The sequence below is a fragment of the Zingiber officinale genome, chromosome 1A, assembly GCF_018446385.1.
Source record: "Zingiber officinale cultivar Zhangliang chromosome 1A, Zo_v1.1, whole genome shotgun sequence".
NCBI lineage: Eukaryota > Viridiplantae > Streptophyta > Magnoliopsida > Zingiberales > Zingiberaceae > Zingiber > Zingiber officinale.
In genome coordinates this window covers 59,011,209-59,083,297 of record NC_055987.1, presented here as the reverse complement: position 1 = coordinate 59,083,297, position 72,089 = coordinate 59,011,209, and the positions used below count along the sequence as shown (strand labels likewise).

Here is a 72,089-nt window from a genome sequence, read left to right as displayed (position 1 = left end):
CAAGGGTCTCCATTACTAGTTTATAAGTGATGCAACAAGCTTGCGTGTTGACTCTGAGTGCCTCCCTCCACAACGGATGGGTTTGTTGCGGATCACTAGATCAAACTTCCTTTATGGATTGTTATAAAAAATTATTTAGGAGTGTGTGATCTTCTCCAACTGAAGGGGCACAATCCTATTTAATGGACTAAGTATCAAGTAATGATATACACTTAGACACATTCAATAGTATCCTCCCCAACGGATTCACTACTATTGTTTTGTGTGACCAAAGTAAAATCAACTATTAATTTTATTTGTCATAAAGTTAGGATGACAAGATAATAAAATTAATGGGTAAGACCCTCCTCTTACAAATGCTGAATTCACGGTGTTTTGAGGTGTTGGTAAATTTAAATAGTATTATTTGAGGAATTAATATTATTCTAAATTTAGAAACCTGACCAAAGTTTATTTTTTGATTCTTAGGATGTCTTTTAACCCATTGACCATTATACTGAAAGAGAACAGACTTACTGGTCCCAACTATATAGATTGGAAAAGAAACCTGGATATTGTCTTAACTGCTAAAAGCTATAAGTTTGTACTGTCAGAGGTATGCCCAGATACACCTAATAGTGATTCTACCCCAGAGGAGATTGAGTATCATAAGAAATGGGTAAAAGCAGATGAGATGGCACGGTGTTACATTTTGGTTTCAATGTTAAATGTATTGCAACATCAGCATCAAGATTTACCAACTGCTTATGATATAATGAACAATCTCAAAGAACTCTTTGGGCACCAGAGTCGGATTGCTAGGCAAGAGACAATGAGAAAGTTAATGACAGCCACCATGTCAGAGGGGACACCCGTAAGGGATCATATCCTCAGAATGATGGCTTATCTGAACGAAATACAAGTCCTTGGAGGTGATATCGATGGGGAAACCCAGGTCGATATAATTCTCCAAATGCTACTCAGAAGTTTTGAGCAATTCTGCCTGAACTATAACATGAATAAAAGGGAGTATACGTTGGTGGAACTTCTGACAGAACTACAGGCAGCAGAGGGAATATTTCGTCATAGTTCTCAGATTCATTATGCTGAAAATAGTTCTACTTCTAAGTCGAAAGGCAAGAAGAAGAAGAAAATAGGTCTTTTCAGCAAAGAAGGTGAATAAACCTCAGGGTACAGGACAGAAAGCTGGAATGAAGAAGTCGAAGGGTAAGTGCTTCGTCTGCAAGCAGTCAGGACATTGGAAGGCGGACTGTCCTCATAGGAATCAGAACAATAAAGGTATATCTCATACTCTAGTAGTTGAACCATGTTTAGTGGTGTTATCTACCAACACTTGGTGTGTAGATACAGGAGCCACTGATCATGTCTGCAACTCTTTGCAGGGGTTCCAGGAAACCTGACGACTATTTGAAGGAGAGATAACTGTTTACATGGGCAATGCTACTAAGGTGGCGGCTGTTGCAGTAGGAGACGTCTACTTATCTTTTGATAGGAATAGAAGTTTGGTTTTAAGAAATTGTCTTTATGTACCTAGTTTTAGAAAGAATTTAATTTCAATTTCTAAACTGTATTTGGATGGATATTCTGTTTCTTTTAGTAACAATGTGGTTATAAAGAGAAATAAGGTTATTATCTGTTCTGGTGCATTGATTGGCAATTTATATACTCTAAATCCAATTTCTCCCACAATGCAAAATATGAAAATTAATAACACATCTTCTAACTTTAATAAGAGAAAAGAACCTTCGGAAATGAACCAAACATATCTTTGGCATCTAAGGCTTGGTCATATTAACTTAAGTAGGATTCAAAGGCTTATAGCCGATGGACTCTTGGGTTCATTAGAGTTGGAAAACTTTCCAACCTGTGAATCTTGCTTGGAAGGTAAAATGACCAAGAGACCTTTTAAGGCCAAGGGGTATAGAGCCAAAGATGTGTTAGAACTAGTTTATTCTGATTTGTGTGATCCTATGTCTATCCAGGCAAGAGGTGGTTATGAATATTTCGTCTCCTTTATAGAGGATTATTCAAGATACGGATACATTTACTTGATGCGCCACAAGTATGAATGCTTTGATAAATTCAAAGAATATAGGGATGATGTGGAGAAACGTCTTGGTAAAAGTATCAAGACACTACGGTCTGACCGTGGTGGCGAATACCTCTTTGGAGAGTTTAGGAATTACTTATTAGAAGTCGAGATTTAATCCTAATTGTCTACACCTGTTACACTCCAACAGAATGGTGTGGCAGAACAAAGGAATAGGACTCTTATGGAAATAGTTAGATCTATGATAAGTTATTCAGAATTACCAAATTCATTTTGGGGATATGCTTTAGAAACAATAGTGTACATTCTAAATATGGTACCTTCTAAAACAGTTCTTTCTACTCCCATGGAATTATGGAATGGGTGTAAGCCTAGTCTGAATCATATCCAGATATGGGGTAGTCCAACACATGCGCTGAAGGGAGATATTGACAAGTTGTAATCACGTACAGAAGTTTGTCTGTTTGTGGGATATCCTAAGGGAACGAAAAGTGGTTTATTTTATAATCCTAAAAATCAGAAAATCATTGTTAGCACTAATGCTCGATTTTTAGAAGATGATTATGTAATGAACTATAAGCCCATGAGTAAAATTGTTCTAGAAGAAATAAGAGAGGACACGTCTACTTTAGTACCAACAGTACAAGATGAAGTACCACAAGAGACTGCAACACGTGTCACGCATGATACACAACCAGAGGCAGTGCCTCGTCGTAGTGGGAGGGTTGTAAGACAACCTGAAAGATTCATGTTTTTGGGAGAGGCTTCGGACTTGATCCCAGGTAAACATGAATATGATCCCTGGACATATGATGAAGCACTCCAAGATAAAGATGTGGTATCTTGGCAAAAGACAATGAATTCTGAAATAGAGTCTATGTATTCTAATATGGTCTGGGAGCTTGTAGAACTATCAGATGGTGTAAAAGCCGTTGGATGCAAGTGGATCTACAAAAGGAAAAGAGGGACAGACGGGAAGGTAGAAACCTTCAAAGCAAGGCTTGTTGCGAAAGGGTATACTCAGAAAGAGGGAATCGATTATGAGGAGACTTTTTCACCGATAGTTATGCTTAAGTCTGTAATGCCCGAAAATTCTCAAAATAATTATTAGAAATATCCTAGTATTTTTCTAGAATTTTAGGATATTTTTACAGAATTTTTAGATTAGCGAAAGTAGCAAAAATAAATAGAAAACGAAAACAGCCTACGCGGGAATTGAACCCGAGACCTAGCGAACCCTATGACTTATAGATAGCTTTAGTAAACCAAGTGAACCCAGTAGGGTCGTGCTGAGAGGAAAGGGAAACAATTATATTTATATTTGAGTTGGGTGAATTTAACCACTTGATATAAATAGGGAATTATTAAGTGGGGTTTTTTTTTAACGCAACTTCTCTTCTCCTCACCCTAATCCCGCCGCCCACTTTCCCTCCTCCTTCTCTCGGCGCCAACCACAAGCAAGGCTAGGGTTCCGTCCCCAAGGGCAATTTCCGGCGACAACTCCGACACGAGGACGCTTCCCTTCGCGAGAGGAACACGTAGACGCGAGGGAACCGTCGAGAAGATCGTCTCCACCGGAAATCTAGCGATTAGAATCGTAAGAAAATCCGAACAAGAGGTAAGAAACCCCTCACCTACAGTATAAGTAGCTTCCGTGTGAATTCCATATTTTAGTTAGTAGTATATAGCTTTTCGGCACAAAGGATGCGAATTAGCGCATACCAAGTGTTCGATTAAATTACTAGCACAGTTAAAATGCAACTTAGGCATTTTAATAGCTTAGTTAAATGCAATAGAAGCATTTCACAGCTCATATAGTCTTGCTACAGCTTTTACAGGACTAGATGTCCAATGGGTGGGCTCCCACAGTCGCCTCTAGGTTCAGATAACCTAGTTCTGGGTTTAGACAACCTAGTAAAAGCAAGACAAGTATTATTAGCTTATGTTCATTATTTTACTTTCTTAGTGGCACTGTACTGGATTAGATATCCATTGGGTTGGGCTCCCATAGTCGTCCCTAGGTTCAGCTAACCTAGTAACCCTACTAAATTTGGAACTTGCAAACCCGGGTCTAGTTAGGGATGCGCGCACAGCAAAGTACAGTTGTCGGGCCCAAACAGCAGCATGATTATGTATTTTCACTTATTATGTAATTAGTTTTTAGAACCTCACAAAATACCTATGTGGAAGTAGTATAACTCTAGCAATGGTTTAGCATCAGCTAGTTCAGTCCATGCTCTGTTTAGTTTTGACTTCCTTATCTTATGAACCTGTATGCCATGTTTTAGTATTCATGTGTAGTGGTTTCAGTATACCATGTTTCTCAAGTTCAGCATATGATTTTAATAGCATTCTTTCAAAAGCATATTGCATCGAATGCATGTTTTAGTGAGGTAGATGGTTTCTTACTAAGCTCTCAAGCTTACAGATACTATTTTCCTTATACTGCAGATAAAGGTAAAGGGAAGATGGACTAGTGGAGGCTGGAGGTCAATGCAACGATGAAGATGTGTGTGAGCTGGAGTTAGGGATGAAGATCTTAGGGATTTAGCAAGTTTAACCATTAGAACTTTGTTACTTTTAGTTTCTGCAGTTCAGTTTGCTTAAATATCATGAATTAGTGGATTATGCACCATGCCATGTTAAAATGCTAGATAATTGATGTTAGGAGGCATCTCTATTAGTTTAGAATTGATATAAGTGATTTTGGGCACGAAACAGTGCTGAAATCATACTTCTGTACGAAATCAGAAACCTCAATCGATCGACCGATCGATTGGAGGCTTCTCAATCGATCAGCCGATCGATTGAGAAGTTCGTACCGCGAACAGTAAGCTCCTGAATCGATCAGCCGATCGATCCGGATGCTTTCTGTTGCGAACAAAAAGCCCTGGGATCGATCACTGGATCGATTGGCCAGTCTGGATCGATCAGCCGATAGATCCAGAATATTGCCCCAAGCACAATAGCGTGCTGAATCGATCACTGGATCGATCCAACCTGAGTTCCGCATACAGTAGCCACCTGGATCGATCAATGGATCGATCAAGACATTCCAATCGATCCGTGGATCGATTGGGAGGCCTGATTTCAGTAAGAAATTCTTAGTTAAGTTCCTTGGCCATTGGGGGATGTAATATATGTTATGAATAGTTTAGATTACACCCCTTAGCACATATAGAATCAAGAAATGTTAATAGTTTAGTAAAATTTTAATTAGTACAGCTTCCGCACCTAGACTTAGTGATGGTCATGGATATAGTTTAGCACAGCATAATATGACGGTCCGGCCTTACAGCCTAGCCAGTAGAAGGCGGGTCATTACAGAGTGGTATCAGAGCAGAGTTCCATACTTCCTTCACACATATCAGCATTGAACCTACAGCTTCCAAGTAAGAATACCTCTCACTTTGTTATGTTTATTGCTTTCCTATTTGTAGATAACTAAAGTATGCTTATATGTGATAGTAACTAACATGATAGTATTAGCTATGTAACCATGATGCTTTAGTTATGTATGTCCTCTCTTCCTTTAGAAATGGCAAGAGGGCGCCCAGCTAGAAGGGCACCAGCTACTGAGCCCTAGCACGAGGCAGGCAGTTCAGTGCCTCCCCCAGACCTTACAGCATTAGTGGCTCAGTTACAGCAGCAGCTAGCTGAACAGCAACAGGAGATAGCCACCTTAAAGGCTAATCAGCAGAATACTCCCACAGTCACCCCGGAACCAAACCTAGCAACGCCAGTAGTCTTAGAGGTTCCACCAGTCCAGCCTATAGCACCAGTAGCCCCAGCAACAGAGGCAAGAAGAGAAGCCTATCTGATCCAGTGGCAGAGAGTCAAGCCCGAGAACTTCTCTGGCACCAGTAAACCATGGGATGCTCAAGCCTGGTTCAAAACACTAGAGAGCACGATGGAGCTTCTGGACTGGCCAGAGCATGAAAAGGTGAAGTGCGCCTCCTTCTGCTTGGCAGGAGATGCACGTATGTGGTGGGAGAGAATTAGAGTGAAGCGCCCAGTCAATCAGATGACATGGGCTGACTTCGAGAAAGAATTCTTCGAGGAGTTCTTTCACATGTGGGTCACAAACCGCCACTATGACGAGTTCACTGAGTTTCGTCAGGGCAACCTATCAGTTGAGGAAGCCGTGAAGAAATTCAACAGATTGGCTCGTCTATGCCCTGAACTAGTCGGCACAGAGAAAGAACGAGTCCGGTTGATGCTCAAGATGCTGAGACCGGAAATAGTGATGAACGTGGCTGCGACATTCATAGGTCGCAAACCACTGAAGAACTAGTTAGCAGTGCTCTGACCACCGAGCACTACCAGAACAGTATCAAGCAGCAGAAGCAAGTTCTCTCAGAATCGAAAGGGCAAGGAGGCTCAGGCACTCAAAAACAACAGGACCACAGCTCCAACTGGAAAGGGAACTCCAGCAACAAGCGCAAACCAGGGAGTTACCCAAGAGGAGGGCCAGCTAGCAAACAACCCAGTTATCCAAAGTGTGCTACTTGTGGGAAATTCCACCCTGGAGTTTGTCGTGAGGGCACACGAGAATGCTTTGAGTGTGGACAGGAAGGGCATATGGCTAAGCAGTGCCCGAACAAGACTAGTCTTCCTCTACCCCAGCCGATTCAGTATGGAGGCCAGCCAGCTCAGTTACATCAGATGCAGGCCGCTCTAGATGGTCCACACATCAGCCAGGGCAGACTAGAAGCCCCTCCAGCTATGACAAATGCGAGGATCTACTCACTCACCAGAGAAGATGTAGCGAATGCCTCGACAGTTGTTTCAGGTCAGATTAGAATTTTACAGCAAAGTACAACTGTCTTATTCGATACTGGGGCAACCCATTCTTATATATCTAGGGCATTTGCAAAGAAGTTAGCAATACCTCCAGAGGTACTCAGTAGTCAGTTTCTGACGACGTTACCTTCAGGAGAAATTATGGCATCCACGCACTGGCTCAGAGCAGTGCCAGTCATTATAGCAGATAGGGAACTCTTTTGTGATCTGATAGTGTTAGATATGACTGATTATGAAGTCATCTTTGGAATAGACTTCCTGATCAGATACGGTGCCTCTATAGAGTGTCGTAAACATAAAGTCGTATTCCAACCTGAAGCAGAAGCACAGTTCGAGTTCATTGGAGAACCCAAGAGAAAGGCCAAGAAGTTTCTCTCAGCTATGAAGGCACAGAGATTAATGGATTCAGGATGTACGGGATTTTTAGCACACGTAGTCAGTACCAATCAGGACAAGGACCAACAGTTAGCAGAGGTCCGAGTCGTATGTGACTACCCAACAGTCTTCCCTGTAGAGTTACCAGGCTTAGCACCAGACAGGGAGATTGAATTCGAGATAGAGCTCATTCCCGGTACCAATCCTATTTCCAAAGCACCCTACCACATGGCTCCAGCAGAACTGAAGGAACTTCATGAGCAATTACAAGAGCGGCTTGACAAGGGCTTCATTCGCCCTAGTCACTCACCTTGGGGAGCGCCTGTATTGTTCATGAAGAAGAAAGACGGGAGCATGCGCCTGTGTATAGATTACCGAGCACTGAATCAAGTCACAATCAAGAACAGGTATCCTCTTCCCAGAATTGATGACCTGTTTGATCAGCTAAAGGGAGCAGCAGTGTTTTCGAAAATAGACCTCAGATCAGGTTATCATCAGGTGAAACTTAAAGAAGGGGATATACCCAAGACAGCATTCAGGACTAGATACGGACACTATGAGTTCATAGTCATGCCCTTTGGTGTGACAAATGCTCCAGCTACTTTCATGGACCTCATGAACAGAGTATTCAGAGAATATTTAGATAAGTTCATTATCATATTCATCGATGACATCCTTATCTATTCAGGAACTCAGGAAGAACACGCAGAGTACCTGAGAATAGTACTGCAGACCCTTCAGCAGAACCAGCTGTACGCCAAGTTCACGAAATGTGAATTTTGGTTAGATCAGGTGTCCTTCCTGGGTCACATCATCTCAAAGGATGGTATCATGGTAGACCCCAGTAAGATAGAAGCTATGAGTAGTTGGAAAAGACCCAAGAACGCTAGTGAGATCAGAAGCTTTCTGGGATTAGCAGGTTATTACAGAAAGTTCGTAGAAGATTTCTCCAGGATAGCCTCCCCACGAAAATTTCAGTGGACAGAGGACTGTGAGAACAGTTTCAGCGAGCTGAAGAGGAGATTGACCAGTGCACCTATTCTGACAGTGCCAGAAAATACAGACACCTTTGATATATATAGTGATGCCTCTAAATTGGGACTAGGAGCAGTGCTGATGCAAAATGGTAAGGTGATCGCCTATGCCTCCAGACAACTCAAGGACTATGAGAGGAACTATCCTACTAATGATCTTGAGCTTGCAGCAGTCGTGTTCACTCTCAAAATTTGGAGACATTACATGTATGGAGCTCAGTGTAGAGTGTACACAGATCATCAGAGTCTGAAGTATTTCTTCACTCAGAAGGATCTGAATATGCGACAGCGCAGATGGCTAGAGCTGGTCAAGGACTATGACATAGACATCCTCTACCACCCAGGAAAAGCTAATAAGGTAGCAGACGCACTTAGCAGAAAGTCCAGTGCTACCTTACTATCCCTAGCAGCCATGTCACCGCCCCTACATAAGGAGATCACAGATTTCGGTCTCGAACTCATAGTGGGGCAGCTCTCTACTATGACCTTAGCATCTACCCTGCTTGGTGACATCCAGACAACTCAGGAACAGGATCCTGAAATTCAGAAAATCAAGCAAGGGTTAGCAGAATCAGAAAGTGGAGAGTTCAGAATGACCAATAGTGGGGTATTGTATTTTGGTGACAGACTTTGTGTTCCAGATCAGGAGGAACTACACAGGAAGATCTTAGATGAGGCTCACAGGACTCCTTATGCGATGCATCCTGGCTCCACCAAGATGTACCAAGACCTGAAGAAACGTTTTTGGTGGCCTGGGATGAAGAGAGACATCGCTAGATATGTTAGCACCTGTCTGACCTGTCAGAGGGTCAAGGCAGAACATCAAAGACCAGGAGGAGTTTTGCAGCCTATTCAGATTCCATAATGGAAGTGGGAAGATATTTCCATGGACTTCATAGTGGGACTACCCAGGACCACGAATGGTTTTGATGTCATCTGGGTAATAGTCGACAGATTGACTAAATCAGCCCACTTCTTAGCTATCAGGATATCCTACTCCATGGAGCAGCTAGCTCAATTGTATCTCAAGGAGATCGTCAGACTACATGGAGTCCCACGGACCATTATTTCAGACAAGGACAGTCGATTCAAATCACACTTCTGGGAGTGTGTACAGTCAGCTTTGGGCACTAAGTTGAAATTTAGCACAGCTTTCCATCCTCAGACAGATGGCCAGACCGAGCGAGTAAATCAGGTACTCGAAGATATGCTCCGAGCATGTGCCCTAGACTTCAAGGGAAGTTGGTGTAAATATCTGAGTTTAGCAGAATTTGCATACAACAACAGCTATCAGGCCACCATCGGCATGACACCTTACGAGGCTCTCTATGGGCGGAGGTGTAGATCTCCAATCTGCTGGTATGAGAGTGGCGAACAGAAAGAACTAGACCTCCAGATAGATCTAGTAGCAGATACCACAGCAGCTATACAGCAGATCCGCCAGAGGATAGAGACAGCTCAGAGCCGCCAGAAAAGCTATGCTGATACACGGCGCAGACCTTTAGAGTTTTCAGTTAGGGATACAGTATTCCTCAGAGTGGCTCCCATGAAGGGAGTAATGCGTTTTGGGAAGAAGGGCAAGCTAAGTCCCAGATATGTGGGACCATACCTTATCAGCTGAAGAGTTGGCAAGGTAGCATATGAGCTAGAGCTACCACAGGAGATGTCAGCTGTTCATAATGTATTTCATGTCTCTATGCTGAAGAAGCATATCCCAGATGCCACCCAGGTGATTGAGCCCCAGCTGGTACAAGTCCGCGAAGACCTCAGCTATGACAGTCGGCCTATTCAGATAATAGACCGAGCAGTTAAGAAATTACGGAACAAGGAAGAAACATTAGTAAAAGTTATTTGGCAAAGTCACACAGCAGAAGAGGCAACTTGGGAGACAGAAGCCAATATGAGACAGAAGTACCCAGAGTTATTCTAAATTCGAGGATGAACTTTTTATAAGGTATGGGGGATTGTAATGCTCAAAAATTCTCAAAATAATTATTAGAAATATCCTAGTATTTTTCTGGAATTTTAGGATATTTTTACAAAGTTTTTAGATTAGCGGAAGTAGCAAAAATAAATAGAAAACGAAAACAGCCTACGCGGGAATTGAACCCGAGACCTAGCGAACCCTATGACTTATAGATAGCTTTAGTAAACCAAGTGAACCCCGCAGGGTCGTGCTGAGAGGAAAGGGAAATAATTATATTTATATTTGAGTTGGGTGAATTTAACCACTTGATATAAATAGGGAATTATTAAGTGGGGTTTTTTTTAACGCAACTTCTCTTCTCCTCACCCTAATCCCGCCGCCCACTTTCCCTCCTCCTTCTATCGACGCCAACCACAAGCAAGGCTAGGGTTCCGTCCCCAAGGGCAATTTCCGGCGACGACTCCGACACGAGGACGCTTCCCTTCGCGAGAGGAACACGTAGACGCGAGGGAACCGTCGAGAAGATCGTCTCCACCGGAAATCTAGCGATTAGAATCATAAGAAAATTCGAACAAGAGGTAAGAAACCCCTCACCTGCAGTATAAGTAGCTTCCGTGTGAATTCCATATTTTAGTTAGTAGTATATAGCTTTTCGGCACAAAGGATGCGAATTAGCGCATACCAAGTGTTCGATTAAATTACTAGCACAGTTAAAATGCAACTTAGGCATTTTAATAGCTTAGTTAAATGCAATAGAAGCATTTCACAGCTCATATAGTCTTGCTACAGCTTTTACAGGACTAGATGTCCAATGGGTGGGCTCCCACAGTCGCCTCTAGGTTCAGATAACCTAGTTCTGGGTTTAGACAACCTAGTAAAAGCAAGACAAGTATTATTAGCTTATGTTCAGTATTTTACTTTCTCAGTGGCACTGTACTGGATTAGATATCCATTGGGTTGGGCTCCCATAGTCGTCCCTAGGTTCAGCTAACCTAGTAACCCTACTAAATTTGGAACTTGCAAACCCGGGTCTAGTTAGGGATGCGCGCACAGCAAAGTACAGTTGTCGGGCCCAAACAGCAGCATGATTATGTATTTTCACTTATTATGTAATTAGTTTTCAGAACCTCACAAAATAGCTATGTGGAAGTAGTATAACTCTAGCAATGGTTTAGCATCAGCTAGTTCAGTCCATGCTCTGTTTAGTTTTGACTTCCTTATCTTATGAACCTGTATGCCATATTTTAGTATTCATGTGTAGTGGTTTCAGTATACCATGTTTCTCAAGTTCAGCATATGATTTTAATAGCATTCTTTCAAAAGCATATTGCATCGAATGCATGTTTTAGTGAGGTAGATGGTTTCTTACTAAGCTCTCAAGCTTACAGATACTATTTTCCTTATACTGCAGATAAAGGTAAAGGGAAGATGGACTAGTGGAGGCTGGAGGTCAATGCAACGATGAAGATGTGTGTGAGCTGGAGTTTGGGATGAAGATCTTAGGGATTTAGCAAGTTTAACCATTAGAACTTTGTTACTTTTAGTTTCTGCAGTTCAGTTTGCTTAAATATCATGAATTAGTGGATTATGCACCATGCCATGTTAAAATGCTAGATAATTGATGTTAGGAGGCATCTCTATTAGTTTAGAATTGATATAAGTGATTTTGGGCACGAAACTGTGCTGAAATCAGACTTCTGTACGAAATCAGAAACCCCAATCGATCGACCGATCGATTGGAGGCTTCTCAATTGATCAGCCGATCGGTTGAGAAGTTCGTACCCGAACAGTAAGCTCCTGAATCGATCAGCTGATCGATCCGGATGCTTTCTGTCGCGAACAGAAAGCCCTGGGATCGATCACTGGATCGATTGGCCAGTCTGGATCGATCAGCCGGTCGATCCAGAATATTGTCCCAAGCACAGTAGCGTGCTGAATCGATCACTGGATCGATACAACCTGAGTTTCGCATACAGTAGCCACCTGGATCGATCAATGGATTGATCAAGACATTCCAATCGATCCGTGGATCGATTGGGAGGCCTGATTTCAGTAAGAAATTCTTAGTTAAGTTCCTTGGCCATTGGGGGATGTAATATATGTTATGAATAGTTTAGATTACACCCCTTAGCACATATAGAATCAAGAAATGTTAATAGTTTAACAAAATTTTAATTAGTACAGCTTCCCCACCTAGACTTAGTGATGGTCATGGATATAGTTTAGCACAGCATAATGTGACGGTCCGGCCTTACAGCCTAGCCAGCAGAAGGCGGGTCGTTACAAAGTCTATCCGGATACTCTTATCCATTGCCGCTCATATGGATTATGAGATTTGGCAAATGGATGTCAAGACAGCTTTTCTTAATGGAAGTCTTGAAGAAAACATCCATATGAAGCAATCAGAGAGATTCATTGAAAAAGGCAAAGAGCATCTAGTGTGCAAGCTCAATCGGTCCATTTATGGACTGAAGCAAGCTTCAAGATCTTGGAACATCCAGTTTAATGAAGTAATCCAGTTATATGGATTTATTCAGTGTCCGGATAAGTCTTGTGTATACAAGAAGTGTAACGGAAACGTGGTGGTATTTCTTGTACTATACGTAGATGATATTTTGTTAATTGGCAACAATGTCAAGGTGCTATCGGACGTAAGGGTATGATTGTCCAAACAATTCGATATGAAGGACTTAGGAGAATGTGCACACATCCTTGGAATCAAAGTCATAAGGGAACGCAAGAAAAGGATGTTGTGCCTATCTCAAGCTTTATATATAGATACAATCCTTGCTCGTTTTAGCATGCAAAACTCCAAGAAAGGTTTCTTACCTTTTAGGCATGGAGTAGCTTTATCTAAAGAGATGTCTCCGAAGATGTCAAAAGAGATAGAGGACAGGAAGGCAGTTCCTTGTGCTTCGGCTGCGGGAAGCCTAATGTATGCAATGCTGTGTACGAGACCTGATATCTGTTTTGTCGTGGGCATGGTTAGCAGATATCAGAGTAACCCTGGACAAGGACATTGGACTGCTGTAAAGCATATATTGAAGTACCTAAGCAGGACTATAGATTATATGCTAGTTTACCAAGCAGACGATTTGCTCCCTGTGAGTTACACGGATTCAGACTTCCAATCATATAGGAACAACAGTAAGTCTACATCAAGCTATGTGTTTACTTTAGGAGGTGGAGCCATTGCGTGGAGGAGTGTTAAGCAGAAATGTGTTTCAGACTCAACCATGGAAGCTGAGTATGTGGCAGCCTCTAAGGCAGCCAAAGAAGTTGTATGGCTCAGGAACTTCCTAATGGACTTAGATGTGATTCCTGGTTTGCCCAAAATCATCACAATTTATTGTAATAATAGCGATGCAGTTGCAAACTCAAAGGAACCGCGAGCCCATAAGGAGAGTAAACATATAGAGCGCAAGTACCATCTGATACGAGACATTGTCAAACGAGGAGAAGTTGGCATCGCCAAGATTGCATTAGCAGATAACCTGGCAGATCCTTTCACTAAGGCCCTTCCGGCGAAAGCTTTTGATCGGCATGTGGAGGGGATGGGAATCAGATGTATGGCAATAGATATGGCATCTTAGTCTTTTAGTATAAGTGGGAGATTGTTGGAGTGTATACTAAAATCCTAGCTTTTGTAAACATTTATTTTTGAAATAAAAGAATCACATTGGTCAAATGTCTATATTTATTTGTTAAATATAGTTGTTCAATTAATTTATAAAGTAGATAACATGGTGTGTGGTGTCACACATAGAAGATCATGTTATCATTTCTTTATAAATTATAAACAGTTGCTCACGATTAAGATGGAAAGGAACAAACCATTGGTATAGTCGTAGTGTAATTAGGTATTAGTTTATTTTGACTAATAAATTACACTAATACACTCTAAGTATAATGAGTAGGACCATTTTAGGTAAGTTCTTTTTATACTGACTTAATAAAAGAACTAGACCTTAGTTATTATGGAAGTGTGTACTCTTAATCCTAATATAATAACTAGAACATATATTTAGTATTTATTTCTTTAACTTATCAAAGGGTGAGATTTAGCTCGATAAATCAATAGACCTGATAATTTGCGAAATGATATTACTTATAGTGTGTGTTGTTGATTATAGAAGGAAATTGTGTCCTAGTTATCTAAGTTGAGAATGTCCCCAAGAGGAGCTCATAAGGATTGTCATATTAAACCCTGCAGGTGGACTTAGTCCAACATGACAATGAAGTTGAGTAGTAATACTCTTGGAGCTAGATATTAATTAAGTGAGTTGTCAGTAACTTACTTAATTAGTGGACATTCGTTATCTTAAACACAGGGAGACTAACACACTCATATATGAAGGAGCCCATAATGTAATTTGGGATTGGTGCGGTAGTGCAATAATAACTCTCTAGTGGAATGAGTTATTATTGATGAACTTGAGTTGTGTGTTCGGGGCGAACACGGGATACTCAAGCTCATCGGAAGGCCAAAACCAATTTCTCCTCTAGGTCTCTGTCGTAGCCTCATTAATGCCTCAATCCCATTTAAATAAAAGCTCATCTTGGTGTCCAAGAAAGGGGTGAGCCCAAGGCTTGGTGACCAAGCCAAGGGCCGGCCACCATCTCCTCAAGAAGGGTCGGCCCTATGCTTGGTGCCCAAACAAGTAGAGGCCGACCATAATAAATTCAAATAGGAGGGGTGTTTTGAATTTTTAAAATCTTCTCTTTATAGAAAACTACAAGTTTTAAAAGAGAGTTTTTAAAATATAAAACTTTCCTTATTTGAATTAGGCCACAAGGTTTAAAAGAAATTTTAAAAGTTTTAAAACTTTCCTTTTTTAACCATCCTCATGGTTTTAAGAAAAAAGGAAAAGAAGTTTTAAATTTGAAATTTTCTAACCATGTTACAAAAGGAAATTTTAGAAGAGAAGTTTAAAATTTTTAAAACATGGTTTTAATTTTTAAAACTTTCTTTTTTTTTAACATTCACTTTAGGAAGTTGAAAGAGAGCTTGTAAAATTTTATAAGAGTTTTTTCTTTGCTTATAAAATTTTTACAAAGGTTATTTCTTTCCTTATTATTGTGGCCGACCACCCTTGCTTGGTACCCAAGCAAGGGGCCGGCCAATCAAGACAATCAAACCATTTTTGATGATTGAATCAATCAAGAGGAAAGAAAAGGAAAAATAAAAAGGAAAAAGGAAAAACAAGAGGAAGATTTTAATTTTTGTAAAAAGTCTTTCCTTATTTTCCTTGGGCAAGTAATATAAAAGAAGGGGAGAGGAGGCCTCATGTGATAACAATTCTTATTCTCTTGTTGGTGATCCTCTTGTGGCCGGCCCTCTCTCCCTCTTTTTTCCCTTTGCTCTCTTTTGCTCCTTGGTGGTGTTGGTGGCCGAAACATAGAGAAGAAGGAGAAGCTCTTTGGGTGGTGTTCATCTTAGAGGTTCGTCACCCACACGACTTCCAAGGCGAGGCGAGGAATATGGCAGAAGATCTCGAGGTCATTAGAATACAAAGAGAAGGTATAACTAGTAATTTTCTTCCGCATCATGCTAGTTATTTTTCTTTGTATGAATTCCAAACACAAGAGGCATTAGATTCTGGTTTTTCGAATTTGTTATTCGAGTTTGTGTTTTTGTTTTTCGAATTTGTGATTTGATTGTTCATTTTGGTTAAACCTAGAGTTATATGAGGAAATTAAATATTAGCTTTCCTTAAAAGGCTTTGTCTAGGAAGTGGTGGTTGCTCCCATATCCAAGAAGGCCGAGTGCCTCGTCATGTTTAACCTGGAAGCCAATTTTAGAAATTAATATTTAATTGAATTTATAACATAGGTGGATTTGGGTCAATAGTGTTAAGTTCCCTTGTGATCCAAGTCTAAACCATTAAGAACAGATAAGTTAAATTTGGAATCAATAATGTTAAGTTCTGTTTGCGATTCCTAATTTAACTTCTAAAGAACGCAATAGGTTATTAGGAAAGGTTCGACACTTGTACAAAATTTTTGTACAGTGAAACCGGTACGATTTTCCTAGGACTAACCAACAAAAATGTCTTAGGTAAAAGTGCCTGAGGAGCCTTCTAGGTGACGGAAGACACCTTAAGCAGGGCTATGGAAGGCTCCTTCGAGAGATTGGGAGGCACCTTCAGTCGAATAAAGCAGAAGGCTTCAGCGATAAGGAGTACCTTTGTTAGGATAAACTTTGGGGTTGAAGGTACCTCCAGTACTATGGAAGGCGCCTTCAATGCTCAATAAAAGAGCATCTCGATCAGTCCTCAATTCACATTTCAATTAAAAGATTCTACGTAATTGTGCAGGATTCCAACTTCTTTGACTTCGTGCTGCTACTTTCTTATGGCACTACTGTGCCTGACTGCCACTAAGAAGTCGTCCAACACCGAGCTTGATTCATTAAAACTATAAGTATTAGGTAATGAAGTTTCATTTTGTACTTAATTGTTGACAACTTTTTACACTTTTCTTATTCTTTTTGTACTTGATCCCCTCTTATAGTGGTTTTAGAAGAGGTATTTAGTGTATTATCCGTTGATAGGTCCGCGGGACCTGAGTCTTGGAATAGGAGTCGCCGAAGACTCCGAACTAAGTAAAATTGATCGAGTTCATATAATTATATTTTCACTTTCTATTTATGTGTTTAGTTCCACTAGGTACTTTTGATTTAAAAAGAAAAAGAAAAGTTTTCTAAAATCACTTGAGTCATCCCCCCTCTCACGTACGTCTTGATCTAACACAACCATCATCACTTTGCCAAGTGCCTGTGGGGATCAAGTAAGTGCTTCAAGTGCGGGGAGGGCAGGCATCAATCTTATGGTTGCCTGAAGCTGAAGTAGCCAGTGACCTATAGGGCTGTAAAGCCCGAAAAATTCCCGAATTTATTTTAGAAATATCCTATGATTTTTCTAGATTTTTAGGATATTTTTACATAATTGTTAGAGTACCGGAAGTAGCAAAAACAAATAAGTCGCAAAATGGGTTACGCAGGAATCGAACCCGGGACCCATCGGAGCCTACGACTTATTATGTGTTCCGGAAACCAAGTGAACCCAGCAGGGCCGTGCTGAAAGGATAGGAAATCAAATATATTTATATTTGATTTGGGAGAAATAACTATTTGATATAAATAGAAAACTTAAGTGGGATTGGTTTATTTTGGTTCGGCATTTTCTCTCCTCACCGAAGCCTTTCTCTCCCTCTCCTGTTTCCTTCTCTCGGCGCAGCAAACAAAGCAAAGGAGACCTAGGGTTCCTTCCCTAGGATCGTGTGTTCACATTCCGGCGACAACACCAACATGAAGTCGGTTCTTCTTCGCGAGAGGAACGCGAGGACGTAAGGGGTTCGTCGAACGGAGCAGTTTTTCCGGAAAACCTAGCGGATAGAATCGTAAGAAAACCTTGCGATTGAGGTAAGAAACCCCTCACCTGCAGTATAATTGCTCTCGCTTGTTAGTTTTGGCATTAGTTCAGTAGTTCTACAGTTTTCAGTCTTAGGGTGTGCTTTTAGTGCACACCAAGCATTCGGTTGAATGCCAGTTCAGAAGGATGCACCAGTAAGCGTCCTAACAACATGTAAAATGTATTAGAAACATTTTATTCAGTTTATTATCAGTTATTACAACTAAATGGATCAGATATCCATTGGGTGGGCTCCCACAGTAGCCTCTAGGTTTAGATAACCTAGCTCTAGGTTCAGATAACCTAGAACAGCAAAGTAAAATAAAACAGTATTCAGTATTTTACTTTTATTCAGTTGGCACTGTACTTGGATCAGATATCCATGGGCTGGACTCCCACAGTCGTCCCTAGGTTCAAATAACCTAGTAACCCTGCTGGATTTGGAACTTGCAATCCCGGGTCTCGTAGGAATGCGCGCACAGTAGGTACAGTTGCCAGGGCCCAGCAGCATGTTTAGTATTTTCATCTATTATTATATATAATTTTCCAAATATGTAATCGGTGATGGAAACACTAACTTAGTTTCAGTTACAGTTAATTACCTCAGTTAAGTTTCATGATTTGAGTTCATGACCAGTTAGATGTATATGCATGACCAGTTCAGTATTCATGCTTAGTTTCAGATACAGTATGCTATGCTCAGCTTGTTTGTATGCCATGCCATGTTGCCATGCTCAGTTCAGTTTTCAAACCGCATGTTTTAAAAACATAATCGCATCGTTGTATGTTTTTGTGAGGTAGATGGTTTCTTACTAAGCTTCTTAGCTTACAGATGCTACTTTTCTTATACTGCAGATACCGGTAAAAGAACAGTGGACTAGCGGAGGCTGGAGGGCGATGCTACGATGATGTGTGTGTGCAAGGGGTCTGGAATAAAGATCCTTGGGATCCATACGCTTTTATTTCAGTTTTAGTACTTAACATGTCTAGTTTTATGACTTAGTCTTGTTACGAGGTATTATAGCTTAGTAAACTATGTCTTGTTTAGTTTATCATGTTTAGAACGTTAGTATTTACATGCTAGAGTGTTTTTCATGTATCTAGAGCTTGTGTATGTGATTTTTGGCACGAATCAGTGCTGGAAATCAGAAATTCTGATTTCGTTTCAGACTATCAGAACCTGGATCGGTCAGCAGACCGTTGCAGTATCAGGATCCTGAATCGGTCAACCGACCGATCCAGAGGCATACAGTATGCTACTGTATGCTATCTGATCGGTCGTTCGACCGATCCAACATCGAACAGAAGGCATCCCAGCGTCTCCAGGTGCCTGGATCGGTCTGCAGACCGATCCAGACACACCTGGATCGGTCTTGCCGACCGATCCAGCCTCTGCTGGATCGGTCCGCAGACCGATCCAGCAGGGCACAGAAGCAGGGCAAGTTTGATCGATCCGTGGATCGAACAGCAGCTAGCTGGGAAGTTAGCTTTGAGTTCTAGCTCAGATGGGAGGTCAAGCATCCTCCTCAGCACATATACCCCAACCGGAAAGGGTCTTGAACCCTTCCTTATAACAGCATGGGTGTACCAGTTGTCAGTTTAATAGAGTCAGTTAGTGAAATTTTGTTTTACCCAGTTTCCGCACAGTACAGCACAGTAGCTTCAGTAGTTAATGTAGTGTTCCGGCTCACAGTTTAGTACCCAGGAGTTGGGGCGTTACAGAGTGGTATCAGAGCAAGTTCCTTACTTCCTACACATACATCAGCATTGTGCCTACAGCTTCTAAGTAAGAACATCTCTCACTCAGCTTTGTTTTCAGCTTTCATATCAGTTATATGTGCTTTCATGTTTGCTCTCATGTTGGTAGTTAATTAATTCATGTTTACAGTGATAGTATTTAACATGTTACCAGTAGTTAACTATAACATGATAGCCTAGTTATATATATGTGTTCTCTGCTATTTAGAAAATGGTACGAGGACGTCCAGCTAAGAAAGCATCAGCGGCTGAGCCCCAGCATGAGGCAGGCAGTTCAGTGCCTCCCCCAGACCTTACAGCACTAGTGGCTCAGCTACAATTAGCAAGCAGGAGATAGCCTCCTTAAAGGCTAACCAGCAGACTACTCCCCCAGTCACTCCAGTAATCACAGAGGTTGTACCAGCTCAGCCTGCAGTACCAGTCCCAGTAGCCCCAGTAGCAGGGGCTAAAAGAGAAGCTTACCTTATCTAGTGGCAGAGAATTAAGCCTGAGAACTTCTCAGGCACCAGCGAACCATAGGATGCTCAGGCATGGTTTAAAACACTAGAAAGCACGATGGAGCTTCTAGACTGGCCAGAGCACGAAAAGGTGAAGTGTGCCTCCTTCTGTTTAATAGGAGACGCACGCATGTGGTGGGAGCGGATTAAAGCGAAGTGGCCAGTAAACCAGATGACATGGGCCAACTTCGAGAAAGAATTCTTCGAGGAATTCTTTCACATGCAAGTCATGAACCGACACTATGACGAGTTTACAGAATTTCGTCAGGGCAACCTATCAGTTCAGGAAGCCGTGAAGAAATTCAACAGGTTGGCCCGTCTGTGTCCAGAACTAGTCAGCACAGAGAAGGAACGAGTACGGTTGATGCTGAAGATGCTCAGACCAGAGATCGCAATGAATGTGGCTGGTGGCGTTCATAGGCCACAAACCACAGAGGAGCTAGTGAGTAGTGCTTTGGTCACCGAACACTATCAGCACAGCATCACCCAGCAGAAGCAGGTTTCCACAGAGCCCAAGGGACAAGCTGGCTCAGGTACTCAGCAGAAACAACAGGGACATAGCTCCAACTGGAAGGGGAAACGCAAGGCAAGCAGTGACCCAAAAGGAGGGCCAGCTGGAAAACATTCCAGACATCCCAAGTGTGCTACTTGTGGGAAACATCATCCAGGAGTTTGCCGCAAGGGTACGCGAGGTTGTTTTGAATGTGGACAGGAAGGGCACATGGCTAAGCAGTGCCCGAACAAGAACAGTCTTCCTCAGCCTCAGCCGATACAGTATGGAGCTCAGCCAGCGCAGCTACACCAGATGTATGCTGCCTTAGAGGGTCCACAGATCAGTCAGGGCAGATTGGAAGCCCCCACAGCTATCACGAATGCTAGGATTTTCTCACTGACCAGAGAGGACGTAGCAAATGCCTCGACAGTTATCACAGGTCAGATCAGTATTTTACAGCATAATGCAACTGTCTTATTCGATACTGGGGCAACCCACTCTTATGTATCCAGGGCATTTGCCGAGAAATTAGCAACACCTCCAGAGTTACTCAATAGTCAATTTCTGACAACACTACCCTCAGGAGACATTATGGCATCTACGCACTGGCTCAGAGCAGTGTCAGTCATTATAGCATACAAAGAACTTTTTTGTGATCTGATAGTGCTAGGAATGACTGACTACGATGTCATCTTTGGAATGGATTTTCTGATCAGATACGGCGCTTCTATAGAGTGCCGTAAACAGAAGGTCATATTCCAACCTGAAGCAGGAGTACAGTTTGAGTACATAGGAAAACCAAAGAGAAAAGCCAGGAAGTTTCTCTCAGCATTGAAAGCACAGCAGCTATTGGATTCAGGATGCATGGGATTTTTAGCAAATGTAGTCAACACCAGCCAGGACAAGAACCAACAGCTATCAGAGGTTCGAGTCGTTTGTGACTACCCAGCAGTCTTCCCTGAAGAGCTACCAGGCTTAGCACCAGACAGGGAGATTGAATTTGAGATAGAGCTCATTCCCGGCACAAATCCAATTTCCAAGGCACCGTACCGCATGGCTCCAGCTGAACTGAAGGAACTTCAGGAGCAATTACAGGAGCTTCTTGACAAGGGTTTCATACGCCCTAGTCACTCACCATGGGGAGCACCTGTGTTGTTCGTGAAGAAGAAGGATGGAAGCATGCGCCTATGCATAGACTACCGTGCCTTGAACCAGGTCACAATTAAAAACAGGTACCCTCTCCCCAGGATAGATGACCTGTTTGACCAGCTAAAGGGAGCCACAGTGTTCTCAAAAATTGACCTCAGATCAGGATATCACCAGGTTAGAGTCAAGAAAGGTGATATACCAAAAACAGCTTTCAGGACCAGATACGGACATTATGAGTTCGTAGTCATGCCTTTCGGCGTGACAAATGCTCCAACTACTTTCATGGACCTCATGAACAGAGTATTCAGGGAATACTTAGACAAGTTTGTCATCGTGTTCATCGATGACATTCTTATCTATTCAGGCACTCAGGAGGACCATGCAGAGCATCTGAAGACAGTTTTGCAGATCCTTCAGCAGAACCAGCTGTACGCCAAATTCACGAAATGTGAATTTTGGCTAGACCAGGTAGCCTTTCTAGGTCACATCATCTCCAAGGATGGTGTTATGGTAGATCCCAGCAAGATAGAAGTAGTAAGTAACTGGAAGCAGCCGAAAGAAGCTTTCTGGCATTAGCAGGATACTACAGAAATTCGTAGAGGACTTCTCCGGATAGCCTCCCCACTGACAGCTTTCACCGGGAAGAACAAGAAATTTCGGGGATGAGGATCATGAGAAAATGAACTAAACGGAGATTGACCGGTTCCTATTTTAGCTATACCGAAAACACATGCCTTCGACATCTACAAAGGACGCCTAAATTGGGATTAGAGCGATCTGATGCAAGAGGCAAGGTGATCGCCTATGCCTCCCGGCAACTCAAGGATTATGAGAGGAACTATCCTACTCACGACCTTGAGCTTGCAGCAGTGGTGTTCGCTCTCAAGATTTGGAGACATTATTTGTACGGAGCTCAGTGCAGGGTGTATACAGATCATCAAAGTCTGAAGTATTTCTTTGATCAGAAGGATCTAAATATGCGACAGCGCAGATGGTTAGAGCTGGTCAAGGATTATGACATAGATATCCTCTACCATCCGGGGAAAGCTAATAAGGTAGCAGACGCACTCAGCAGGAAGTCTAGTGCTACCTTATTATCTTTAGCAGCTATGTCACCACCCCTAAGGAAGGAGATTACAGCTTTTAGTCTCGAGCTTATAGTCGGGCAGCTTTCCACTATGTCCTTAGCATCTACCTTGCTTGATGATATCCAGACAGCTCAGGAGCAGGATCCTGAAATCCAGAAAATCAAGCAAGGGTTAGCAGAATCAGAAAGTGGAGAGTTCAGAGTGTCCGCCAGTGGGGTAGTGTACTGTGGTGACAGACTTTGTGTTCCAGATCAGGAGGAACTACGAAAACAGATTCTAGACGAGGCTCACAGGACTCCCTATGCGATGCATCCTGGTTCCACCAAAATGTATCAGGATCTAAAGAAACGATTTTGGTGGCCTAGGATGAAGCGAGATATCGCCAGATACGTCAGCATCTGTCTAACCTGTCAGAGGGTTAAGGTAGAACATCAGCGACCAGGAGGAGTTCTGCAGCCGATCCAGATTCCAGAATGGAAGTGGGAGGATATCTCTATGGACTTCATAGTGGGATTACCCAGAACCACGAATGGTTTTGATGCCATCTGGGTAATAGTCGACAGGACTAAATCAGCCCACTTCTTAGCTATCATAATATCCTATTCCATGGAGCTAGCTCGGTTGTATCTCAAGGAGATTGTCGGCGCATGGAGTCCCACAAACTATTATATCGCATGAGACAAGAGATTTACATCACACTTCCGGAAGTGTGTACCACCATGGGCACCCTAGAATTCAAGATGCCTTCCATCCTCGATGATGGTCGACCGAGCGAGTAAACCGTACTCAAGATATGCTCCGGCTTGTGCTCTAGATTTCAAGGAAGTTGGTGCAAATATCCGAGTCTAGCGAATTTGCATACAACAACGCTATCGTGCCACTATCGGCATGGCACCTTATGAGGCACTCTATGGGCGGAGGTGCAGATCACCAATCTGGTATGAGAGTGGTGAATGGAAGGAACTAGAGCTTGAGACAGATCTAGTAGCAGATACCACAGCCGCATACAGATTCGCCAGAGGATAGAGACAAGACAGAGCCGTAAGAGCTATGCCGATACACCACGCACCCCTAGAGTTTTCGATTGGGGATACAGTTTTCCTCGAGTAGCTCCCATGAAGGGAGTCATGCGTTTTGGGAAGAAGGGCAAGCTAGCTCCCAGATATGTGGGACCATACCTTATCACGAAGAGAGTGGGCAAGGTAGCATATGAGCTAGAGCTACCTCAGGAGATGTCAGCTGTCCACAACATATTTCATGTCTCCATGCTGAAGAAGCATATTCCAGACGCCACCCAGGTGATTGAGCCCCAGTAGGTACAGGTCCGTGATGATCTCAGCTATGACAGTCGGCCTATTCAGATAATAGACCGAGCAGTAAAGAAATTACGGAAAAAGGAAGTACCATTAGTCAAAGTCAGCTGGCAAAATCACACAGCAGTAGAGGCGACTTGGGAGACAGAGGCCGGCATGAGACAGAAGTACCCAGAATTGTTTTAAGTTCGGGGACAAACTTTTTATAAGGTATGGGGGATTGTAAAGCCCGAAAAATTCCCGAATTTATTTTAGAAATATCCTATGATTTTTCTAGATTTTTAGGATATTTTTACATAATTGTTAGAGTACCGGAATTAGCAAAAACAAATAAGTCGCAAAATGGGTTACGCGGGAATCGAACCCGGGACCCATCGGAGCCTACGACTTATTATGTGTTCCGGAAACCAAGTGAACCCAGCAGGGCCGTGCTGAAAGGATAGGAAATCAAATATATTTATATTTGATTTGGGAGAAATAACTATTTGATATAAATAGAAAACTTAAGTGGGATTGGTTTATTTTGGTTCGGCATTTTCTCTCCTCACCGAAGCCTTTCTCTCCCTCTCCCGTTTCCTTCTCTCGGCGCAGCAAACAAAGCAAAGGAGACCAAGGGTTCCTTCCCTAGGATCGTGTGTTCACATTCCGGCGACAACACCAACACGAAGTCGGTTCTTCTTCGCGAGAGGAACGTGAGGACGTAAGCGGTTCGTCGAACGGAGCAGTTTTTCCGGAAAACCTAGCGGATAGAATCGTAAGAAAACCTTGCGATTGAGGTAAGAAACCCCTCACCTACAGTATAATTGCTCTCGCTTGTTAGTTTTGGCATTAGTTCAGTAGTTCTACAGTTTTCAGTCTTAGGGTGTGCTTTTAGTGCACACCAAGCATTCGGTTGAATGCCCAGTTCAGAAGGATGCACCAGTAGGCGTCCTAACAGCATGTAAAATGTATTAGAAATATTTTATTCAGTTTATTATCAGTTATTACAACTAAATGGATCAGATATCCATTGGGTGGGCTCCCACAGTAGCCTCTAGGTTTAGATAACCTAGCTCTAGGTTTAGATAACCTAGAACAGCAAAGTAAAATAAAACAGTATTCAGTATTTTACTTTTATTCAGTTGGCACTGTACTTGGATCAGATATCCATGGGCTGGACTCCCACAGTCGTCCCTAGGTTCAGATAACCTAGTAACCCTGCTGGATTCGGAACTTGCAATCCCGGGTCTCGTAGGAATGCGCGCACAGTAGGTACAGTTGCCAGGGCCCAGCAGCATGTTTAGTATTTTCATCTATTATTATATATAGTTTTCCAAATATGTAATCGGTGATAGAAACACTAACTTAGTTTCAGTTACAGTTAATTACCTCAGTTAAGTTTCATGATTTGAGTTCATGACCAGTTAGATGTATATGCATGACTAGTTCAGTATTCATGCTTAGTTTAAGATACAGTATGCTATGCTCCGCTTGTTTGTATGCCATGATCAGTTCAGTACATGTTTGTATGTCATGCCATGTTGCCATGCTCAGTTCAGTTTTCAAACCGCATGTTTTAAAAACATAATCGCATCGTTGCATGTTTTTGTGAGGTAGATGGTTTCTTACTAAGCTTCTTAGCTTACAGATGCTACTTTTCTTATACTGCAGATACCGGTAAAAGAACAGTGGACTAGCGGAGGCTGGAGGGCGATGCTACGATGATGTGTGTGTGCAAGGGGTCTGGAATAAAGATCCTTGGGATCTATACGCTTTTATTTCAGTTTTAGTACTTAACATGTCTAGTTTTATGACTTAGTCTTGTTACGAGGTATTATAGCTTAGTAAACTATGTCTTGTTTAGTTTATCATGTTTAGAACGTTAGTATTTACATGCTAGAGTGTTTTCCATGTATCTAGAGCTTGTGTATGTGATTTTTGGCACGAATCAGTGCTGGAAATCAGAAATTCTGATTTCGTTTCAGACTATCAGAACCTGGATCGGTCAGCAGACCAATCCAGTGCCATTCCTTTTCCTGGATCGGTCAGCCGACCGATCCAGTATCGAACAGAAGGCATCCCAGCGTCTCCAGGTGCCTGGATCAGTCTGCAGACCGATCCAGACACACCTGGATCGGTCCGCAGACCGATCCAGCAGGGCACAGAAGCAGGGCAAGTTTGATCGATCCGTGGATCGAATAGCAGCTAGCTGGGAAGTTAGCTTTGAGTTCTAGCTCAGATGGGAGGTCAAGCATCCTCCTCAAAACATATACCCCAACCGGAAAGGGTCTTGAACCCTTCCTTATAACAGCATGGGTGTACCAGTTGTCAGTTTAATAGAGTCAGTTAGTGAAATTTTGTTTTACCCAGTTTCCGCACAGTACAGCACAGTAGCTTCAGTAGTTAATGTAGCGTTCCGGCTCACAGTTTAGTACCCAGGAGTTGGGGCGTTACAAGGGCTTATGTGTTACATGCCGAGCAGGCTAGCCGTACACTACACTCATCATAGGTATTATAGTTGATTTAGTAAAGTTTTAACTGTCAAATTTATTGAGATGCTAAGTTCAAATGCTAGAATTATTGCTAAGGTAGGATTTCAAAATTTATAGATGATTAGAAGGAGATTTTTGAAAAATAAAATTGATGCCTAAACTATAGGAATTTTTTAATGTAGTAGATTTTGAGAGATTTGGACTGGATGTGATGTTATTGTTGATATAGGCAGGATTTATATTGCGGGGGTAGCCACTTATGCTTTATTGGATTATGAAACTATGCACTTGTTTATATCTAAATCATTTGTGAATCATTTAGTAATTATCCCTGAGCATTTGGAAGGGGGATGTAGAGTGATAGTCCCTTCAGGGTTAGAGATGTTATCTACCAGTTGGGTTAGAAACGTAGAGCTTGGTTGCAAGAGAACACTATTTGAGTAGATCTTATTATGTTGCCAATGCTCGAGTTAGATATTATAGTGGGCATGGATTGATTGACATTAATGGAGCTTCGATTGATTTCTAACAAAGGTTAGTGTTGGTCAGACTGATCAATGGGAAGTCAATTATTTTTGAGATAGTGAAGAGAAGGCAGGTGTCGTATGCCATTTGTTGTGTTCGTATGAGGAAGCTTTTCCATAGAGGTTGTCGGGTATTTCTAGAAAGCATCATTTCAATTCCCGACATAGTTAATCAACCTATAGAGGATGTGGAAGTAGCCAAAGAGCTCCCTAGGGTATTTCCTGACGATGTTGCTGGTATTCCACCTGAGAGAGAGGTGGAATTTTCTATTTAATTGTTGCCACACTACAACAAATATAACTTTTCGCAACACATCACCAACGACGCACAATCAAGCCACGTCGTTAATAATAGTTTTTACGGTGAACCCAATTAAATGCGTTGTGGATAGTATTATTTTTTTTACAAACAACAGCGGGCAAAAATAATATGTTGTCAAATATACTTTTGACAAATACAATATACGTTGTTAAAATTAAATATTAACAGTGTACTTTTATATGCGGTTAAAAATATGTTTTAAAAATAAAATTTTAACAACGAGCATTTGTGCAATGTTAAATGATATTTTTTATTGAGATCACGCTCAAAATTCCTCACCCTCGTCCTAGACCTAGGGTTGTAAATGAACTAAACGTTCATGAACAATGGTGTTTGACTTGGTAAGAATTTATTTATATTGGTTCAATAAATATAAGATTAATTAAATAAATAAGTTTGAACAACTCGTTAAACTAAATAAACGAGCTTGAACATATATGTGTTTATCTCGTTAATATTCGTGAACAACGTTCGTGAACCATGTTCCTTAATAAAACTCTTATCAATATACTAAATAAATAAAAAATAAAATAAAATAAATAAATAAGTTTGAATTATCAAGCTCAATAATTAACCAAACAAGTAAAATTTTCAAACAATCAAATAAACTTGAATTGAAAGCTCGATAGCATCTAAACAAGTCAAGCTCAAACCAAGCTTGAATTAAGATTTCAATAACATCTTAACAAATCAAGTTCAAGTCAAATTTTAAATAAACTCAAGCTCATAAAAAAATAAATCAAGTCAAGCTTGAACAATTATATTATTTCAAAGGCTTAATTCATTTTAAACTCAGCTACCCAGACCAGCGCCCAAAATTTCCCTTCGCATTGTTGTCCTCCTTCGCCTGCTTCGTCAAACAGCAAACTAAGGGTGCGTTTGGTTTGCACCGTTTTCGTTTTCATTTTCTGAAAAACGTGCATTTTCTAGAAAACAGAAAATGACTTTTTGTCATTCTCTCTTTTTCTAGAAAACGATAGTCAATTTTTTAGAAAACGCGCGTGGAAAACGCAAACCAAACACCGTTTTTCAGAAAACGCGCGTTTTCCAGAAAATGAAAATGGAAAACGCGCGTACCAAACGCCCCCTAACCTTCTCTTCGTCTCTTCGCCTCATTTGAACATCTCTTGTTCGCACTGCCCTAATCTCTTTGACCCCACCTTCATCAAGCGGTAGATCACGACATTGAGGCGATCGACCATGGCAAATCGATCAGTCTCTTTGCCTCCTTCACCCCCTGCGCTAAGGCGACACCTCGCACTGAGCGATTACCTCCCGTATGTTGTTGCAACTGCCACTGGTGTCATCCCGTATGCTACTGCGACCCTTCTCTAAATCCTTAATCTTCTTCTCTTCCTCCCTCCCATATGTTGCTATGACTGCCACTGGTGCCATCTACTAGCTTGACCGTGTTGTGAGGCCGTTGTCGTTGTCTCGCCTAAAAGAATCTTGAATCCCGCTTGTCACTCTTAGGGCTTTTGATCTCACTCTCTGAGAAGTCACTAAGGAACCTAAGCGTGTGTAATCACCAGTCCATTTGTTTTCATTTTGGTCAATTTGGTGCATTTTTTCCTCCACATTTTCAATTTGGCAAGATTTCTCCTATTCATTGGTCAGCATAATGGTGGCACATTGAGTTTCTGTGTTTTTGTTCTTTGTAATAATAGTTGTGGTTGTTGATGATAAGATTGCCCTCTTTTTTTAGATTTGATCATCTAGTGATTATTGTGATGTTCAAAATGCAAGACTGCTTAAAGATGAAGCTACAAAGGAGAAAGGAGAGCATGGGAGAATGGTATGGATTTGATTTAATCAGAAGTAAAAAATTGGTTATACTAATGTTAGTCTCAATTTGTGTGATCAAACTTACTCTACAGTTCTGATATATTTTTTCTGTGATGTTTTCCTGTTTTCTTATGTTTTCCTGTATTCTTATGAACCTCAGATTGAGCTTGACTATAGGTTCTACAAACTTTTAGAATTTTTTTAATTTTAAATTTAGTAAAATCACCAACTTTTGTCTTATCTCCTCAGTTAGTAATTACATGGTTTATTGTTGTTCTGAGTTAGCTTGATAGTGTTATTATCCAAAAAAAATTGTGTTTCTTATTGTAGCCTCAAGTACTAGATGGTACAACTTAAAGAATTGAATTACGCTTGTGAGCATGGTCTTTTGTTTTTTTGGTGCCATGAACATGGTTTCTATGAACCAGTGTTTTCCTAAATTTACATAAGGTTGGAGCTGATAGCTGAGGCCGTTATTTAGGATGAAATGACATTTTGATTTGATACCAATTTGACATGGCCTCTATGCGGTTCATAATTATCTGAGTGGCAAAAGATATAACCTAACATAAAGCTTAATGCTTTTAGAATGATCTACGTGACCAACTCAATGAAGTTGAATTTGCAGCTTCTTCCTCTAGTTAGACACACAACTTTTAAACATATGGAGAAGTTTCAGAATGAATTTTGCTTGTAATTTGTTCTCTAGCTTGCTTGCCTTATGTATCCAAGTACATAAAACTTTGTCTGTAGGTTGATGCTATAGCCAGTGCTATAACTTCGGTACCACCAGAATGTAATAAGTACATTATGCCCACTTTGAATTCAAGACTTTCAAGCTCTACTGATGCATGAGGAGATACCACAACATACATAGAGAAACAGTCTGCGTGACAATTATCTAGACAGATATGTGGTGCATGAGGAGATAGCATAACATAGAGAAACAATCTGTGTCAATTATCTAGACAGTTATGGGGTGAAAAGTGTTTGATATTGCATCCTTATCTGTGAAGACCCGATTTTCATCGTGGAGATGGACACTAGTGGATACTATACTATGTTATGATGATATAATGACCATTCATCTAGCCATGACCTTTCATCTAGCCTCTTAATGGATGACCCTCCATCTAGCCTTGACCTTTCATCTAGCCATGACCCTTCACCTAGCCTCTTAATGAATGACCTTCCATCTAACCATCTCTTCATATGCCTTGGACACTCCTTTCATGACTATAAATAGCTATTGCATTATCTTCCAAAGACACACTCAAATCCTTTAATCAATACTTTGTGAAATTCATCCAAACCTCAACTGCATTTTGTGCAAGTTTCTGCCCAAGTTTCGATAAACACGTGTAAGTTCAAGTCCCGTAAAGTTTCTGTCCAAAATTGAAGAAGCTTCTGACCACGTAAGTGGGCTTTTCGTTTTCAATTATAGCTTTGTACGATCTATGTTTTTTTTCATTATTGATCATTTTATACTGCTCATTTCATTTTTCTGAATTCCAAGATGCACTTTCTGAATTCCAAGATGCACTGTTATAACTCAAGTTAGATATGGTAAAAGGGAATTTCCAAAAATATGCTAAGATATGACAAGTTATAGCCCTGATGCAGTGGGTAATAATAACTGATACCCCTTAGAGGAATTACATATAGGGGACTGATAATTAATACCATGGAAAATAAGATGATTAACAGTGCTATAAGTATATGTTTTTGATTAAGTTATGTTTCTGCCATGTTTTATGAATTATGTTCCTATCATGAATTCCAAATATCTTATTATGTTTTGTATTTTGTTATTCTATGTTCTGTAGAATCGTTGCGCTAGAGGGGGGTGAATAGCCCTCATGACTAAATCATTTTGAAAACACGATCAAAGATAATGCAGCAGAAAGAAAGACAGAAGGAAAATCAAACACAGCTAACACAGTTTGTTTTTACTTGGTTCGAAGTCTGTGATGACTTCTACTCTAAAGTTCACGATCGTTGACTGCTTTCGTAGGGAAATTCTCTATCAGTTCGGCAAATCTTTACAAAGATGAATACAATGGATTTATAATTTAATTACAGTAATTAAAAGTATACCAACACCTTCTGGGGATCTAGAAGGTTGTGCTTTCAGTTGTTGGAGTCGCGTCACTCTGTCTCTGGAGTTGTGTTGCTCGGTCGTCAGAGTAGCATCACTCGATCATCCAAGTCGTGTCGTGGAGTCGCAGGAACGTCTTTGGAGCAGCACGCAAGAAAGCAATCACAAATGCAAGTTATGTATTTGTCTCTTGGTGGAATGCTGCTTATATAGGCTGTTCCAGGCGCCTAGATCCATTTAGGGTTCCTGGACCGTGACATTAGATCATCTAATCATTGTGCTCCAACCTGGCGATGATATAAGCTTTGGCATTTCGGGTGCTCGGACCAGATCTGGGCGCCCGGATGTGTTGGTGAAAGTGAGAGAGCTCATATTTCCTATAGATTTTTATATCCTAGATATGGAGGGTGATTTTATTGCAAATAAGTCCCCACTTATTTTTGTCAGACCATTTCTGAAGATTGCAAGTACATGCAAGGACACTTTCCATGGAGATAGGAGGCACAGTAGTCCAATTCAGTATTTTTAATGCAATGAAGTACCCTAGGGAAAATCATTCTATTCCTAGTATTGATTTATTTAATGAGATGGATAGTATAAACTTTCTTACTGAGTTTGGATCTAAGTTTGAAGATACTGATAATTGTGATGAGGATATAGGAGCAATTGAGTTGAGACCTATGTGTGGTCCATGTTTGATTGAAGGAGAATATGTAAGTGTAGGGAATTATACAGTGGAAGTAATACCCCAAGAATCATATCTTTTGATTGAAGTATCACCAGCGTCAAAAAAAGATGATGTAAGTGTACGGGATTTCATACCCCAAGAATCACTGCCATATGTTATTCAGTCACAATAACCTGAGTTGAAGCCTTTACCTGATCACCTCAAGTATGCATATTTAGGAGAGGATCAACAACTATCTATTATTATAGCTCCGAATTTAGAGTTTGAGTAAGAGAAGAGATTATTAGAAATTTTGAGGCAGCATAAAAAAGTTATTGGGTGGACACTTGCTGATATTCCTGAGATCAATCCTATTTGTATGCATAGGATTTATCTAGAGGAGGATGTGAAACTGTGAGACAACTACAAAGATAACTTAACCCATTGATTCTTGATGTAGTAAAGAAAGAGGTGACTCAACTTTTACAAGTAGGCATCATTTACACTATTTCTGATAGCAAATGGGTGAGTCCAGTTCATGTGGTTTCTAAGAAGTCAGGAATTATAGTGGTAGCAAATGAAGATAATGAATTGGTGCCCACAAGAGTTTAGAATTTATGGAGACTTTGTGTGGATTATAGGAAGTTGAATCAAGCAAGAAGAAAGGACCATTGCCCCTTGCCTTTTATTGATCAAATGTTAGAGAGGCTAGTGGGCAACTCACATTAATGATTCCTAGATGGATATACAAGATACTCCAGATTTGCATAGACTTATAGGATCAGGAGAAGATGACCTTTACTTGTTCTTTTGGTGCATTTGCTTACAAACGAATGCCATTTGGACTTTGTAACGCTCTAAGGACCTTTTAGAGATCCATGGTGAGAATTTTTGGTGATTTATTAGAGCATTGCATGGAGTTGTTTATGGATGATTTTTTTGGTTTATGATTTATCTTTTGATGCATGTCTAGACATTTTATCTAGAGTTTTGAGTAGATGCATTGAGACTGATCTGGTTTTAAATTATGAGAAATGTCACTTTATGATTGAGTATGATATTATTTTGGGTCATATAGTCTCAAGGTGTAACGACCCGCCTTCTACTGACTAGGCTGTAAGGTCGATCGTTACGTAATGCTGTGCTAAATTACTATTGCGGAAATCTGGATTGATTAAAATTTTACTAAACTGATCTCTGTAAAATCTGAACTTAATATTCTAGGTGTACCTAGGGGTTGTACACATGCTAGGGAGGATAATCTATGCTTCTCGGATGTCCTGCTAGCTGTAATCAGACATTTCAATCGATCCATGAATCGATTGGGCTGTCGGATCGATCCAGTGATCGATCCAGCTTGATACTGGCACGGAGAGGGACCCTGGATTGGTCGGCTGACCGATCCACAAGATATGCCGCTTCTGTGTGTTTCTGTGTGTGGCTGGATCGGTCTACCGACTGATCCAGGAGCACACTGATCGGTCGGTAGACCGATCCAGTGGCTCACTGATCGGTCGGCTAACCGATCAGTGAGCGTCTGTGCTCTCTGTTCACACATGGATCGGTCGGCTGACCGATCCATAAACTCTCTGTTCGCGCATGGATCGGTCAGCTGACCGATCCAATGGCACAACTCGACTCTGATCGGTCTGCAGACCGATCTGGGTTCTGATCTCACCCTGAAACTCTGATTTCAGCACTCTGGCGTGCCAAAATCTCACACAACAATACTAAAATCAATTGGAATATATTCTAGCAACTATTAACCAGCATTCTAACATAATTACTAACAAACTAAATAAATCTCCCATGGTTTAAACATTCTAAGGTCTAAAAATGCATGAAAGAAGAAATACTAAGAATTCAACAATTTAAGCTTGCTAAAACCCCTGAGGATCTTTTATTCCAGTTCCTGCCACCCACACCATCTTTGCATTGAACTCCAACTTCCTCTGCTAGTCCATTTTCCCTTTACCTTTATCTGCAGTATAAGGAAAGTAGAATCTGTAAGCTTAAAGCTTAGTAAGAAACCAACTACCTCACTAAAACATGCAACGATGCAAACATGCTTTTAAAGAATGCTATTTGAAATCATGTACTGGCATGGCATACTCTGGTTGCAAGCATAAACTGAAATAACTGAACATGTAAGCTGAAGCATGGCATAACAGGTTAATCACATAGAACAATAATAGAGAACTAAGCTAACTGAAGCTAACCTGAAGCTGAAATCAAACTCAACTAACATAACTGATTTTATGAGTTTTGAAAACTAATAGCATAGTAGATCAAAATAATAATCATGTGATGTTGGGCCCGGCAACTGTACTTACTGTGCGCGCATCCCTAACTAAACCCGGGTTTGCAAGTCCCGAATTTGGTAGGGTTTACTAGGTTATCTGAACCTAGGGACGACTGTGGGAGTCCAACCCAATGGATATCTAATCCGGTACAGTGCCAACTGAAAGGTAAAATACTGAATATAGTTAAACTGTTCTAAATTACTGTTTCTAGGTTATCTGGACCTAGAGCTAGGTTGTTTAAACCCAGAGGCGACTGTGGAAGCCCACCCATTGGACCGTAGTCCCATATAAGCTAGAATAAACTGATTTACTGATTTAGATGCTTCTAATGCATTCAACTGAGCTGTTAAAATGCCTAGTTTGCATTTTTTACTTAACTAGCTATTTTATCGAACACTTGGTGTGCCCCAACTCTCCTCTCTATTAGGGAGACCACTTCTAGGCACCCGACAACGTCTAGGAACCCCCACTGAAGAGGGATTACGTGTCCGGCCCATCTAGAAGTGCTCACTAAATCCCTAAACCTGAGAGGAGGGTCAATTTCACGCTATGCGTCGATAAAAATCTGCATATAGCTAAACTAATGCGTAGAAAACCCAAACAGAGCTACTTATACTGCAGGTGAGGGGTTTCTTACCTCGTACGCTAATTTCCTTACAATTCTATTCGCTAGAATTCCGGTGGAGACGACTTCTCGACGATCTTCTCGCGTCTAAGCGTTCCCCTCGCGAAGGAGAGTGTCCTTGGGGCCCTAGGGAGAGAACCCTAGGTCTTCCTTGTGGTTGGCGCCGAGAGAAGGAGAGAAGAAGGGTGTTCGGCGTGAGGGTTTGGAGGGGAGGAGTTTGCCGAACCAAATTCTAAAATAAACCAAACCTAACCTAACTCTTCTATTTATATTAAGTGGATAATTGAACCCAACTCTAATATAAATATAATTGATTCCTCTTTCTTTCAGCACGGCCCTGCTGGGTTCACCGGTTACTAAGGCTAACTAAAAGTTATCGGATCCGAGGGGTTCCGGGTTCGATTCCCGCCTAAGCTATTTTGCGGTTCTAATTATTTTTGCTGCTTCCGCTACTCGGAAAATTCTGGAAAAATATCTAAAAATCCCAGAAAAATCATAGAATATTTCTAAAATAGTTTTGAGAATTTTTGGGCGTTACAATCCCCCATACCTTATAAAAAGTTCATCCTCAAACTTAGAATAACTCTGGGTACTTCTGTCTCATGCTGGCCTCTGTCTCCCAAGTTGCCTCTTCTGCTGTGTGACTGTGCCAAATAACTTTGACTAATGGTACTTCCTTGTTCCACAATTTCTTAACTGCTCGGTCTATTATCTGAATAGGCCGACTGTCATAGCTGAGGTCTCCGCGGATCTGTACCGACTGGGGCTCAATCACCTGGGTGGCATCTGGGGTATGCTTCTTCAGCATAGAGACATGAAATACATTGTGGACAGCTGACATTTCCTGAGGTAGCTCTAGCTCATATGCTACCTTGCCCACTCTTCTGCTGATAAGATATGGTCCCACATATCGGGGACTTAGCTTGCCCTTCTTCCCAAAACGCATTACTCCCTTCATGGGAGCTACTCTGAGGAACATTGAATCCCCAACTGAAAACTCTAAAGGTCTGCGCCGTGTATCAGCATAGCTTTTCTGGCGGCTCTGAGTTGTCTCTATCCTCTGGTGGATCTGCTGTATAGCTGCTGTGGTATATGCCACTAGATCTGTCTGAAGTTCTAGTTCCTTCTGTTCACCACTCTCATACCAGCAGATTGGAGATCTACACCTCTGCCCATAGAGAGCCTCATAAGGTGCCATACCGATAGTGGCCTGATAGCTGTTGTTGTATGCAAATTCTGCTAAACTCAGATATTTGCACCAACTTCCCTTGAAATCTAGGGCACATGCTCGGAGCATATCTTCGAGTACCTGATTTACCCGCTCCGTCTGTCCATCGGTCTGAGGATGGAAGGCTGTGCTAAACTTCAACTTCGTGCCCAAAGCTGACTGTACACACTCCCAGAAGTGTGATGTGAATCTGCTATCTCTGTCTGATATAATGGTTCGTGGGACTCCATGTAATCTAACGATCTCCTTGAGATACAACTGAGCTAGCTGTTCCATGGAGTAGGATATCCTGATAGCTAAGAAGTGGGCTGATTTAGTCAATCTGTCGACTATTACCCAGATGGTATCAAAACCATTCGTGGTTCTGGGTAATCCCACTATGAAATCCATGGAAATATCCTCCCACTTCCATTCTGGTATCTGTATGGGCTGCAAAACTCCCCCTGGTCTCTGATGTTCTGCCTTAACCCTCTGACAGGTGCTGACATATCGAGCGACGTATCTCTTCATCCCAGGCCACCAAAAATGTTTCTTCAAGTCCTGGTACATTTTGGTGGAGCCAGGATGCATCGCATAGGGAGTCTTGTGAGCCTCATCTAAAACCTTCTTTTTGAGTTCCTCCTGATCTGGAACACATAGCCTGTCACCAAAATACAACACCCCATTATCTGATATTCTGAACTCTCCACCTTCTGATTCTGCTAAGCCTTGCTTGATCCTCTGAATTTCAAGATCCTGCTCCTGAGCTATCTGGATGTCACCAAGCAAGGTAGACTCTAATGTCATAGTAGAGAGCTGTCCGACTATGAGTTCGAGACCGAAATCTGTGATCTCTTTCTGTAGGGGTGGTGACATGGCTGCTAGAGATAATAAGGTAGCACTGGACTTTCTGCTAAGTGCATCTGCTACCCTATTTGCTTTTCCTGGGTGGTAGAGGATGTTTATGTCGTAGTCTTTGACCAGTTCTAGCCATCTGCGCTGGCGCATATTCAGATCCTTCTGAGTGAAGAAGTACTTCAGACTCTGAAGATCTGTATACACTCTACACTGAGCCCCATACAAGTAATGTCTCCAAATCTTGAGAGCGAACACTACTGCTGCAAGCTCAAGGTCATGAGTGGGGTAATTCCTCTCATAATCCTTGAGTTGTCTGGAGGCGTAGGCGATCACCTTGCCATTTTGCATCAGTATTGCTCCTAGTCCCAATTTAGAGGCATCACTATAAATGTCGAAGCTATCTGTGTTCTCTGGTAGAGTCAGAATAGGTGCACTGGTCAATCTCCTTTTCAGCTCGCTGAAACTGTTCTCACAGTCCTCTGTCCACTGAAATTTCCTGTTCTTTCTGGTAAGAGCTGTCAGTGGGGAGACTATCCTGGAGAAGTCCTCTACGAATTTCCTGTAGTAACCTGCTAATCCCAGAAAGCTTCTGATTTCACTGGCGTTCTTGGGTCTTTTCCAGTTACTCACGGCTTCTATTTTGCTGGGGTCTACCATGATACCATCCTTGGAGATGACGTGACCCAGGAAGGACACCTGATCTAGCCAAAATTCATATTTGGTGAACTTGGCGTACAGCTAATTCTACTGAAGGGTCTACAATACTGTTTTCAGGTGCTCTGCGTGTTCTTCCTGAGTTCTGGAATAGATAAGAATGTCATCGATGAACACGATAACGAACTTATCTAAATATTCCCTGAATACTCTGTTCATGAGATCCATGAAAGTAGCTGGAGCATTTGTCACGCCAAAGGGCATGACTACGAACTCGTAATGTCCGTATCTAGTCCTGAATGCTGTCTTGGGTATATCCCCTTCTTTAACCTTCACCTGATGATAACCTGATCTGAGGTCTATCTTGGAGAACATTGCTCCTTTAGCTGATCAAACAGTCATCTATTCGGGAAGAGGATACCGTTTGATCGTAACTTGGTTCGGTCTTAATCTATACACAGGCGCATGCTCCCGTCCTTCTTCTTCACGAACAATACAGGCGCTCCCCATGGTGAGTGACTAGGGCGTACGAAGCCTTTGTCAAGCAGCTCCTGTAATTGCTCATGAAGTTCTTTCAGTTCTGCTGGGGCCATGCGATAAGGCGCTTTGGAGATCGGATCGGTACCGGGAATGAGCTCTATCTCAAATTCAATCTCCCTATCTGGTGCTAATCCTGGTAACTCTTCAGGGAAGACTGCTGGGTAGTCACATACGACTCGGACCTCTGCTAGCTGTTGGTCCTTGTCCTGTCTGATACTGACTATGTGTGCTAAGAATCCCGTACACCCTGAATCCATCAACCTCTGTGCCTTCATAGCTGAGAGAAACTTCTTGGCCTTTCTCTTGGGTTCTCCTATGTACTCAAACTGTACTTCTGCTTCAGGTTGGAATATGACTTTCTGTTTACGGCACTCTATGGAAGCACCGTATCTAATCAGGAAGTCCATCCCAAAGATGACGTCGTAGTCGGTCATATTAATCACTATCAGATCACAAAAGAGCTCTCTGTCTGCTATAGTGACCGGCACTGCTCTGAGCTAGGGCGTAGATGCCATAATTTCTCCTGAAGGTAACGTCGTCAAAAACTGACTACTGATTACCTCTAGAGGTATTGCTAACTTCTCAGCAAATGCCCTGGATATATATGAATGGGTTACCCCAGTATCGAATAAGACAGTTGTACTTTGCTGTAAAATACTAATCTGACATATAACAACTGTCGAGGCATTTGCTGCGTCCTCTCTGGTGAGTGAGTAGATCCTCGCGTTGGTCGTAGCTGGAGGGGCTTCTAATCTTCCCTGGCTGATATGTGGACCTTCTAAAGTGGCCTGCATCTGATGTAACTGAGCTGGCTGGCCTCCATACTGAATCGGCTGTGGCTGAGGAAGACTGATCTTGTTTGGACACTGCTTGGCCATATGCCCTTCCTGTCCGCATTCAAAGCATCCTCGTGTGCCCTTACGACAAACTCCAGGATGGAATTTCCCACAAGTAGCACACTTTGGATAACTGGGCTGCTTGCTGGCTGGCCCTCCTTTTGGGTAACTCCCTGGCTTGCGCTTGTTGCTGGAGTTCCCTTTCCAGTTGGAGCTGTGGCCCTGTTGTTTCTGAGTGCCTGAGCCTCCTTGACCTTTAGCTTCTGAGAGGACTTGCTTCTGCTGCTTGATGTTATTCTGGTAATGCTCAGTGATTAGAGCACTGCTCACTAGCTCTTCTGTGGTATGTGGCCTATGAACGCCACCAGCCACATTCATTGCTATTTCCGGCCTCAGCATCTTGAGCATCAACCGGATTTGTTCCCTTTCTGTGCTGACTAGTTCATGGCATAGACGAGCCAATCTATTGAATTTCTTCACGGCTTCCTCAATTGATAGGTTTCCCTGACGAAACTCAGTGAACTCGTCGTAGTGGCGGTTGGTGACCCGCATGTGAAAGAACTCCTCAAAGAATTCCTTCTCGAAGTCAGCCCATGTCATCTGGTTCACTGGGCGCTTCGCTCTGATTCTCTCCCACCACATGCGTGCATCTCCTATCAAATAGAAGGAGGCGCACTTCACCTTCTCATGTTCTGGCCAGTCCAGAAGCTCCATCGTACTTTCCAGTGTTTTGAACCATGCTTGAGCATCCCATGGTTCACTGCTGCCTGAGAAATTCTCTGGCTTGACTCTCTGCCACTGGATCAGATAGGCTTCTCTCTGCGCTCCTGCTGCTGGGGCTACTGGTGCCGTAGGCTGGACTGGTGGAACCTCTAAGATCACTGGTGTCGATAAGTTAGGCTCCGGGGTGACAGTGGGAGTGTGCTGCTGACTAGCCTTTAAGGTGGCTATTTCCTGTTGCTGTTCAGCTAGCTGCTGCTGTAACTGAGCCACTAGTGCTGTAAGGTCTGGGGGAGGCACTGAATTGCCTGCCTCATGCTGGGGCTCAGTAGCTGGTGCCCTTCTAGCTGGGCGTCCTCGTGCCATTTCTAAAGACATAGAGGATACATATGACTAATACAAGCATAATAGAGTAACTATTGTTATCATGTTAACTACTATCATAACCAAGCATGCTTTAGTTATATCTGAACATGAAAACAAGAAACATAACAAAAGTGAGAGATGTTCTTACTTGGAAGCTGTAGGTACAATGCTGATGTGTGTGTAGGAAGTATGGAACTTGCTCTGATACCACTCTGTAACGACCCGCCTTCTACTGACTAGGCTGTAAGGCCGATCGTTACGTAATGCTGTGCTAAATTACTATTGCGGAAATCTGGATTGATTAAAATTTTACTAAACTGATCTCTGTAAAATCTGAACTTAATATTCTAGGTGTACCTAGGGGTTGTACACATGCTAGGGAGGATAATCTATGCTTCTCAGATGTCCTGCTAGCTGTAATCAGGCATTTCAATCGATCCATGAATCGATTGGGCTGTCGGATCGATCCAGTGATCGATCCAGCTTGATACTGGCACGGACCTCGGATCGGCCGGTGACCGATCCACAAGATATGCCGCTTCTGTGTCATACCTGGATCGGTCTCACCGACCGATCCAGAGCACACTGATCGGTCGGTAGATCGATCTGGCTCACTAATCGGTCGGCCGACCGATCGAGTCGCGCTCTGTGAGTTCATGGATCGGTCGGCCGACCGATCCATAAACTCTCGTTCGCCCATGGATCGGTCAGCTGACCAATCGGAACTCGACTCGATCGGTCTGCAGACCGATCCGGTTGATTTCCCCAAACCGAGTTCAAAGCTCTGGCGTGCCAAAATCTCACACAACAATTCTAAAATCAATTGGAATATATTCTAGCAACTATTAACCAGCATTCTAACATAATTACTAACAAACTAAATAAATCTCCCATGGTTTAAACATTCTAAGGTCTAAAAATGCATGAAAGAAGAAATACTAAGAATTCAACAATTTAAGCTTGCTAAAACCCCTGAGGATCTTTTATTCCAGTTCCTGCCACCCACACCATCTTTGCATTGAACTCCAACTTCCTCTGCTAGTCCATTTTCCCTTTACCTTTATCTGCAGTATAAGGAAAGTAGAATCTGTAAGCTTAAAGCTTAGTAAGAAACCAACTACCTCACTAAAACATGCAACGATGCAAACATGCTTTTAAAGAATGCTATTTGAAATCATGTACTGGCATGGCATACTCTGGTTGCAAGCATAAACTGAAATAACTGAACATGTAAGCTGAAGCATGGCATAACAGGCTAATCACATAGAACAATAATAGAGAACTAAGCTAACTGAAGCTAACCTGAAGCTGAAATCAAACTCAACTAACATAACTGATTTTATGAGTTTTGAAAACTAATAGCATAGTAGATCAAAATAATAATCATGTGTTGTTGGGCCCGACTATGTGCGCATCCCTAACTAAACCCGGGTTTGCAAGTCCCGAATTTGGTAGGGTTTACTAGGTTATCTGAACCTAGGGACGACTGTGGGAGTCCAACCCAATGGATATCTAATCCGGTACAGTGCCAACTGAAAGGTAAAATACTGAATATAGCTAAACTGTTCTAAATTGCTATTTCTAGGTTATCTGGACCTAGAGCTAGGTTGTCTGAACCCAGAGGCGACTGTGGAAGCCCACCCATTGGACCGTAGTCCCATATAAGCTAGAATAAACTGATTTACTGATTTAGATGCTTCTAATGCATTCAACTGAGCTGTTAAAATGCCTAGTTTGCATTTTTACTTAACTAGCTATTTTATCGAACACTTGGTGTGCCCCATCTCTCCTCTCTATTAGGGAGACCACTTCTAGGCACCCGACAATGTCTAGAAATCCCCACTGAAGAGGGATTACGTGTCCGGCCCATCTAGAAATGCTCACTAAATCCCTAAACCTGAGAGGAGGGTCAATTTCACGCTATGCGTCGATAAAAATCTACATATAGCTAAACTAATGCGTAGAAAACCCAAACGGAGCTACTTATACTGCAGGTGAGGGGTTTCTTACCTCGTACGCTAATTTCCTTACAATTCTATTCGCTAGAATTCCGGTGGAGACGACCTCTTCGAAGCGTTCCCCTCGCGAAGGAGAGTGTCCACGTGCCGGAGTTATCGCCGGAAGATGTCCTTGGGGCCCTAGGGAGAGAACCCTAGGTCTTCCTTGAGGTTGGCTCCGAGAGAAGGAGAGAAGAAGGGTGTTCGGCGTGATGGTTTGGAGGGGAGGAGTTTGCCGAACCAAATTCTAAAATAAACCAAACCCAACCTAACTCTTCTATTTATATTAAGTGGATAATTGAACCCAACTCTAATATAAATATAATTGATTCCTCTTTCTTTCAGCACGGCCCTGTTGGGTTCACCGGTTACTAAGGCTAACTAAAAGTTATCGGATCCGAGGGGTTCCGGATTCGATTCCCGCCTAAGCTATTTTGCGGTTCTAATTATTTTTGCTGCTTCCGCTACTCGAAAAATTCCGGAAAAATATCTAAAAACCCCAGAAAAATCATAGAATATTTCTAAAATAGTTTTGAGAATTTTCAGGCGTTACACAAGGAAAGGTATTGAGTTGGATCCTGCTAAAATTAGTTCTATATATTCTTTATCTTACCCCGCATTCGCCCGGGATGTTCGAGCTTTCCTTGGTCATGTAGGTTTCTATAAGAGATTTATAAGAGACTTTAGTAAAATTTCTCTTCCACTGACCCAGTTGTTATAGAAGGATGTGATTTTCCATTTTGATAAGAGGTGCAGAGAGGCTTTCGAGAGGTTGAAGGAAGCTCTTATTTTTGGCACCTATCATTAGACCACTAGAATGGACCCTTCCTTTTGAGTTAATGTGCAATGCTTCAAATTATACGATAGGAGTTGTACTAGCACAAAGAGTACATAGAGCACCACATGTCATTTGCTATGCTTCAAAGACTTTGGATGCTGCACAAGTAAACTATACCACAATAGAAAAGGAGCTTTTATCTATTTTCTTTACTTTGGATAAATTTAGTGCATATTTATTGTGTTCTCATGTTGTTATTTTTTCTAATCATGTAGTGTTGAAATTCCTCCTGGAGAAATTGAATGCTAAGCCTAGGTTGATAAGATGGATGCTTTTGCTTCAAGAATTTGACATGGAGATATGTGATAGGAGCAGGAAGAAAAACCTAGTGGCAGGTTATCTGAGTAGGATCGAGGGAGATTTTGATCACACAACTATTGCTGATGCATTCCAGATGAGCAACTCCTACATCTCCATGGTGAGTCGCCATGGTATGTAGATCTGGTGAATTTTTTAGTAGCACATGTTTTTCCCATGCAATTTACAAATGCTCAAAGGAATAAATTAAAGGGTGATGCAAAGTCTTATATATGGAATGATCTTTATTTGTGGAAATTTTGTAGTAACCAAATCATTAAGAGATGCATTCTTGATTTTGAGTTTCATTCTGTACTTACCTTTTGCCATTCATTAGCATGTGATGAGCATTTTGGACCCAAAGGATAGCTAGGAAGGTGTTATAGTGTGGTTTATATTGGCCCACCCTATTTCATGATGCATATATTTTTTATAAATCATGTGATAGGTGCCAACGAACTAGGAACATAGGATCTAGAAATGAAATGTCTCAACAACTATGTTGTTTTATGAGTTTTTATGTATAAGGTATTAATTTTATTAGTCCATTTTTCGCCTCTTTCAAATTTTTATATATTTTATTGGCAATTGATTATGTTTTCAAATGGGTAGAGGTCATTCCCTCCAGGACTAATGACTCTTCAGCTGCTGTTAGATTTGTCATGTCACACATATTTTATAGGTTTGGAGTATCCAAGGCGATCATCAATGATCAAGGGTCTCACTTTTGTAACAAGCGCATAAGAGCTTTACTAAGCAAGTATAGGATTTTACATAAGATTTATATTCCCTACTACCCTCATATAAATGAGCAAGATAAAGTATTAAATAGAGAAGTCAAATCAATTCTTGAAAAGACAATATGACCTGACAGGAAAGATTGGAGCAAAAGGGCTGAGGATGCATTATGGGCTTATCACACTACTTTTAAGACCCCTATAGGAATGTCTCCATACAGGATTGTGTATGGAAAAGCTTGTCATCTACCAGTGGAGATTGAGCATAGGGCTTATTGGGTAGTAAAAGTATGCAACTTTAACACTAGGTCAGCTGGAGTGGAAAGAAAATTACAACTTCAAGAGCTTGAGGAGATTAGATTGGAGGCTTATGAGAACTCATTGATTTATAATGAAAAGACTAAGAACTTTCATGACAAACACATTATGGTAAAAGAGTTCCAAATTAGTGAAAAAGTGGTTTTGTATAAGTCACATCTCAAATATATTAAGGGTAAGTTGAGATCCAGATGGGAGTGACCTTTTTGTGTTACTAATATTTTTCCCTATGGTGTTATAGAAATTCAAGAGGTTGCTACTGGTCAAATATTCGAAGGAAATGGCCACAGACTCAAAAAATTTTATGAGGGAGTTAATGAGTTAGAGGTGGATGGATTGGACCATATCGATGCCCTCTATCCAACTTGAAGGGGAGTTTGTTCCATCTCACACTTACTTGTCATTTGTAGATATCCATGCCTTTACTTTGTTACATGAATAATTCCTTTATTTACATTAGCAATATTTTAATTTCACAAATAATGAATTTAGTTTATGAAAATAAATTCTTCATTGTAAATATCATTTCTTTATATTTGATCATTTCATTTTCGCATAAGAAAGTTTTTGGTTTTAGGAATAACATGTACCCCTTGACATTTCTTTATATCATCTTAGAGATTTTTAAAATTAGTTAAATTTGATTGTTAAGTTTTGGGACTTAATGCCATGAATGGATTTTTGGATTACATGAGGTTACTACTTAATGATGGATTCTAGATTGATGAATTGAGATGATAATTTCCATACCTAGTGAGGATTAAGCCTTATTTGTGTGATGCACTTGTGTAATTGTCACTCTAGAACTTACTTTGTTTCTTTTAAAACCACACTACCAAAGGTTGAATCATTCTTTTGAAGGTTAATCTAATTTTCTATTCTTCCACACATTTTTCGCTAATTTTCTTGTCAATCATCATATCATTTGTCTTTTCTCATTGAATATTTTAGATATAGATACTTTGAATTTTTTATGATGATATTTTTTGCTAGGATGGACAAAAGTTAAAGTGTGGGTGAAGTGCCTAGTGTTATGGAATCTTTGAATCTAATTTCTAATGATGGGTACTCATTTCAACCTTAAGATGAGTATTTTGATGAATGTTGTAACTGAATTGGCTCTGAGTAAGGAGTATTTCTGTGGAAGCTTTGAAAAGGATTCATTTGAGTTTTGCAAGTAAGCATTGAGAGTCCTTGTAGAGAAAACCTTTCATGATCCAAGCTTAGACTAGTTATAAATCAATATGAACAAAAGTACCAAAATAGAAATGCCAATAGAAAAGTTGTTTGATTGATTACTCGAGTTGAAGTGAATAAGTCTCAAGTAAATGATTTAAGAGATACAATCCTAATTCTAGAAATTTAATGCTAAAACTATGGAGTGGAATGCAATTTTTATGCCAATTGTTGATGATGTTCTTGAATAGCATGGTTATAAATTCAAGCTCTGAACATTGCAGTGCTAAATGAAATCATTCCCTGAGCTTAACCCTTTATGAAGCAAGCTGGAATTGTTTTGAAATTCAGAAATTGAAACTATTGAGTGGTTGCTGAATCTGTGTACAACAAATTTGCTTAGAATAGCCTGAAAAGATCTACTATGGTGATTAAAAAAATGTTGACCCAATTCAAGAACTCGAATTGAAGTAGCTAGAGTTCATTATAAGTATGCAGGGAAGAATTGAAGGCTTGCTTCAATCTGGCAATTGTTGTTGAACAGAAATTTTAGAAGTTAACCACACTTAAATCATTAGGAGACATATGTTGTAGAGAGACTTTGGAATGCTAATGAAATCACTTGAAGTTCAATTGGTAATATGAAACTCTTTTGAACTACTGAAAAATGGAAGTGTAAGGGTAGTGGTTTGTCGGAAATTTTTGCATCAAAGGTGTATCAAAATATGGGAGTAGTATTAAAATCAATTAGAAGATCAAGTGAAGCTCTGGGAATTTTAGAAACAACTGATATTCTTGTTCATCCATGACCTCAACAAACTATATATTCAAATTACAAAGGATTTGAATTATTGAATTAAGGGACAAGTGAAGAAAAATTCAAAAACTTGAATTAAGGAAACTGTAGAAATAGTGAAGGCAAATACTGGAAATCTTATGAAATTTTAGGATTTGAAATTCAATTGGAGGTACTTCCTTGAAGCTGTACCAACTCTGAAAAAAAAAGAGCAAATTTTGCAGAATGAAGAAATTAAGAGTGAGTTATTTGGATTTAAATCTGTTTAAGCTATTAGTTTTAAATCAAAAATGAGATCATCTTCCAACTAACTAAGGAATAGATTCTAACTACAAATAAAGCAGATGACTGAGTTAAATTCGGGAATGCAGTAGATGACAGAAATTGAAATTTGTACTAAACAGAAATGCAGAAATTATAGAAGCTGTAAACTGTCCACTTCACTGAAGTTGTACCAATTTTTTTAGATTAATCTTTTTGAGCTAAAACAAAATATAAATCAAGCTTTCATTGATTGAATGTTAAATGAGATAATCTACAGGGATTAAATGTCAAAGCTTGATCAGAAAATAGCTTGATCAAAATTTAAACTGATTTTAGAATCCAGAATTCTAGATTTTATGAATTTCAGGAAGCCTTGATCTTTCAAATTTAGCATTCTATCAGAATCAATGAAGGAACATTTAAGGGCTTGATCATCAAAATTTTTGAATGAAATGAAAAGTTCATTCAAGGTTAAAACTGAAGAACATATTGCATTGAAGCTGAATTGCTAAAATGCTGAAATGGGAACTATGATGGATTGGAAATGATGTTGTGATGGAAATTTAAGTTGTTTTGTTTATTGGACTTCACAAAATGAAGACATATTTCATCTAACCAAGAAACAATTGTTAAATACAAATGAAGAAATAAATTTTAGAAGCTATCAGTGGGAGTTAGCTTCAGAAATGCAGTAAAGGTAGCAAGAAACAATACAGAAATTCAATTTTAAATATTGTATCAAGTATGTACCAGTCTTTTATCATCAGCTCTTAAAATCAACAAGAAATTAAGTGAAGCTCTTGTATTCTCAAAAACAAATGTTGTTTACTTCCTTTCCATGTCTTCATTAACCTGATAGATAAATTTTTGAATTGTTAGAACTACTGAAATGGAAATTGTGAGCTGCTGAAACATGGAGTTGTAGCTGGTGGAATTTGATTGAGTAGGATTGGAAATTCAATTGGTGATTACCATTCAGTTCAAGAAACATTCCAGATGGTGTCATAAATTTTTAAAAGGAAAAAATGAAGATAATGGCAACCAATTGATACGAAAAATAGTGATAAAGAAGAGATGGAAAACTATTTCTGTTCAAGATTAAATTTGATGGTTTCTTAATCAGACAACTCATTGGAAGATCATCTTCCAACTAACCGAAAGAGGACTACTAATTGTAAATGAAGAAGGACTACTGAAAGTCCAAGATTAAGGCTAAAACCTGTACGAAACATAAACACAAAGTAAGTGCACTGAAACTGAAATATGCTCACAGAATAGTAGTTGTACCAAACTTGGAAACTAATGTTATAATTGAAAGGGGATTGAATTCAAGCATTTACTAATTGAATGCTAAATGAGAGGTCATATAGAAAATAAACCCCGAAGCCTGATCTAAAATTCCAAGGAGATTAGGAATTGAAATTAATGTTCAGGAACAGAATTTCAAAATCTGTAAGGGATCAAATATGAGTTGAATCTAAGAGATCAGTGTCTTTAATGTTTAGAATTCTACCTAAATGAATGGAGAAGAATATAAGGGCTCTACTCTCTAAATTTTGAGAAAAAAATCAAATTGACTAATGGAAAAACTGAAGAACATATTTGAATCAAACTAAAAGCTTGAATCTGTAACAGTTTCAGAAATGGAAGTTTTGTTTAATACATGCCATTTGAGAAGATGTTTGGAAGAAATAGAAGATTGGATGCAAATACTATGTGCACTGAATTTCTGGACATCTGAATCTTATATGAGTAGAAAGAGCATTGAAATTTTAGAATCTGTGACAGATCTGTCACAAGCAAAATTTTAGAAAATGAAGTTTTGGACCCATGTGTGCCAATTTGAGAAGAATTATTTTGAAAGATAGAAGGGAATACATGTTCATGAGTTATTGATTAAATGAAGCAATAGAAGAAGGATTTGGAAGAACTAAATCATGATGGAGTCAAGGTAGAGAAATGAAATGGTGATGGAAAGGGCTGAATTTTGTACCAACTGTTCAAATTGTTTCTAATCTGAAATGAAGTGAGAGCAAACTTTGGTTTTACATTGGAAAGTAAGTTCAAAAAGAAGAGAAAAGAAGGAAGTATGGCCAAGCATTCATATAGCATTTTATTGTATCCATGTCTTCCACTATCATTTGATTCATATCTTCTTCTTTTCTTCCCTAACACTTATACTTTGATTTCATTTGATTCATAATTTATTTGTCATCATTATTATCCTTCATAATTATGTATTCTAATGTCGATGAGAGTGGTGAAGAGTAGAAGATAAACAGGCATATGGTAGTGCATGAAACATGAGTAGCTTGAGTGTCTCCACCATGCATGAATGAGAGATTAGGTTAAGAGCCACCAAAAATTTGCTGAGAATTAGTATTGATATCATTCTCAGTTTATTCATAATAGATTGATGTCATTATGTTGTTAACCAAGGTAAGAATTGAGTCCATGAATGCTTGTGTTGTTGAAACTCAACAATTCTAGGTAACTTTCTATTATTAACTTCTAAACATGATTGAGAATGGTTAGAGGTACAACTTTAGTTTTCCTTTAGTCTTGTTCACTTGCACGAGACATGCAAGAATAAGTGTAGGGGATTTGATAATTAGCAATTTTTTGATATTATTTTAGGTCACATACTTAGCATTTTTTATCCTCTCATTTACTTAAATATTGTTTAATATCATGATTTATGAGTTAGGATATAATTTGGAGCTGTTGGATTGAGTCATACGTGAGAGGGGGGGTGAATCATGTGGTTTTGAAAACTTTTATTTTCGTTTCGAGATCAAAGTAAATACAGTGCAAAAACACAAAAATTAAAAGCAAGCAAGAAGACAGAAATAGACACGGTTGATTTTACTTGGTTCGGTGCCCTCGGCGACTCTTACTTCAAGACCCAATTCCTATGGACCTATGGATGGGTAATCCACTAAAATACCTCTTCCAAAATCATAGGAAGAGAGAATCGGGTATAAAGAAAATTGGAACAAGTGCAACACACTACACTTATCCTTTTGCAATAATCAAGTATAGAATTTTGAAGTTACCAAACACTTTTTCAAAAATGGTTGGCTCAAGCTTGGTGTTTGGGCAACTTCTTAGCGGTAGACAGGTGTTGCATTGTTATAGTAGAGTTGTACCAGGAAGCCAGAGTAGTTGGAACCTCAATCGAACACGTAGAAGCTTATATCTGAGTTGTGTTTTGCAGCTTGGTCGAGATGCCCTTATAAAGGGTATGGAAGGTGCCTTTCATAGGCTTAGAGGTTCCTCTAACCTAAAAAATCTAATCCTGAGATTGTTGCTCCTTATCACCAACAAGTTCTGAATCTTGTGAAAGGCGTCTTCCATGAACAGTGCGAATGCGCCTTCCTTCACCTGAAAGGCGTCTCAGGTACTGTTCACCATAGGCCTTTTGTGCTCCCTTTGTCCTGCAAAATGTGTTAGTCTAAAACTAAAACATCTAGTATACAATACAAAGTTAGAACAGTAATAATAATTAGTAATAATTAGCTCCTGTCCTCCTTGGATCAGGAATTAGTCAAGGTCTCAGTTTAGGAACCCAAAATGGACTTAAACTAGACTGACAACTATTGTCCCTCAACCGGGAGGCACTCTCACGAGGTCACTTTAATCCTGTGACTTACCTTCACTTACCAACTTGCAGTCAGTTGACTAGCCTCTTGACCCACCAGGTCTTCATGCCAGTTGTCAGGTCCACTGACCCAACTAGACTTCTACCAGTTGTCAAGTCTCGTTGACCCAACCGGACTTTCCATCAGATATCAGGTCGGCCCTTTGACCTATCTTGGCTTTGTACCAACTATCGGGTCTTCAGACCTAGCTAGATTTTAGCCTAGTGTTAGGTACTTCAGACCTCTCAACTCGTGCATACTTGGTAAAGCAATTAGATAACATAAATACCTAACTTAACTCACTTGTCATTCATCAATACCTAAGTTAGACCATCAATATAAATTACACCAACAATCTCCCCCTTTTGATGCAATGACAACTTGGGTTAAAGTTAGGAAAAGATATGTATAAAATAAAAGTAATAATCTTATTTAGGAGAAAAGATGCTTGAGTAAGATCAATTGTTTGTTTAATTCTCTTGATTGGTTTTAGAGTTAAGATTTATCACGATTTAGTATCTTTTTCTTACTTAATCCTTATCCTCCCCCTTTGGCATTCATCAAAAAATGCGTAGAGGAATTCAAAAAAAAACTATATAGGAAGAATGGAAGGTAGGCATGGAATGTAATAAAATTTTGACAAGGAATGCAGAAACTAACTAAAAGCTTAAAAATTTTGTAGGTACTAAGTTAAAAATTTGTAAGTAAAGTTTTGATTAAGTTTTTTTTTATTTCTAAGTAACATTAGAAAACTTTTGTCAAGGATTTATGAGTAGACATTTTTAAGAATTTGACAAAAAATAAAGCTTTGCAAAAATATTGAAATATAGTTTTGCAAGAATTTGTTTTTTTTCAAGAGTTTATCTTAGAAATATTTTCAAAATGGTTTTAAGTTATTTTGAGAAAAAAAATTTAAAACCTAATCTTCATTTTTAAAAGTGAAAGTTAAAAAATATTTTTTAATGTATTTTTCACAATATTCTCCCCCTGAACTTGATATTATTTAAGAAAAATATTCATCTAGAAATTGTCCTTAAATGTCTAACCATTAGTTACTAACTAACTATCAGAAGATAGTAGTGTTCACTTACTTAGCCAAGTTAAGTAAATGTATCCAGTTAGTATTTGACTAAGATGAATTACTTAACCTAATCACTGTAATTTGGTATTTCTCACTCAGACTTGTGATGATGTACTGATATAAACATCTTAAGTCCAGGCAATTTACCTATGCATCTCATGTCGTTCTAGTTTTTTTAAAATACACAATCAAGAGAGGACTAATGTGTTTGTGAGATGCTCGATATCTAGAACTATAAGAGCATGCTTTCTATGGATTTGATCTAGACTAAGGCTAAAGTCAATTTTAAAAGACTAAGAAAATGGGAATTTAAAAAAAAATCAAAGCAAAGACTTTTTCCTAGAATTTTCAAATCATTTTAAAAATTATTTTGAAAGTAGTAGTCCTAGTTTATGATACACATTCCTAATTGTTGACATAAATTACTAAATTTACTTTCAGGAAGGAGTTTGGTAAATATGTCAGTTTAGTTTGACTTGGACTCAATGTAGTTGAGTTCAATGTCTCATTTAGTTACATGATCCCTGATAAAGTGATGTTTGATTTTGATGTGTTTAGTTCTTGACTAATGCACTAAATTTTTTGTTAAGTTGCTTGAGCTAATATTATCAATTAGTACTTTTATATTTTTAAACTTTAGATTGAAGTCATTTAGGGTGTGCATCATCCATAATAGTTATGCAACACATTCTCCTATTGCTATATATTCTGCCTCAATAGTAAATAAAGCAACACAGCATTGCTTTCTACTAAACTAGCTGACAAGTGATGGTCCAAGTAGTTGACAACCATCACTTGTACTTTTCCTATCTAGTTTACAGCTGACATAATCTGAGTCAGTGTAAAGCCCGAAAATTCCCGAATTTATTTTATAAATATCCTATGATTTTCTGGAATTTTTAGATATTTTTCCGGAATTTTCCGAGTAGCAGAAGTAGTAAAAATAATTAGAAGAATAAAAAGGCTTAACCGGGAATCGAACCCGGGACCTCTCGGGTCCGCTAAACCTTTAGTTAGCCTTAGTAACCGGTGAACCCAGCAGGGCCGTGCTGAGAGAAATGAGAATCAAATAAATTTATAATTGAGTTGGGCCGAAATACCCACTTAATATAAATAGGAAACTTAAAGAGGGTTTGGTTTATTTTAGATTTTGGTTCGGCAAAATCCCTCTCCACCGAAGCCCTCACGCCAACTTTTCTCCCCTTCCTCCTTCTTTCGGCGCCACACCAAGGAAACCCTAGGGTTCCTTCCCTAGGGCCCCAAGGATATTCTCCGGCGGCGATTTTAGCAAGAGGGCGTTCCCTTCGCGAGTAGAGCACGTGGACGCGAGTAAACCGTCGAAAGGGTCATCTCCACCGGAATTTCAGCGACTAGAACCGTAAGGAAATTAGCGTACGAGGTAAGAAACCCCTCACCTGCAGTATAATAGCTCCGTTTGGTTTTCTACGCATTGGTTTTAGCTATATGCAGGTTTTTGTTCGGCACATAGGGTGTGTTTAAACCCTCCTCGAGGATTAGGGATCTAGTTGAAAACCTCTAGACAGGCCGGACATGTTGTTCTCCTTTAGTTGGAGATCCTAGACGCTGTCGGGTGCCTAGAGGTGATCTCCCTATAAGAGGAGAGAGTTGGAGCACACCAAGTGTTCGGTAAAATATTAGTGTAGCTAAATACCACCTCAGTTATGTTTAATAGCTCAGTTAAATGCATTAGGAGCATTTAAAACAGCACATTAGTTTAGTTCAGTTTATTACAGCTTATATGGATCAGATATCCAATGGGTGGGCTCCCACAGTCGCCTCTAGGTTTAGCTAACCTAGCTCTAGGTTCAGATAACCTAGAAACAGCAAGTTATAACAGTTAGCTATATTCAGTATTTTATTTTCAGTGGCACTGTACTGAATCAGATATCCATTGGGTTGGACTCCCACAGTCGTCCCTAGGTTTAGATAACCTAGTTAACCCTACTAAATTCGGGACTTGCAAACCCGGGTCTAGTTAGGGATGCGCGCACAGCAAGTACAGTTGTCGGGCCCAAACAGAATGATTATTATTTTCACTTATTATGATATTAGCTTCCAAACTCTTAATCTAATCCAGTGATTTTAGTTTAAGATCAGTTTTAGCTTAGTTCAGTTTCAGTTTCGGTTTCATGCTCCAGCTTAGTTTTCCCTGTGAGTATGCATGATAACTTTATGTGCAGTTGTTATACATGTTTATATGTTCAGCTTTAGATATGCCATGATTGTATGCTTATATGTCATGTCATGCTTAGTTTATTCAGTATATCCAGCATATGTTTTAAACAGCATGATTTAAAATCATATTTGCATCGTTGCATGTTTTTGTGAGGTAGATGGTTTCTTACTAAGCTTGTTAGCTTACAGATACTACTTTTCTTATACTGCAGATAAAGGTAAAGGAAAAGTGGACTAGCAGTGGAGGTTGGAGGTCAATGCAGATGAGGATGTGTGTGGCAGGAACTGGAATAAAGATCCTAGGGATCTAGTTTTATTTTACTACGCATTAGAGCTTGTAGCAAGTCTAGTGATTAAAGTTTTGTTCTTTTTCCCTTATGCTTCGCATTCTAGTATGGTTAATGGTATGAACTAGTGAACATGCATTATATTATGTCATGAATGTTTCCCAATGCAAGATAGAATAGTTATTAGCATTTGTAGAGTTGTTTCACTAATTTTGGCACGAAATCTGCTGAAATCAGAGTTTCAGCTCGAAATCAGAACCCCTGATCGGTCAGCAGACCGATCAGGGAGTCTCTGATCGGTTGGTAGACCGATCAGGGACCTGATTTCTGCGAACAGCAACTTTCTGTTCGTATTCTGATCGATCTGTGGATCGATCAGGAGCTGGGGCAGCCTCTGATCGGTCAGTAGACCGATCAGGGATCCGGCCTCTGCGAACAGAAACTTTCTGTTCGTTCCCTGATCGATCCGGGGATCGATCAGGAGCTGGGTCGCGGCTCACTGATCGGTCGGCAGACTGATCAGGGACCAGCTGGATCGGTCGGCAGACCGATCCAGCAGCGTACAGAATTGCAGCCTAGTTATGGATCGGTCGGTTGAACGATCCGGAGTTTCCTACCGTACCAGTATCAGTAGATCGGTCTGTGGATCGATCCGAAGCTTATTATCAGTTGTAAACACCTCCCCTAGCATGTGTACAACTCCTAGGTACACCTAGAATATTAAGATCAGATTTTAAAGATAATAGTTTAGCAAAATTTTAATTAGCCCAGCTTTCCGCACAGTATAGCACAGCAACTGTAGCGATTCGCCTTACAGCCTAGTAGTTAGAAGGCGGGTCGTTACAGAGTGGTATCAGAGTAGTGTTCCATACTTCCTACACACACATCAGCATTGTACCTGCAGCTTCCAAGTAAGAATACCTCTACTTTTTTATGCTCCTTGTTTTGTTATTACAGTTCATGTTTCTATGTCTACTGCTTGTTTAGTATGTGATAGTTTTTAGACATGACTTCAGTAGTTATATAACTGTGATTACATTAGTTATGTTATGTTCTCTATGTCTTTAGAAATGGCACGAGGACGCCCAGTTAGAAGGGCCCTAGCTACTGAGCCCCAGCAAAAGGCAGGCAGTTCAGTGCCTCCTCCCGACCTTACAGCATTAGTGGCTCAGTTACAGCAGCAGCTAGCTGAACAGCAACAGGAAATAGCTACCTTAAAGGCTAATCAGCAGAGTACCCCCACAGTCACCCCGGAACCGAATTTGACTATTCCAGTAGTCTTGGAGGTTCCACCAGCTCAGCCTACAGCACCGGCACCAGCACCAGCAGCCCCAGCAGCTGAGCCAAGAAAGGAAGCCTATCTGATCCAGTGGCAGCGGGTCAAGCCAGAGAACTTCTCAGGCACTAGTGAACCATGGGATGCACAAGCCTGGTTCAAAACACTGGAGAGCACGATGGAGCTTCTGGACTGGCCAGAACACGAGAAGGTGAAGTGTGCCTCCTTCTGCCTGACAGGAGACGCACGCATGTGGTGGGAAAGAATCAGAACGAAGCGCCCAGTGAACCAGATGGCATGGGCTGACTTCGAAAAGGAGTTCTTTGAGGAGTTCTTCCACATACGGGTTACAAACCGCCACTACGACGAGTTCACGGAGTTTCGTCAGGGCAACCTTTCAGTTGAGGAAGCCGTGAGGAAATTCAACAGGTTGGCTCGTCTGTGCCCAGAGCTAGTCAGCACAGAGAAGGAACGAATCCGGTTGATGCTCAAGATGCTGAGGCCAGAGATAGCAGTGAACGTGGCTGGTGGCATACATAGGCCACAAACCACAGAGGAGTTAGTGAGAAGTGCCTTGACCACAGAGCATTACCAGAACAGCATAAAGCAGCAGAAGCAAATCTCCTCAGAGTCCAAAGGCCAAGGAAACTCTCACACTCAAAAACAGCAAGGCCACAGCTCTAACTGGAAAGGGAACTCAAACAGCAAGCGCAAATCAGGAAGTGACCCAAAAGGAGGACCATCTAGCAAGTGACCCAGTTATCCAAAGTGTGCTACTTGTGGGAAATTCCACCCAGGGGTTTGTCGCAAGGGCACACGAGGATGCTTTGAATGTGGACAAGAAGGGCACATGGCCAAGCAGTGCCCGAACAAGACCGGTCTTCCTCAGCCACAGCAGATTCAGTATGCAGGCCAGCCAGCTCAGTTATATCAGATGCAGGCCGCTCTAGAAGGTCCACTTATCAGCCAGGGCAGATTAGAAGCCCCTCCAGCTATGGCAAATGCGAGGATCTACTCACTCACCAGAGAGGACGTAGCCAATCCTCGACAATTGTCACAGGTCAGATTAGCATTTTTCAGTATAGTGCTACTGTTCTATTTGATACTGGGGCAACCCATTCATATATAGCCAGGATGTTCTCCGAAAAATTAGAAATACCCTCAGAGGTACTCAGTGGCCAGTTTTTGACGGCGTTACCTTCAGGAGAGATCATGGCATCCACGCACTGGCTCAGAGCAGTGTCGGTCATTATAGCAGACAGAGAGCTCTTTTGTGATCTGATAGTGCTAGAGATGACCGACTATGACGTGATCTTTGGAATGGACTTTCTGATCAAATACGGTGCTGGCATAGAGTGCCGTAAACAGAAAGTCATCTTCCAACCTGAAGTGGCAGTGCAATTTGAATACAGCGGGGAACCAAAGAGAAGGGCCAAGAAGTTTCTCTCAGCTATGAAAGCACAGAAGCTACTGGATTCAGGATGTACAGGATTCCTAGCACTTGTAGTCAACGCCAGCCAGGACAAGAACCGACATCTAGCAGAGGTCCGAGTCGTATGTGACTACCCAGCAGTCTTCCCTGAAGAGTTACCAGGCTTAGCACCAGACAGGGAGATTGACTTTGAGATAGAGCTCATTCCCGGTACAAATCCTATCTCCAAAGCGCCTTATCGCATGGCTCCAGCAGAACTGAAGGAACTTCAGGAGCAACTACAGGAGCTGCTTGACAAGGGTTTCATATGCCCGAGTCACTCGCCATGGGGAGCGCCTGTATTGTTCGTGAAGAAGAAGGATGGAAGCATGCGACTGTGCATAGACTACAGATCACTGAACCAAGTCACAATCAAGAACAGGTATCCCCTTCCCAGAATCGATGACCTGTTCGACCAGCTGAAGGGAGCGGCAGTGTTCTCTAAGATAGATCTCAGATCAGGTTATCATCAGGTGAAGGTTAAAGAAGGGGATATACCCAAGACAGCATTCAGAACCAGATACGGACACTACGAGTTCGTAGTCATGCCCTTTGGCGTGACCAATGCTCCAGCTACATTCATGGATCTCATGAACAGAGTATTCAGGGAGTATTTAGATAAGTTCGTTATTGTGTTTATCGATGACATTCTTATCTACTCAGGAACTCAGGAAGAACACTCAGAGCACCTGAACCTAGTATTGCAGACCCTTCAGCAGAACCAGCTATACGCCAAGTTCACGAAATGTGAATTTTGGTTAGATCAGGTGTCCTTCCTGGGCCACATCATCTCAAAGGATGGTATCATGGTAGATCCTAGCAAGATAGAAGCAGTAAGTAACTGGAAGAGACCTAAGAACGCCAGCGAAATCAGGAGCTTTCTGGGATTAGCAGGATATTACAGAAAGTTTATAGAGGACTTCTCCAGGATAGCCTCCCCACTGACAGCTCTTACCAGAAAGAACAGGAAATTTCAGTGGACAGAGGACTGTGAGCACAGCTTCAGCGAGCTAAAAAGGAGATTGACCATTGCTCCCATTTTGGCTCTACCAGACGACACCAGCAGCTTTGACATCTATAGTGATGCCTCTAAGTTGGGACTAGGAGCAGTACTGATGCAAAACGGCAAGGTGATCGCCTATGCCTCCAGACAACTCAAGGATTATGAGAAGAATTACCCTACTCATGACCTTGAGCTTGCAGCAGTAGTGTTCGCTCTCAAAATTTGGAGACATTACTTATATGGAGCTCAGTGCAGAGTGTATACAGATCATCAGAGTCTGAAGTACTTCTTCACTCAGAAGGATCTGAATATGCGACAGCGCAGATGGCTTGAGTTGGTCAAAGACTATGATATAGACATCCTCTACCATCCAGGGAAAGCCAATAAGGTAGCTGACGCACTTAGCAGAAAATCCAGTGCTACCTTATTATCTCTTACAGCCATGTCACCGCCCCTACAGAAGGAGATTGTAGATTTCGGTCTTGAACTCATCGTTGGACAGCTCTCTACTATGACCTTAGAGTCTACCTTGCTTGGTGATATTCAGTCAGCTCAGGAGCAGGACCTTGAAATCCAGAAAATCAAGCAAGGGCTAGCAGAATCAGAAAGTAGAGAATTCAGAGTGTCCGATGGCGGGGTGTTGTATTTTGGTGACAGACTCTGTGTTCCAGATCAGGAGGAGCTACGGAGACAGATTTTAGATGAGGCTCACAAGACTCCCTATGCGATGCATCTAGGTTCCACTAAAATGTATCAAGACCTGAAGAAACATTTTTTGGTGGCCCGGGATGAAGCGAGACATCGCCAGATATGTTAGCATCTGCCTCACTTGTCAGAGGGTCAAGGCAGAACATCAGCGACCAGGGGGAATTCTGCAGCCTATACAGATTCCAGAATGGAAGTGGGAGGATATCTCTATGGATTTCATAGTGGGACTGCCCAGAACCACGAATGGTTTTGACGCCATCTGGGTAATAGTCGACAGGTTGACTAAATCAGCCCACTTCTTAGCTATCAGAATATCCTATTCCATGGAGCAGCTAGCTCAGTTGTATCTCAAGGAGATTGTCAGGCTGCATGGAGTCCCACGAACCATTATATCGATGAGACAAGAGATTTACATCACACTTCCGAAGTGTGTACGACTATGGGCACCCGTTAAAATTCAAGATGACCTTCCATCCACATGATGGTCGACGGAGCGAGTAAATCAGTACTCGAAGATATGCTCCGGCTTGTGCCCTAGATTTCAAGGAAGTTGGTGCAAATATCCGAGTCTAGCGAATTTGCATACAACAACAGCTTTCGTCCACTATCGGCATGGCACCTTATGAGACACTCTATGGGCGGAGGTGCAGATCACCAACCTGCTGGTATGAGAGGAACTAGAGCTTGAGACGGATCTAGTAGCAGATACCACAGCCATACAGATTCGCTAAAGGATAGAGACAAGACAGAGCCGTCGGAAGAGCTATCGATACACACGCGAGACCCTAGAGTTTTCAGTTGGGGATACAGTTTTCCTCAGAGTAGCTCCCATGAAGGGAGTCATGCGTTTTGGGAAGAAGGGCAAGCTAGCTCCCAGATATGTGGGACCATACCTTATCACGAAGAGAGTGGGCAAGGTAGCATATGAGCTAGAGCTACCTCAGGAGATGTCAGCTGTCCACAATGTATTTCATGTCTCCATGCTGAAGAAGCATATTCCAGACGCCACCCAGGTGATTGAGCCCCAGTTGGTACAGGTCCGTGATGATCTCAGCTATGAAAGTCGGCCTATTCAGATAATAGACCGAGCAGTAAAGAAATTACGGAACAAGGAAGTACCATTAGTCAAAGTCAGCTGGCAAAATCACACAGCAGAGGCGACTTGGGAGACCGAGGCCAGCATGAGACAGAAGTACCCAGAATTGTTTTAAGTTCGGGGATGAACTTTTTATAAGGTATGGGGGATTGTAAAGCCTGAAAATTCCCGAATTTATTTTATAAATATCCTATGATTTTTTGGAATTTTTAGATATTTTTCCGGAATTTTCCGAGTAGCGGAAGTAGTAAAAATAATTAGAAGAATAAAAAGGCTTAACCGGGAATCGAACCCGGGACCTCTCGGGTCCGCTAAACCTTTAGTTAGCCTTAGTAACCGGTGAACCCAGCAGGGCCGTGCTGAGAGAAAGGAGAATCAAATAAATTTATAATTGAGTTGGGCCGAAATACTCACTTAATATAAATAGGAAACTTAAAGAGGGTTTGGTTTATTTTAGATTTTGGTTCGGCAAAATCCCTCTCCACCGAAGCCCTCACGCCAACTTTTCTCCCCTTCCTCCTTCTTTCGGCGCCACACCAAGGAAACCCTAGGGTTCCTTCCCTAGGGCCCCAAGGATATTCTCCGGCGGTGATTTTAGCAAGAGGGCGTTCCCTTCGCGAGTAGAGCACGTAGACGCGAGTAAACCGTCGAAAGGGTCATCTCCACCGGAATTTCAGCGACTAGAACCGTAAGGAAATTAGCGTACGACGTAAGAAACCCCTCACCTGCAGTATAATAGCTCTGTTTGGTTTTCTACGCATTGGTTTTAGCTATATGCAGGTTTTTGTTCGGCACATAGGGTGTGTTTAAACCCTCCTCGAGGATTAGGGATCTAGTTGAAAACCTCTAGACGGGCCGGACATGTTGTTCTCCTTTAGTTGGAGATCCTAGACGATGTCGGGTGCCTAGAGGTGATCTCCCTATTAGAGGAGAGAGTTGGAGCACACCAAGTGTTCGGTAAAATATTAGTGTAGCTAAATACCACCTCAGTTATGTTTAATAGCTCAGTTAAATGCATTAGGAGCATTAAAAATAGCACATTAGTTTAGTTCAGTTTATTACAGCTTATATGGATCAGATATCCAATGGGTGGGCTCCCACAGTCGCCTCTAGGTTTAGCTAACCTAGCTCTAGGTTCAGATAACCTAGAAATAGCAAGTTAAAACAATTAGCTATATTCAGTATTTTATTTTCAGTGGCACTGTACTGGATCAGATATCCATTGGGTTGGACTCCCACAGTCGTCCCTAGGTTTAGATAACCTAGTTAACCCTACTAAATTCGGGACTTGCAAACCCGGGTCTAGTTAGGGATGCGCGTACAGCAAGTACAATTGCCGGGCCCAAACAGCATGATTATTATTTTCACTTATTATGATATTAGCTTCCAAACTCTTAATCTAATCCAGTGATTTTAGTTTAAGATCAGTTTTAGTTTAGTTCAGTTTCAGTTTCGATATCATGCTCCAGCTTAGTTTTCCCTGTGAGTATGCATGATAACTTTATGTGCAGTTGTTATACATGTTTATATGTTCAGCTTTAGATATGCCATGATTGTATGCTTATATGTCATTCCATGCTTAGTTTATTCAGTATATCCAGCATATGTTTTAAACAGCATGATTTAAAATCATATTTGCATCCTTGCATGTTTTTGTGAGGTAGATGGTTTCTTACTAAGCTTGTTAGCTTACAGATACTACTTTTCTTATACTGCAGATAAAGGTAAAGGAAAAGTGGACTAGCAGTGGAGGCTGGAGGTCAATGCAGATGAGGATGTGTGTGGCAGGAATTGGAATAAAGATCCTAGGGATCTAGTTTTATTTTACTACGCATTAGAGCTTGTAGCAAGTCTAGTGATTAAAGTTTTGTTCTTTTTCCCTTATGCTTCGCATTCTAGTATGGTTAATGGTATGAACTAGTGAACATGCATTATATTATGTCATGAATGTTTCCCAATGCATGATAGAATAGTTATTAGCATTTGTAGAGTTGTTTCACTGATTTTGGCACGAAATCTGCTGAAATCAGAGTTTCAGCTCGAAATCAGAACCCCTGATCGGTCAGCAGATCGATCAGCGAGTCTCTGATCGGTTGGTAGACCGGTCAGGGACCTGATTTCTGCGAACAGCAACTTTCTGTTCGTATTCTGATCGATCTGTGGATCGATCAGGAGCTGGGGCAGCCTCTGATCGGTCAGTAGACCGATCAGGGATCCGGCCTCTGTGAACAGAAACTTTCTGTTCGTTCCCTGATCGATCCGGGGATCGATCAGGAGCTGGGTCGCGGCTCACTGATCGGTCGGCAGACCGATCAGTTATGGATCGGTCGGTTGAACGATCCGGAGTTTCCTACCGTACCAGTATTAGTAGATCGGTCTGTGGATCGATCCGAAGCTTATTATCAGTTGTAAACACCTCCCTTAGCATGTGTACAACTCCTAAGTACACCTAGAATATTAAGATCAGATTTTAAAGATAATAGTTTAGCAAAATTTTAATTAGCCCAGCTTTCCGCACAGTATAGCACAGCAACTGTAGCGATTCGCCTTACAGCCTAGTAGTTAGAAGGCGGGTCGTTACAGTCAGAGAAACATTTAAGTTTGAAATTGGCTATTCTAGGGTACCATATTCCTACATTAGATGTTCTTTTTAAGTATCTAAAAATTCTTTTAACATTAGCCAAGTGTGATTCCTTGGCACATGTTTGGTACCTAGCACACATATTGACTGTAAATAAAATATCAAGTAGACTAGCAGTCAGGTATAGTAGGCTTCCTATGATGCTTCTTTAATATTTGAGGTTTATGGGTTTTCCACTTGGATCACTGTCTAGGGTCACATTAGCGGCCATTGGAGTTTTAATTTCCTTGGAATTTTCTATACTAAATTTCTTAAGTAATTCAAGTGTATATTTTTGTTGATAAACGTAAGTTCCTTCATTTGTTTGTTTGATTTGAAGCCTTAGGAAGAATGCTAGTTGTCCTACTAGACTCATTTCAAATTCTTATTCTATCAAGGTTATAAATTCTTATAGGAGTTTTGAATTAGTTGACCCAAATATTATATCATCTATACAAATTTGAGATATAAAGAAATCTTGATTAATTGTTTTGATGAATAGTGTTGGGTCTATTTGACCTTGTTTGAAGTTTTTTGAGATTAAGTATGCGGTCAACCTCTCATACCAAGCTCTAGGAACATGTTTTAGACCATAGAGAACATTCTTTAATTTAAATACATTGTTAGGGTGTTCTAAGTTCTCAAACCTTGGGGGTTGACCTACATATACCTCTTCTTTAATTAATCCATTGAGAAAGGATGATTTCACGTCCATTTGATATAATTTGAAATCCTTTTGAGCTGCATAGCTCAACAGCATTCTATATTTGTAACGACCACCCTTCTTACTACTACTACTACTCTCTAAGAGTGACCGTTACTTAACTACTAACTCTACTTAACCGATATGATTAAATCCAAATGGAAATCCTACCGAAAAATTTTGGCAGAGTCTTCCCTGTACCGGTGACCTTAAACTGATATACATACAAAGTATACATCAGCCACAGATGGCTGGAACATATATCAACAACTCACGCAATAAATAATCCAAAACAAAAGAGAACTATATTACTCAAGATCCCAAATCATCTACTATGTCCTAATAACATCAAAATAACATATATCATCCCAATTACTAAAATGCGGAAACTTAATAATGAAATACAACTTCTTACTTCCTAATTTTCTTATCATCCTAAATAAAGAATTAATCTAGACAAATCCTTAACTAAGTCCCAAGGCTTCCATAGTCCTGGCATCACACATCTTTCGAACACCTCCTTGTCGCCTTCCTTTCTATATCTTTTCCTTTCCTGTATCTGCAGTAAGAGGAAATGCAATCTATAAGCAAAATGCTTAGTAAGCGCTATCTAACTCACAAAACACGAGTGTGCATGTATATGAAAAGAACTAGAAACTGAATGCCTTAAAAGAAGACATATAAAGCTGCTCATGTCAAAAGTACTGAAACTAGAAATAAAACTGCTCATGCATAATCAATAGCAAAGCACTATAAACTGTATACTCATGATATACAAGGATAAAACTGCATGCTAGGAATAAAGCTAAACATATGAAAGCTGTTCATCTAATAGGTAAACATGAAAAACTACTCATCTACTAGATAAACATCGTAGAATAAAGAACTAAATTTGCTGATTTTTAGAACTATATGAAACTTATTTCATTTGTTCTAAATTTATTCTTTAATACTTTATACTTATGTAAAACTTATTTTACTTGTTAAAAAACTTATACTTATAATACTTCAAAATAATAATCAACTTCTTCTTGTCTTGGGCCCAGGCGTAGTACCATCTTATGCGCGCTCCCTAGTAGAGACTGTTGTAGTCCTACAGGGTAAAGACCTTGGTCTTACCAGGGCCGAGACCTCGGAAACGGTCACCTGGATTTGTTTAACGACAACCTCGGAAGTCGGGTACTAGCCTCTTCTTAAAAGTAAAATACTTATTATCTTAATTACTTCTTCTTTAAATGCCTTGGCATTTTAATAGGCACCTTGTATGCCAAAATCCCTAAAGTCTTGACTTTGGGATCTACTTAAGGCCTTGACCTTCTTCTTTCTTTTCTTTATCTTCTTATACTTGTTAATACTTCTAAAAGAATACTTCCTTTAAAAGAAATTGAAATGTTTAAGCAAATTCTAACTTGGAATGCTTAAACCAAAAATCTGCCTACTATGCTAATAAAATTCTGCATATTAAACTTAATAAAATTCTGTTCTAAGATTGGAGTTCTGCATGCAATACTTATCAAAATCTGCAAACAATACTTATGAAAATCTGTTTATTAAAATTTGCATACTATACTTATAAAAATCTGCATGCTATACTTATACACTTAATAAAATCTGTAAAAGAAGTGGATGTTCTAAGCTCCCAATGGAGCTGTTCATGTCTGCAGAAATGCACAAGGAGAAGGGTTGTTCTATGCTCCAAGTGAAGCTTCCCGTATCTGCAGAAATGCACAAAGGAAGGGTTGTTCTATTCTTAACCCATCATCTACTACTTAACCCATCATATAAATGGCAAAACACATCAGATATATCTACAGAAAACATGTAATCCGTGTCATCCTTTTTGATATTTCCTTACAGAGGAAGTCATGTTATATATTTACTACCAAACCATAGTGGTACATCTACAATGAGTATGCTAACAATCTCCTAGTTTGTTTTTAATCGAATTACTAATCCCAATAAATTCATCTAACACTTGTTAATCGGATTAATACTCCAATACTCCTTTTAATTAGACTAACTAACTAGTTAATCAATCAAACTTCAGACGACACTAAGTAATTCAATCTATCTTTAATATTTCGTCGTTCGATCTTTTAACTCAGAGGTATTACTTCAATAAATCTGTTACATATTACACAAATGCTAAACAACCTCAAAACCTTGTTAATTAACTAACTTTAATTACTAAATACCAAGCGGCCTGGAATTAATCTCTACTAATTAAACCTTATCATCTCTCATCATCAAGAAACCGTAGATCATAATGGTACAAAAATATCTAAACTTATTGGAACTTAAACTTCCATAAAAAACTTGCTTAAATACTTATACTTCTTATAATAAAATGCCTTGGCATTTATTCAAACACTTGGTGTGCTTTTAATCCTCAAATACTGAAATTTGGGATCCTATCATGACCTTGAACTTACTTTGCTTAGAACTTCTCATAAACCCCTAAACAGATTTAAATGGGGCACTTTACCATCCCTTCTACCTATAAATTCTAAGGTTTCAATATGAATAACTTTAAACCAGTAATTATAAGCCTAACTATATGCCAAATCCATTAAAACCAACTCAAATTCTATCAACAAGTGCAAGCTACAATAATAACAGTTCATGCTATTGATTCTTTACCCACTCGTGTCCACATAAGCTTGCTGGAAATCTAAAACAGAAACCATAGAAAACTTGTTCACAGCTTAAACCTATATAAGACACCCGAAATCTGTGCTAACAGTGGAACATTTTAACTACTTGCCCATTTGAGGTACACGGTAGAAATCTCAACAACCATATCTAACCTGCTATTTATTTAGAATTCATGCTATTCTGAAAATATTAGTTAGGAAACCAAAACCTAAATTCCAATCTGTCCTTCATGCTTCAAATTCAAGAATGCAAATATACGAAACTATGAAACTCTACATGAACAAAGCATGCTCATTAAGGTCACCACAGAAAACATCTAACTTGAAAGCTGCAGTACCAATTGCAAAGCTTGAATGGATCAACTCACTTGCTTAAACTTAACTAATCTTTTTCTTTCTTCCTTTAACCTCACGGTAGCAAACAAAACCCAAAAAAACTTCACGGCAAAACTCAAACAAACAAGGAAACATCAAAACGAAGTCGGAACTACTCTTACCACAGGTGAGTAGCAACTTACCCTTGCTTTTAGGACTTACAACCGAATAAGAACCCTCTAGTGTTTGCGGAGAAACTCAAACTCTCGGTCTTCTTCGCGCCTTCGAGTTCTCCTCGACGAGAGGAGCTTGGATCTCTGAAGAACTCACGGAAGTTCCCCTTGGCCGACCGCCGAATCGAAGCCCTAGCTTCGGCTGCGATTTCACCCAAGCAGGAGCCGATGCCGTCGCCGCGTGCGAGAGGAGGAATTTTGAGAGAAATTTTAGCTTTAAGGAAAAGGATTTAAATCTTATACTTAAGGTTATTTTCGTTTCCAACTATAGCTTATATACATTTTATTCTATACTTGATTAACAAAATTTTCACAGACCGGTTGGTTGGCTGAGCTCGGTTAAAACCTAGTTCGGGTCCGAGGTCTTGGGTTCAAAACCCGGCTTCAACACTTTTTTTTAAAAACTTCTTCCTCTTGGTAAAAATAACAAACGAACTCCAAAATTTAAATAAAAATACTCTAAAAATTTCTAAAAATCTCTAGAATTTTTCTATAGCATTCAAAAATATTTTTGAATTATTTTTGGGGCTCAAAAGGAGAAAATTTGGGTCGTTACAATATTGATTCGAGTCTAGTGACAGGGGCATAGGTTTCATCAAAGTTGAGTCCCTTGACCTGACTAAATCCTTTGGCTACTAATCTGGCTTTGTTTCTAATGACTTCCCCTTTTCATTTAGTTTGTTTCTAAAGGCCCATTTTGTTTCTATTAATTTTTTATGTTCTGGTAATGGAACTAGATCCTATACTTCATTTCTTTCAAATTAGGCTAGTCCCTCTTGGATGGCTAAGATCTAATCTGGGTCATTTAATGATTCTTCCATTGTTTTGGGTTTGATGTTAGAGATTAATACTATTTGGCTTAGGTTTCTAAAAGTTTATCTAGTTTGGACTCTTAGGTCTGGGTCACCAATTATTTGTTCAAGTGGATAATTTGGGTTAACCCTTATGGTTCTAGTTTGTTCATTTTCTTGTGGTTGATGTCTTCTTCGTATTCTTGACTTAAGTTTTTACTTTCTCCCACTTGACTAGTGCTACCTCTAATAAAATCAATTGATTGAATCTGAGTTTGTTCTAGGTTATGGTTAAATTCTTCAAATTTTATATCTGTGGTTTCTTCGATCCTTAGTGTCTAGTTCAAATTTTTAAAGTATTTGATATTGGGTATTTTATTATAATAGAGTTCAAATGAAGTCTTGTTATAATTTTTATTTATTATAGTTCTATTTTGTACATAGCATGTTGTACTAATAGCTTCTACCAAAAAATATTTAAGAAGTTGATATTCGTTTAGTATTGTCCCAGAGGCTTTAAGTAGGGGTCTATTCTTTCTTTCAACTATTCCATTTTATTGGAGTGTTTTAGGACATGAAAATTTATGATGATAGTCATTTTCTAGGCAAAATATATTAAAATTATGATTCCTAAATTCACCTCCATTATCACTTCTAATTCATTTGATTTTTTAGTCTTTTTCATTTTCAGTTTATTTGCAAAAATTACTGAAAACTTCAAATGTTTTATCTTTATTTTTTAAGAATTTCACCTAGGTGAATTTTGAGTAATCATCTATTATTACTTGACAATAGAGACTCCCATTTATTGATTTGATTCCATGGGAGTCAAATAGGACCAGGTGCAATAGTTCTAGTATAGAATTTGTTTGAGTTTGATTTGTTGATTTGTGAGTTGATTTGGTTTGATTTCCTTGTTGATAAGCATTACAGATTGTTGAATCTATGTTAGATAATTTTGGTAAGCCATTAACTAAGCCATTTAATTTTGTTAGGTTTTTAAAGTTTGTGTGTGACATTCTTCTATATCATAACCAAGTTCTTCTTTCTGTGTCAAGTGATAGTTAAGTGAAGAGATTGTTAGGTTAATTGCATAGATATTGTCCTTCCTAAACCCTTTTAAGTTTATGTTAGGATTATCTATGTGCTTCATTGAGCATTCAGAAGATAGAAACCTGACCATATATCCAGAATCACATAACTGACTAATGCTCAGTAGATTGTATTTAAAATTATAAACAAGTAATACCTTTTTAACAATAAAGTCAGTTTTGAGTTCGATATTACCTATCTAAATTATCTTAAGTTTGTCATTGTTTCCAAAGGCAATCATTCATAGGCTTTTGTATGTTAGTTAAGTAAACTTGGTGTGATTCCTAATTATGTGTCTGGAACAACCACTGTCTAATATTTATTTAATTTCCTACAAAAGGTGGAAGTCATTATTAACTAGATTGATTTAACTCAAGAATTTAAGTTAAGTTATTTAAAAGTAAAAAAAATAGTTAAAAATTGATTAATATTAAGAAATTAATTTAAATTAAAATTAATATACGAATTGATTAATTTAAGTTACAAATTAATTTAAGTTAGTAATTAATTAGATTAAGTTAGAAATTAATTTAGGAGATTAATTTAAATTTAATTTTAATTCTTAATTTCAATTTTGAATTTGAATTTTATTTTAAATTTTTAATTTGAATTTTGAATTTTAATTTTAATTTTAATTTGATCATAGGTCATTTCACTCGATCTATATTTTCAATCAGGAAATCTTACGATTTTGTGAGATGAGTTAGATTAAAATTTAGGGCTTGATTTAACTTTATGTTAGATTCAAGTTTAGCTTTGGGTTCAACAAATAGGTATTTTTTGGATAAACTTTTAAGCTATGGTGAGTCAACTGATACATCATTAGAGTAACCACACCTTTATAATTTTTCAAATAGTTCTATCCATTGAACTTAATACAAAACTCTGGTCTAACTAGTTAGGATTCATAGGAGTAGCTTCAGTTAATTCAACTAAGCCAAATGCACTAGGTCTGTAACAACCTAAATTTCCTCATTTTGAGTCCTAATAGTACTTAAAAATATTTAGAAATGCTTTAGAAAAATTCTAGAGATTTTTAGAAATTTTTAGAGTATTTTTATGTAATTTTTGGAGTTCATTTGGTATTTTTATCAAAAGAAACAAGTTGCAAAAAATAAAGAAAATTAGCCGAGATTGGAACCTGCAACCTCCGGTCGAACCAAGCCTTAAGCAAATCCGGCTGACCAAGTGGTCAAGCAAGCGGTTTTGTTTAGAAAAGGTAGCAAAATTTATTTAAGATAGTTAACAGAATATTGAATTATAAAAGGGATAAGTTGATGTTGGATTTGTTTGTTTAGAAAAGGTAGCGAATTTATTTAAGATAGTTAACAGAATATTGGATTATAAAAGGGATAAGTTGATGTTGGATTTGTCTGTTTAGAAAAGGTAGCGAATTTATTTAAGATAGTTAACAGAAATATTAAGTTATAAAAAGGGAGAACTTATGGATTATTTTCCAAAACCTAAACCTCTCATCTCCTTTTCTCTCCCGACGGCACAGCGTCTCCTGTTTGGGCGAAGGAAAAAAGGGGGGGATCTAGGGTTCCTCTCCGGCGGCCGACCAAGGGAGATTTCCGGGAGATCTTCACATGGTTGTGATCCTCTCGTCAAGGGGAAACCGTGAGCACGAAGGAGGGGTTGAAGCTTGCAATTCCCGCAAACCCTAGAAGTTTTCTTTCCGGTTGTAAGCCCAAGAATGCAAAGGTAAGTGCTTCTCACCTGCAGTAGGAGTAGTTTCGGACCTTTGTTCTTCTTGAATTCGAAGCATGAGAAGCGCTTATAGTGCAGATTTTTAATTAAGCCTATAGTGCAGATTTTAATTAAGCTTATAGTGCAGATTTTTAATTAAGCCTATAGTGCAGATTTTTAATTAAACCTATAGTGCAGATTTTAATTAAGCTTATAGTGCAGATTTTTATGTAGGCTTATAGTGCAGATTTTAATTAAACTTGTAGTGCAGATTTTTAATTAAGCCTATAGTGCATATTTTAATTAAGCTTATAGTGCAGATTTTTATGTAGGCTTATAATGCAGATTTTAATTAAGCTTATAATGCAGATTTTTATGAAAGCTTATAGTGCAGATTTTAATTAAGCATATAGTGCAGATTTTAATTAAGCATATAGTGCAGATTTTAATTAAGCTTATAGTGCAGATTTTTAATTAAGCTTATAGTGCAGATTTTTATTTAAGCTTATAGTGCAGATTTTAATTAAGCTTATAGTGCAGATTTTAATTAAGCTTATAGTGCATATTTTTATGTAAGCTTATAGTGCAGATTTTAATTAAGCTTGTAGTGCAGATTTCTTAGAGCTTAAAATGCAAATTTCTTTAGAGCAGATTTCTTTAGAGCTTGTAGTGCAGATTTCTTAAAGAGCTTATGGTGCAGATTTCTTTAGAGTTTATAATGCAGATTTTTGGTGGAACTTGCAGTGTAGATTTTTGGTGGAATTTATAGTGCAGATTTTGGTGGAACTTGTAGTGTAGATTTTTTGTGGAACTTATAGTGCAGTTTTTAAATAAAAAGATTATAGTGCAGTTTGGTTAAGTATTATAGTGCAGAATTTATGTTTGCATAGTATGCAAAAATAGTGTAGCATAGAATGCAGAATCTTGATTAGTATAGTATGCAGAATTTTGATTAGCATAGTATGCAGATTTTTGTTTAAGCATTTCAAAGTTAGAATTTGCTTAAACATTTCAGTTTCTTTTTAAAGAAGCATTCTTTTAGAAGTATTAACAAGTATAAGAAAGATAAAAAAAAGAAAGAAAAAGACCAAGGCCTTAAGTAGATCCCAAAGTCAAGACTTTAGGGATTTTGACATACAAGGTGCTTATTAAAATGCCAAGGCATTTAAAGAAGAAATAATTAAGATAATAAGATATTTTACTTTGAAGAGGCTAGTACCCGACTTCCAAGGTTGTCGTTAAACAAATCCAGGTGTCCAATTCCAAGGTCTTGGCCCTGGTAGACCAAGGTCTGCTCTTTTAGGATTGGTGGCTCGCTACCCCAACCTATTAGGGAACGCGCATAAGATGGTACTAAGCCTAGGCCCAAGAGAAGTTGATTATTATTTTTAAATATTAAAGTATAAGTTTTAAACAAGTGAAATAAAAGAATAAGTTTTTAAGCAAGTGAAATAAGATTCAGAAAGTGTTTAAAACTCAGCAAGTTTTAGTTTTCTTTATGCTAGCATGTTATTCTGATTAGCTTTACATGTTTAGCATACCAGTATGCATTGTTCTTTTGCTATTAGTTGAGCATGCGTAGTATTTTCTTTAGAGCTTTCAGTTCTTGGATTTCAGTATATTTACATGCATATTCGAGTTTTTGTGAGTTAGACAGCGCTTAATAAGCATTCGCTTATAGTTTGCATTTCCTCTTACTGCAGATACAGGAAAGGAAAAGTTTTAGCAAAGGAAGGCGACAAGGAGGTATTCGATGATGTGTGATGCCTGGACTATAGAAGCCTTGGGATTTAGCATAAGAATTTATTAACAAAGAGTTGAGTAGAATGTATTAGATGAGTCATTTAGTCTTCCGCTGCTAGTTAATTGTAAGTTTTGAGTTCTCCAAGAGTTTTAGGAATTTCTATCAACATGTGAACAAGGATAGTTAAGTAAAGTTAGTAGTCCAGTAGCGCTCCGCCCTCACAAACCAGTAGTGAGGAGGGTGGGGTGTTACAAAGTCAAAGTCATATCTTCCTAGACATGCATAGGCAAAAGTTTTCCTGACCTACTATCATCCAAAACTACACCAATACCATTTATCGAGTTAAACTTTTGTCTTTTTTTAAACTAGTCCTAATTATCCACTCTGGAAAGTTATTGATTTTGGAGGTGTCAACTAGTTTGGAGTCCCCCCTTGAATTATTGGACTTGAGTTTTAAATGTTGATTTGCTTTATAGTTATAATAGACTTGGTTATAGTCTGGGTTTAGATAATTTTATTTTAATTTAATTTAGGTTTAGCTATTGCTTTGTTTAATGTTACTGAATTTAGGTTAGAGGGGTTTGTTAGGACCCTTGGCGGTCGGCTAGAGGGGGGATGAATAGTCCCTACATAAATCAAAACAAAAAGAACCTTTCTCGGCTTATAACTTAAATAAAATAAATACTTGCATAAAAATAATAAAGAAACTAAAAAGACGAGGCTTAGCAAATTTACTTGGTTACAACCGGAGAAGTTGTTAATCCAAGAAAGTTAAAGTGCACTAAGAATCTGCTTCAGGCGGAGAAGCCTCTTACAGCAATGAACGCACAAAAAAGAAGCTAAACAAAAAACTAAAGCGCACAAGTGTTGCTTCTCTTTATTTCACGTTGTTTTGAGCTTCTGGGAGCAAGGCTACTTATATAGCCTTGCTTAGGACGCCTGGAAGGGTTTCAGGTGCCTAGAGAGGGATAAAAATTTATCCCCTTCACAATGGATCATGATCAAATGTGATCTGGATAAACTTCAATTTTGGGTGCCCGGACTGAGTCCGGGCCTTTTTCTCTAGTTTCGCTTGCCTCGATCCGGGTCTTTTGCTCTGGTTCATCTTGCTTGGGTGATCTCGGCCATCTGGAATAGGGCTCACCTGAACCCAACTTCCGACCTTCTCGAGCAAGCTTCCGCTCCTGGTTT

The 72,089-nt window shown here is 39.8% G+C and overlaps 1 long non-coding RNA gene across 1 annotated transcript; it reads left to right on the top strand.

Annotated features, from left to right (window-relative positions):
* The first annotated feature begins 30,294 nt into the window (after positions 1 to 30,294).
* Positions 30,295 to 53,462, top strand: LOC122004319. The gene is made up of 3 exons (XR_006118222.1): positions 30,295 to 30,416; positions 42,926 to 43,141; positions 53,429 to 53,462. It is a non-coding gene; the product is annotated as an uncharacterized LOC122004319 (long non-coding RNA).
* The last annotated feature ends 18,627 nt before the right edge of the window (positions 53,463 to 72,089 follow it).